This window comes from Amblyomma maculatum, chromosome 5, assembly GCF_055883805.1.
Source record: "Amblyomma maculatum isolate TAMU_Amacu chromosome 5, ASM5588380v1, whole genome shotgun sequence".
NCBI lineage: Eukaryota > Metazoa > Arthropoda > Arachnida > Ixodida > Ixodidae > Amblyomma > Amblyomma maculatum.
This window is the reverse complement of record NC_139348.1, coordinates 6,051,727-6,123,815: the sequence shown is the minus strand read 5'-3', so window position 1 is coordinate 6,123,815 and position 72,089 is coordinate 6,051,727. Positions and strand designations below refer to the sequence as shown.

Genomic DNA, 72,089 nt, shown 5'->3' with positions numbered 1-72,089 from the left:
GCTATAACTTAGCTAAACGTCCGAAGAAGTTAAGATGAAACTATAGCGTGAATGAAAACGCCGGCGACAGCGCTCTGTTGCTCGCACACATGGTCCTTGGAGCCTAGAATGTGCGTCTAGTATAGTCCTCCATGCAAGCGCAATTGTTTGCACAAAATCCTCAGAAGTCTTCATTACAATACGGCGCGGCGGTAGCTTCAGCAGGATAACAGGGTATAAAAAGCAGCTTCGTTTCTACATCGGCTCAGGGGCATACGCGCAAAACTTCGCTCACGGAAGAAAAAAAAAAAAAAAAAAAAAGTCGCATCCGTGGTTATGCAACAACTCGGCTGCGAATTCAATATTACGACTAAACTGAAATCAAAGACTAAAGAGCGGCATCGCATGTACAAGGCACCTGACAATGAGCATGCTGCGAATGCATTTCGAAGCGCACGGGCGCGCGCGTCGTCTGCTCCGTCAGCAGTGGCGCACTCCGATTCACCGCAGCGCCACCGCGGCGATCATTCAGCGGCAGCCCCCGCCAGTCTAGAGGGTGTTGCCCCGCCGCGGCCGGCGGACGTCTAGGGACCCTAGCGGTACCGCAGCATAGCCATAGTACAGTGCCTAGAATATACACGGCCGGTCTCGAGGGAGAGAGCGCGCGCTAGAAACGCGCTCTCCCTCGAGACCGGCCGTGGAATATACACCTGCCTGGCTAGTGTGACGAGCGCCCGCGCTTCCCTATGGGCGAGGATGGCGCTGTTTGCAATGAAAGCCAATCGTTAGCGGCAGAGGGCGCTGCTTGTCGGGAGGGTACCACTTGAGCAGACGACGCAGTTTTCTCGCTTCAGAATACGGCAATCTGTTGGTGTTGTGCGTGCGTGTTAAACCTGCTTCTGTGCGTCTTTTGCTTTCACGAAGGTGCAGCAGTTTATTTACGGTGTAGGTGTTTGCTCATGCGAGTCGTTCCGCACTTTTACCTGCTCGGTGACGATTGCACCGGTTTTTTTTTTTTTTTTCGCGTTTTGTGCGCGCGTTCTGTGCTCGCCTGTATCCCTTCTTTTTTTACTGTGTCGACAGTGGTGAAGCGCGGTTCCCGATTGTTGTTTCCCCTGTGCCTCTCACTAAACTGCAGAGAAAAAGGCCAAAGAGAAAGCGGTGGTGCACAGAGATGGTTGGTTGGTTCACAGGAAGGGAAAGGCGCAGTATCTGTCACACTTGCTCTGTGGACACCTGAACCGCGCCGGAAGGGAACGCAGGAAGGTGGGAGTGAAAGTGGAAAGAGAGAAAGGGGAGCCGTAGTGGAGGGCTACGGAATGATTTCGACCACCTGGGGATCTTTAACGTGCGCTGACATCGCACAGCACACGGACGCCACTTCGTTTCGCCTCCATCGAAACGCAGCCGCCGAGGTCGGGTTCGAACCCGGGAATTCCGGCACAGTAGTCGGGCGTCTTACCACTGCGCCACCCCGGCGGGGCAGGTGCACAGAGAAGAATTGCTTTTTTGGCAAACGCGGGGCTACCGCTAGAACAAGGAGCGCATGTATTACTGCGCTATCTGATGCTACGTAAGTACGCATTCTGTACAATGGGAACGAAGCATCGATAAAAATGACGGAAGGTAAACGGCAACTGCTTTTGTTGGCGAGAAACATTTTTAGAGCATGCAGTTATATTCACAAGGATGCAAACCTGGGCGAGTCGGTAACGGTGCTCTATAACAGTGTGTAGCACAAAGAGTGTACACAATCAGGCGCTACAGACAGCACCTGTGTTGTGTACCTTTTCTGTGTCCCTCGATTATGCTTTTGCGCTACACATATGCCATATGGATGAGGTTATATATTAGGCGCATGTTTCACCGTAAGCGCGGCATTACCAACGAGCTTCCTCGCGATGAGCCGGCCGCGTCTCGTGCATATTGTGTATCTGGGAAAAAAAAAAAACAAAAAAAAAACTTCGTCAGCTTCTTTATTCAAAAGATGGTGACTTCGGCAAAACCTTGTGTGCAATCACAGGCCGCGATGTCCCTTAGCCGCTGTAAGTAATCCTCGTTTGTGTTCTGCGCTATTCATGCAATTCTGCCACATGTGCCTGTGAATTTGTTATTACATATACATAAGAGGAGTGTTGCGTGACTTTGTTTCCGTGTTGTTCGCATATACAATATATAAATAAAACTGCGCGTACGTGGTTACTTGTCTTCAAGTGTACAGTGCGCAGAAACAACCATATGTCAATAAAAATGAAGCATTTCACTTTGTTCCAAAGATTACAAATATATTTTATATCAATAAATGCTTATGCTTTAATTGTTAGAATAGAAATTCTGGGTTTCCCTTTGCGAGCACGGGATGTCCGGGACTAAGATGCTCAAACTTCGCAGAAGCCTTCGCAAGCAAGAAGCGTTAAATACGTGCGCCGCTTCCAGTCCAAGACAAAACACACACCCTGAAACTTGTAGTCAGCGGCTTCAGTTATAGCTGAGGTCTGTTGCGACTTAATGAGAGCTGAAATGCTGTGCAAGCAGCCCTCTTGCCGAAGATGTGAAAGCGCGGTAGGCAGCAGACAGCGCGGCTGGTACCCACCCAGTTTGCAGCGCTCCTGGCGGCGGCCGCCGGCATTCATCGCTCATGGTGCCACCCGGGAGGCCTCGGTCGGCACACTAGCCAATATATTCGGCCAACCACTCAGATTAAGAAATTATACTACTACAAATTAAAAAGTATCAATCAACATAAAAAGAATAGACATTTTGATAACTTCGCTTGTGAATGAGGTAAAGTATTTTATAAATACATTCTTAATTTATTTTTTTTTAATCTTGCAACACTCTTATCGTCCCACTCCCTTGATGTTGCATCGGTCAGGGGGCGCTGCCAGAGGTAACCAAGGCAACGGAGATAACGAAGCTGACCAAGCTTGGTGCGCCCGGGAAAGCGTAATTTAGTTTGCAAGTCTGAAAATTTCCCTTTTGCGAAGATTTCGACGTCCTTGCTGATCGCTGCTCTGTCGCCGTTTAGTGAGACTTAATATCCCCCTGCAGCCGTGTTTTTTTGGTTTCGTCCCCTTCGTCGTGCGGGCAGTGCGAAGTCTTTTTGCAGCATTGTATTGCGCTTAGCGTTTTATCGCAAGATGAGCCCGCACAAAGTGAGGAAGCGATGCTCTGTGGCACGTTGCGACAGCGTGGACTCAACCGTCGGTGTCTTACCGCTTCCCGGCTGACTTTCACCGGTGAGCAGATCAGTGGAAGTTGCACACAGACTCAATGTATGCTCTAATGCTCCTGTGTTAAGCACGTTTGTTGATTCTAAAGCTGTCTGGACTGGTGTGACCTTGAAGTTTCCTTGAAAACTGCTGTATACTTTCTGCCGAAGAATTTAAATGTGAAGAGTGATCCCAGTGCTCTATGCTCCATGTATGTTTTGATGCACCTAGACTAATTCATGACATTTTTATTTCAGTTGCAGCTGTCATAGCTTTGTTTTCTGTACTTGCATGTTTCTTATCTGGTGATGGTTTGTGGCAGGCATTTCAAGCCTTTTTTATGCCTCGGCTGTGATCATTGAGATGATTAGCCCGCGTAAACAGCGCTACTGTTTGTGCTGTTTGCGACATGCATTTTTATTGTTGTGATTTGTTGCTGTATTTTATTGGTTGATGCAATAAACCATGAATATGAAAACCATAATTGTTCACTTAGTACACTCTGTTGCGAACTGGGCACGACTGCCCCGTTGCACCAGTGTTTCTGGACCGCAGCTTACTGTGCTGAGGGACAAAGGAAATGGCCAAAGTACTTGCATGACTTACAGCAGTATTTGTATTATGAATTTGCATGCGTGGTCTCTATTTGGAAGTGTTGCTGCCTTTCTATGCCACCACCTTTGCCAACCACTTTCATTGTGCTAGAGCAACTGCTTATAAACAAGGGCGTAAACAACAGAAACTCGAGTTCTTTTAGATGGCAAAGGTTGGCGCGCGCTGAAAGGCATCATCATCATCATCATCAACCTGATTATACCCACTGCAGGGCGAAGGCCTCTCCCATATTTCTCCACTTAACCCGGTTCTGTGCTAGCTGCATCCACTTGACCCCTGCGAACTTCTTAATCTCATCCGCCCACCTAACTTTCTGCCGCCCCCTGCTACGCTTTCCTTCCCTTGGAATCCATAGGTGAGTACAGGCAAGATGCAACTGTTGTATACTTTCCTCTTGAGCGATACCGGTAAGCTGCTAGTGATAATCTGCGAGTGCTTGCCAAATGCGTTCCATACCAATCTTATTCTTCTTATTTCCTTTTCAAGGTCCGGATCTGCGGTTACTACCTGTCCTAAGTAGACATATTCGCCTACTACTTCTAGTATTTCGCTACCTAATGTAAACTGCTGTTCCTTCCCGAGGCTGTTGAACATTACCTTAGTCTTCTGCATATTGATTTTCAAGCCTACCTTTCTACTTTTTCTGTCTAGGTCATCAATCATTATTTGCAGTTCATCCCCCGAGTTGCTTAGCAAGGCAATGTCATCAGCAAATCGCAGATTACTGAGGTATTCTCCATCTACCCTTATCCCTAACTGCTCCCATTCCAAGTCTCTGAATACTTCCTCTAAACAAGCTGTGAATAGTACTGGGGAGATTGTGTCTCCTTGCCTAACACCTTTCTTTATGGGAATTTTGTTACTTTCTTTATGCAGAACTATGGTTGCTGTGCAGCCACTATATATATCTTCCAGCACTTTCACGTACGGCTCGTCTACCCCCTGATTTCGCAATGCCTGCATCACCGCCGAGGTTTCAACTGAGTCAAATGCTTTTTCGTAGTCAATGAATGCTATGTATAAGGGCTGGTTATATTCCGAGCATTTTTCGATCACCTGATTGATGGTATGGATATGATCGATAGTAGCGTACCGTTTCCGAAACCCTGCTTGATCCTTTGCTTGATTGCAGTCTAAGGTAGTCCTGATTCTATTAGCGATTACCTTAGTAAATACCTTATACGTAACAGACAGTAAGCTGATTGGTCTGTAATTTTTAAGGTCCTTAGAGTCCCCTTTCTTGTGAATGAGGATAATGTTTGCATTCTTCCATGCTTCCGGTACCGTCGATGACACCAGGCACTGCGTATACAGGGTGGCCAGTTTTTCTAGCACGATATCCCCCCCGTCCTTCAGCAAATCTGTAGTTATCTGATCCTCCCCAGCTGATTTCCCCCTTTTCATAGTTTCTAGTGCTTTCTTGACCTCGTCCTTCGTCACTGGTGGAACGTCTGACTGTTTTTCCCTACCGCCAATCTCATTACGGTCCTGACTACTTTGGCTACCGTAGAGATCTGTATAGAACTCCTCGGCTACTTTGACTATCTTGTCCATATTAGTGATGACGTTGCCCGCCTTGTCCCTTATCGCATACATCTGGTTTTTGCCTATGCCCAATTTCTTCTTTATCGCTTTAAAGCTTCCCCCGTTCTTTACAGCATGCTCAATTTTCTCCATGTTATACTTCCTTATATCGGCCACCTTGCGCTTATTGATTAGCTTTGATATCTCGGCCAATTCGATCTGGTATGTTGGATTGGAAGCTTTCATACTCTGGCGTTTCTTAATCAAATCTTTCGTCTCCTTGGACAGCCTACCGGTATCCTCTCTAACTATCCTACCGCCTACTTCTACCGCGCACTCAGTAATGATATCGCTGAAATTATTGTTCCTTGCCTCTAGGGTAATGTCGCCATCCTCAATTAGAGCTGAATACCTATTCTGTAGGGAGATCCTGAACTCTTCTGCCCTCCCCCTCACCGCTAATTCGTTGATGGGTTTCTTTCTTACTAATCTGTTGCGTTCTTTCTTCAGATTAGGCTAATTCGGGACCTCACCATCCTGTGGTCACTGCATCGCACTTTCCCGATTACCTCTACATCTTGCACAATGGCGGGGGTTGAACACATTATGAAGTCGATTTCATTTTTAGTCTCTCCGTTAGGACTTTTCCATGTCAATTTCCGGTTCTTCCGTTTGCTGAAGAAGGTATTCATGATTCGTAAGTTATTGCGCTCTGCCAACTCAACTAGTAACTCCCCCCTGCTATTCCTAGAACCAATGCCATAGTCACCTACTGCCGTGTCTCCTGCCTGTTTTTTCCCTACCTTGGCATTGAAGTCGCCCATTAGTACAGTATACTGCGTCTTTACTTTTCGCATTGCCGATTCTACATCTTCATAGAAGCTTTCAACTGCCTGGTCGTCATAACTACTTGTAGGTGCATAGGCCTGTACAACCTTCAGTTTATCTGTGCACGGACCTAGTCGTGGAACAGCCGGAGTATTCTGGGCTGCCGAATCCCGAGCTGGACATCCCGCTCACGAAAGAAGAAATCAAAGCAGAAATCGCGGCCATGAGAAAAAATGCAGCTCCAGGTCCAGATCAGATAACAGCGAAGCTCTTATTTAACCTCAGCGATGACACCATCACCTCGCTGGTGGAATGCTTCAACGAGCAGCATTGGGCTACAGGAACGTTACCAATATCCTGGAAGACAGCCGAGGTTCGGTTCATTCCGAAGCCGAACAAACCCCTTAAACTGGATAATCTAAGACCGATATCGCTGACCTCGTGTTTGGGGAAACTCATAGAGAGGGTCATCAACACGAGACTGAGTAGATACTTAGAAGATAACAACCTTCTACCTAACACTCAATTCGGCTTTCGCCCACACCTATCAACACAGGACGCCCTGCTGTACTTGTACAAAGACCTCCTTGAGACACCTCCCAAGTCACAGACAAGGGCCATCCTGGCACTTGATTTGAAAGGAGCGTTCGATAACGTTCTACATAAAAATATCCTGCAAAGCCTCGCCGATACCAACTGTGGCGCAAGAACCTACAACTATATCAAAAACTTATCAGCCAGGCAAGCCACTATAAACTTCGGTGGAATAAAATCAGATCTCATCACTCTAGGCCCGAGGGGAACTCCGCAAGGGGCGGTACTGTCACCCCTCTTGTTCAACTTAGCAATGAAAGATCTACCAGGCCTTCTTTCCGAAGTTCCCGGCATCAAACACACATTGTATGCGGATGATATCACTGTCTGGTGCAACTCGGGGAGTGACGCCGAGATCGAGGAGCGTCTTCAAGCAGCAGCGGACACGGTGGCCCGGTACGCCAGGGAGAGAGGCCTCCAGTGTGCGCCGGAAAAGTCCGAGTTGCTAATTCTGAAGAACCCGAGGACACCCCTAGCACAGAACATCTCGGTGTATATAGAGAGCCACCCAGTACAGAAACCCACGGAGATCAAGATCCTAGGGCAGTATATCCCGCAGGGGCGACAGAACACCACCACAATGAAGAAGCTTACAACATCCACCGAGCAAATCCTCCGGATGATACATCGTATCCGAAATAAACACCATGGCATGAAGGAAAGGGACACCATCCGCTTAGTGCAAGCTTTCGTGATCTCGCGGATAATGTACGGGACGGCATTCCTTAACCTCTCCAGGTCGGAAATTGAACAGTTGGAGACACTCATCAGGAAAGCCTACAAGACGGCCCTGGGGCTACCGAACTCCACGCCAACGGCCAAGCTCATGGCTCTAGGAGTACATAATACCCTCGAAGAGATGTGGGAAGCACAATGGCTCTCACAACTCAATAGGCTCGCACTTACAACACCCGGTAGAGAACTGCTCGAGAAGATCCATGTTAATCAGCCCTATACAATTGACCAAAGGGAAGAGGTCCCACGCGATGTGAGAAGACGCATCAACGTGTACCCCATTCCGCGGAATATGCATCCCGCATATAACATCGAGAGGAGGATAGCAAGAGGGGAAGCCCTGCAGAAGAAATGGGACAAGCAGACTAACACCCTTTACGTGGACGCAGCAGGACCACACAATGGAGTCATGACTATCGTAGTCTCAACGCCTGCGGGGTCGATGGTGAACTGCGCCTCGGTGAAAACATCTAACCCCACTCACGCAGAGGAGGCAGCTATTGCATTAGCTGTAGCATCTAACCCCAACGCCGTTGTGCTCACTGATTCCCAAAACGCCTGTCGCAACTTGAATTACGGATTAATTCATAAGTCAGGTAATTCATAAGTCAGGGTTGTCATTGCTAACTAAGCACCCACCCAACCAAGCATCAATCATCTGGTTTCCCGGTCACCTGGAACTACCAGGAGGAAACGAAGCCGCTCACAGGCATGCCCGAGCTCTTCTATACCGGCCGTCTCCCCCTGATGACCATGAAGGGTGCCGTGACCTGATAGGTTTAGCAGTGTATGCCGACAATCTCGCGCCATACAAAACAGCCAGAAAGGAGTACCCAACACCACACAAATCCCTCAATAAGTTAGAAGAGAACATCCTTAGGAGACTACAAACCAACACATACCCAACACCAGCTAAATTACACCTGTGGTACCCTACACTATACTCTCCGCAGTGCCCACACTGTGGAGAGGTAGCTAACCTCTACCATATGGTGTGGGCATGCCAATTTAATCCATTAGTTGACCCCATTCCCAACCCCTCGGAGGAGCAGTGGGAGGCTATTCTGCTCAGCGATGATCCTGACCGTCAGCACTGGCTGGTGGGGAGGGCCAGCGCAGCAGCAGCAGCCAATGGACTACCGGACTAGGCGGCCCACCCACATGTTCTGAGAATACTGAATAAATAAAGATGTTTTCAATCAATACCGTTTATTAAGCCTAATTATCTGCCTGCAACCCTCTCATTAATACTATAGAATTCATCTATATTACCCGCTATATACTTATTGACAAAGAAACCTACTCCTAGTTGTCGCATCTCTGGTAAACCTCGATAACACAGTACATGCCCATCCTTCAGTACAGTATATGCCTCATTCGGCCTCCTAACCTCACTAAGCCCTATGACATCCCATTTCATGCCCTCTAGTTCCTCTAACAGCACTGCTAAACTAGCTTCACTAGCTAGGGTTCTAGCATTAAACGTTGCCATGGTCAGTTTCCAATGGCGGCCTGTCCAGCGGAACCAGGCTTTCTTAGCACCCCCTGCTGCGTCACAGGTCTGACCGCCGCCGTGGTGTTCCGCAGCCGCTGGTGACTGAGGGCCGGGGTTTTATGGAGCTTATCATAGGAGGCAACAACCTTCAAAAGATGCAGGCTCGTCAATGCAACAGGCGGCTTTTTTTTTAAAAAAAAACCTTGTTTATAATTCGCGCCAAAGTAACGCGTGACGTCATTTGACGTCATGGTCCCCCAATTTTCATTGGTCGCTAGAGCCCATGAGCCGCCATGTTTTGTACGTATGGGCGTCTATGGAAGCCTTCGCTACCATAGTACATATACCTTGGGCTAGGCGTAAAATAGAGATAAAACGATCTTCAAACAGACGGCAGCTCGCCAGGCATCGGATGTTAATCCTTTCAATGTCTGCAGTCACCAAATGTAGCAAAACACTCAAAAGTGATCCGTGCATTTTGATATAAAGAAAACAGCACATAAAAAAACAGCCAGCGTTGTCCTGTGCTTTTAATAGGCGGATGCACAGGTTGAAAATATGAGCCTCGTGACATCACTCCGGTCAACACCACAATATTTCAACACGCTGCTGGGTTTCGTGCTTTTGAACACGCGAGAGCCCTCTCTGACTGCTGGTCTTCAATCACCGAGGACAACGTAACATTTACCTTATGCACCTGTATCACGCCCAACGTGCGGTCCATGCGCGCTTTAAAAATTACTTGCACAATGCGCCGTGAGCACCCTGGCCGTGAGCCGCGCCATTATCACATATATTCAGCAACCCCATCTCCACAGCAACTCCTTCCTAATCACCTTTTATACGTAACCTTTCAATTTATGACGTTAAGCCGCACAAACCAAACCATGGACACACTTTGCACAAATACGCATGAAAACGCCTACAACTTTCCCATAACGAATGCTCGCGGACAGCTTTCTGTCGTCATGTGGAGCACAATACGAGCGCACGCCGGCTGCCTTCAGATGCATGTTTCGCATAAGCTCGGCGCACGCGCTTGTATCCTACACCACAAGCGCCACAAAGTCTTCAAGTAAATAAAAAACACGCAGTACACTTACCGTAATCAGGCGGACTTGGTCGGAGACTGCAGCTTCATGTGCGGGGCCGACTCCGAACCACGCCGTCCTTTTGCAAAGTGCAATACAAAATGGCGCAACACACACAAAGGTAGAAGGGACACGAGAAGCCGACGAAAACGGTGCAGGAGACGTCGACTTCGCACGCAGTGAACGCAGCGGCAGGCTGGGTCTCGCCCGACGCCGAACAAAACATTGCGATAGGCCAAGTGCGGATCACGGGTTGTGTGACGTAACCCAAACGGCGGCGAACGATCTGCGCGCATTGTGTTTGTTTTTTAGGACTCCTGGTCTCTTCACTCTCTCCCGCTATTTGACTCCTCGGCGGCAGTTTATTCTGTTGGCGTCAGCTCTCCATCAAAACTGAGTAGAGGGAGGCCGTCAAAGTGACGAATATTTTTTACATACGTAACACGTTTTTTCTTCTTGTCAGCATTGTTTTTGATGTTTTTTTGTTCCTTCCTATTTGTTTGGGCTTACGTCTTGAATAAACTTTAGTTGTGAGTTAGTGCTCATCCTTGTTTTCCACTTGTTTTTGTGTCCACGCGTAAACTGTTCAGTATGACTTTCAGCAACCTGTTAAGTCCCTCTGGCATAGGCGCGACGAACAAGCCTGCAGATAGCTCCTCTAATTTCCCCGTGTCGGGCATTTTCTCTTCTGTATCTGGTGCCTTTAACTTTCCAGGCTCACCTGTATCTACAGCGGGCATGGTTTCAATCTCAGCGTGCTGTACCTCCGACCCTTTCTCATTGCTCGACAACGTCATCTCCGGAACTGCCGCCTTTGCAGCAGGCGGCCGAGCTCTATATCTGGTTAAGGCTAGAACGCTAACCTCTCCAAACGCAAGCCCCCTTTCGCGCAGGAGGTAATCGGACCTGTTTGAAAAGAAGTGCGGGTACTGAGGGGAAATCATAGATGACAGCGCAGCTTCTGCCTCAATTAAGTGCACCGAAAGGTCCTTCAGTAAGCACTTTGGCTATGGGCAAATACGCTATGAGCTTCCACAGCTTGTTTGATCCACGCGCACTCACCCGTGAACATATCTGGTTCTACGTAAGATGTGTGAACCACATCCATGGTAGCCACAGAATCACGACGCACTCGACACTTGTCCCCGTTCACGAGGAGGTATCAAGTGTATGGTTCGAGAAGCTTCATGTTATCATCAGTGCTGCATATATAGCGACAAAAACATACCTTTGTTTTTGTTTCTTGACACTGCGCCGAAAATTGTCCCGGCTTCTGGCACCTATATAGGGGGTATTCACTGACGCGATGTGCGCAGTGCATTGTGGGTAATTGAGGCGCAGTCGGCCATTTTTGTGTCCACGGAACGAATAAGGCGAACGTACGTATCAAGTGCTGTCGTGCGGTTCTACAATCACTGGCATCCGCAGCAATATGTTGTTGATTGAGCTATCGTAGACTGTAAGAGACGCGCGCACAGTGTAAACAAAGGAAGCTGAAGAGCTGCGCGAACGACCTCGGCATTTTAAGGTTCCGGAAGTACACACGAACTCCACCCAAACGAGATACCTCACCGAGATGCGACGTCACGTTTGGCTGGCACGGCTCAACCGCACAAGTATCATGGAATATGAGAAATGTATGTCAAAATGGGCTGGACTGGAATCTTCCGGATGTGCCCCAACAGCCAGCTCTTGTCACTGTTCGTGCACGACTGTTCTTCACGTACTCGGAAGACACATTCCCGGTAAAAGAGCAGCGCGGTATCGCTTCTAGTCATGCGCATGCATGCGGCGCGCCGCCAACACCTCCTCGCCGCGTTTTGCTGCAATAAAATCCTTCAAAGACGGCTCGCTAAACTTTGTGTTTGTCGTGCTTGCCTCATTCGATCAGAAGATGTCGGATGTTCGCATCGTCTGTGTCGTCTGCTAATCAAAGCAGACCGCATGCAGATTCGGCGAAGGAACGTAGGCGGGCAGAGTTGTTTGCAGAAGGTTTGAAGAACTTTGCAAACTTATTTATCTCTAATAACAAATCAAGTTTAGCTTGGCCAAAACTGCGCTGTATTTCAAGAGTTTTGTTGCAAAAAGATATTTCGAGCCCGTTAGGCAACAAGGTGGCGCCACCGGTGTCATCGCTGTGGCCTGTGGCAGCGGTTTCTTTTGCTTCCTTACCGCCACAGACGATGCAAACATCCGACTTCTTCTGATCAGTTGAGGCAAGTACACCAAACAAGCTTTGTATAAAAGATACTGACTACCAAATGTCATTTCTATGCAGAATATCAGCTACAAAAACTCAGCGGTTTAGTTGGTATAAACGTTGGACGGCACGCACGTAATTACACAAAGAGCGAGTTCGTCTGCTTCAACCGCGGTTCTTAACCCAGCCGCTTGTAACGTAGTTGCATTCTTCGAGTGGTCAGTAGGCTTGCGATTGGTTTCTTGTGACGAAGCTCGTCCGTAGGACAAGGAATTCATGAATGTCGCACATATCTATGCGTGGGCACCGGCCGACGCTTACCGTGCAGTTGCGCATATCGACTGCACACGGGTAGGTACCAAAGTTTTGTTTCGTACAGGTCTCTCTCCGCATCGCGCACACTTTGCTTATAAATCAAACTGTCACTCATCATACCGATTGAGTTTTCATAACAACGGTACTGGCATGAGGCAGAGTGGCAGAGCAAACGGACGCGCACGAACAGCTAAGCTAACCGCCGCCCCGTACTAGTACTAGTCCGAACAGGACACAAATATGGCATCGACTGCATACTGACGTCAGCTGTGACGTCACGTGAATACCCCCTATAAGAGATGCGCGATTGCATGCCTCGAACATCTTTTGGCGTTCGGCTTCGGCTACCGTCTCTTTATGTTCAGCTGAACTGCTTTCTCTCGCATCCGCACCACGTTTGTCCTCCTTGGCTCTAATGACCGTAAACTTCGTCCTTTCAAACTTGGAGCCGAATTCCCCCCCCCCCCCCCCTTTTGACTGTCCTTAGCTCCGCGAGCCCGACGCGTAAAAAACTCAACTAGCTCGGCTGCTCTATCCAACGTACTAACGTCTGACCTATCCAAGACCCAGTACTACACGTTCTCGGGTAACTTACTATAAAACTGTTCCAGCCCGAAACACTGCAGAACTTTATTGTGGTAACCAAACGCTTTTTCTTCTTTGAGCCACTCATACATGTTTGACACAAGCTTGTAGGCGAACGCTGTATACGACTCACTTTTGCCTTTTTTACATATCCGAAACTTCCGACGAAACGCTTCTGCTGACAGCCTGTACTTTTTTAGCAGACTCGATTTCACTTTGTCGTAATCGTCTGCTTCGTCTTTTTTCAAGCGAACGGTTACGTCTGCCGCCTCACCAGGTAACAAATTTGTGAGCAAGCGCTGCAGTGGTTACGTTTCCCGAGAAAACCCTTGCTTCTCACACGTTCGCTCGAAATTAACCAGGAACAAACCAATGTCCTCTCCAAGCTTAAACGGCCGCATTAGGTCACTCATTTTGAACGATTCCCGTTATCCTGCACCATGAGCCCGACTTCCGATACGAGCACGTTCCATCTCTACCTCGAGATGTTTCATTTCCTAAGTGTGTTGGACGCTCCCACTCCTCTTTCTCTCGTTGTTCCTTACGTTCAAGTTCCTCTTTTTCTCTTTCTTTACGTTCCCGTTGCTCTCTCTTTACGCTCCCTGTCCTCTTTACCCTTGATGTTCCGTTCCTCAATGATCTCAAGGAATCCCTAAAGCTCGTCATCTTCAGCTTCCAACTCAATGATAGCCTTTAGCAGTTCTGGTTTTCTGAGTTTGTCTGAAATATTCAGACCGAACTCCTTCGCAAGCTCTAACTATTTCGGTTTGCGCAACGACTTCAAATCCATGGCTGCTCCCAGTGCTGCCTTCTCTACTGCCCACTATATTGCCTTGCTGCAAATTAGCAGCAACAACAACACAATTACCAGCTCTGTTTTCTACACTAACAAAAGCCTGGCAAAACTCGGTAGAATAAAGTCCTGCACTCATCAAACCTAGCAGCCAAGAATCCAGCGCAGTCGTTCCGCTGCACACAGGGCTCGTTGCACTGCTCCCGGTTTGCCATTGAGCTGCTCGTTGCATAGCTCATGCCTGGGACATCTCAGCGCTGCCTACCAATTGTAAGATGAAGCTCGGAAGCTTCAAGGGTAGCATTAACCTTGCGGCTCAGGGTCCAGAGGAAGGCATCAGTAGTCCCGGCAAAAGACGAAGCGTCGACTAACAAGGACAACGTTTAATACTGTATCACGTAGGAACGGCAAGAAAAGCAGGCCCGAAGAGAAAACTGGCACGCCCACTAAGTAAGTGTCTCGGCTGGCTGTTCTCGTTTAGAATGGTCTTTCGCCCTTATGCGCTTCTGGATCTCTTGTCCATGCTTCGGAGTGGCGGCAGCATGGGCACTCGGGCCCGGAGGCGTCTGCCCATAAGAATTTCAGCTGGACTGAGTCCCAGAATCCCTGGCGTTGATCTGTAGTCTAAAAGAGCCAAGTATGGGTCTTCTGATTTTTGCACGAGGTCCTTAACTGTCCGTACCATCCTTTCGACTCCGTTGCCTTGAGGATGCCTCGGACTCACAGTGACATGTCAGAAGCCATACATGTTTGCAAAATTCTCAAACTCTGTGCATGCGAACTGTGGGCCATTATCCGTGACAACACGCCAGGGGATACCATGACGCGCAAAAATGCTTAAGTTTCAGCCGTTCAATCACAGCAATTGCTTTTGCTGACGACAGGAATGCTACTTCAGGGTATCGCGACAGGTAATCGGCAACCACCAGATATGGGCGTTTCTCAATCACACACAAGTCAACCCCAACCTTGTCCCACGGAAAACAATTCGTGTTTCAGAAGCGATCATGGTTCTGTAGCACATATTTTGCAATTTTTAACCACCTTGCAACCTGTGCTAAATGAGCACTAAGTCCAGGCCACCACACTGAACTCTTAGCCATTTAACGGCATCGCGAAATGCCTTGATGACTGTCATGCAGTTTCCGCAGCACTTCATCTCTTAGTGAGTGAGGCACGAGAAGCCTAGCTCATTTTATCAACAATTGTAATAAGCGCTCCATCTTGCCAGTACGGTGCAAGAAAGCAAAGAACGTTTTGTTTTCTAGGCCACCCATCTTTACACAGTTTCCGTAGCGCTTTACATTACCTTGCTTGACACTCTGTCACTCTTGCAAGCAGGCCGTCCCCTGTCTCCGAGCCCATTAGGCAAGCTTTAGAATATGACGTGACTTCAGATACAGTGAAGCAATTGCCGTCATATTTTGAGAACACTGGAGCTCGTGACACAATGTTAGCGGTGATTAGCGCTTTCCCCCGGCATGTACGCACACCACATTGTACTGATAGCGCATCAAACGCAGTAAACGCTGCACTCTCGGTGGCATGGCATCGATTGCAACCTTTCCCAGGAACGAAACCAAAGGCTTCTGATCAGTTTCAAAAGTCACTTCAATTCCGCGTATGTATTCATCAAACCTCTCGGCAGCCCACGTTAATGCTAACGCTTCTTTTTCGATCTGGGAGTAGCGCAGCTTGGCTTTGTTGAGCGAACGAGACGCATAGGCATGGTCACCGTTGCCCGCCATTTTGCGTTTGGAAAAGGACAGCTCCCAAGCCGTATGAGGATGCATCCGCCGAAAGAATAATTTTTCTTTTTGTATCATACATTGTCATGCAGTGCGTAGAGCATATTAGCATTTTTAGCTTTTGAAAGGCATTTTCTTGATCACGTCCCCAAAACCATTCATTTTCTTTACACAAAAGAATGCGCAGCGGTGCGGTAGTCTGAGTCAGATTAGGCAAGAAGCGGCCCAAGTGGCTGGCCATGCCCAGCAGACTTCTTATCAGTTCAGCAACGTTTTTCGGCGGCTTTAGACTTTTTACTGCTTCCACCTTCTCCGGCCGGGTCCGGCTGTATGCCCCTTTCGCTCAGAATATATGGCCTAGAAGCCGTACCTCCTTTACTCCAAACATGCATTTGTGTTTGATCAGAGTTACATTTGCGTCCTGTACACGTCTCATTACGGCTGACAGTCTTTTGTCATGGTCTTTTTTTTGCTGTCGCCGAACACGAAGATATCATCCATGAGGTTGATAACACCGGAAAGGTCGCAAATAATTTCCGACATTCTCCTCCGGAAATATTCCGGAGCGGAAGTGATTCCGAATGGAAGCAACAACCAAAAGGCGTTATGAATGTCGTCAACTCTTCCGAGTCTCTACTTAGTCGAACCTGATGAAATCCAAAGTTAGCATCGAGCTTTGAGAAACATTTTGCCCCTGAAAGTGACCCAAGAGCCTGATAAACTGTTGGTAGCGTGAAACGCTCCCGAAGGACACTGCTATTCAATTTCGTGAGGGCCACACATGCTCTCACTTCTTCCGATGGTTTCACAACTGGGACGATTCCTGCGCACCACTCGGTAGTGCCATCTACTTTTCTAATGACGCCCATACGCTCCATTCTATTTCGCGCTTCAGTGGTTCCCTTAGTGGTATGGGGACCTTACGTGGAACACTTATAGAATGAGGAACAGCATCTGTTCGGAGACGAATTTTGTATTCTCCTGGCATTGTTCCTAAGCCCTCAAATGCTTTATGATAAAGTACCTCATAGTGCTCTCTCTCATAGCTAACCGACTCCAAGAACTGAACTACGCCAAGTGCTTCGAGCGCTGGTAAGCCGAGGAGTGCCTCCCTGAGTGGGCTGACTACATAACACATTTGAAGTTCTACCCTTCCAGCTGATTTCTGCGACGAACTTCCCTAGCACATTGAGGCGAGTTCCGCTTGCGCCAGCTAGAACTTCTAGCACTCTATCGAGTTTTGTGGGAATGCCTGGAAACGTTGCTGGCAAAACCGACACTTCAGCACCAGAGTGTATACCTTTGCAAAAACTGGCCCTGAATTTACCTGGGCCTGCACATAACATAACGTTCCTTACTTTCTGTGTCTTCTACAGTGGCCAGGAAAATTTCTCTGGTTTCCTCCCTGACTGCCAACACGCGTACCTTTTTCGGTGAAAACGCAGCCTTCTTACGGCAAACCTTTCCAAAATGTCCCTTGTTGCCACACTTGTTGCACTTTTGTGCTCGCGCTGGACACACAGACCGCGAATGAGGGTCTCCACCAAAGAAGTTTTACTCTCCGCTCGTCTTTGTGCCTGTTGCGGTGGCCGTTCGCCGCCATGCTGCTGTCGCCTGCGTCGGCCGACGGCATCCACGTTGGGACGATTCTGATCGACGGCATCCACATTGGCAGGATTCTGTCCCCTTTGGAAGATAGCTGCACAAGCTTTGCTTTCACAGCGTCTCCATAAATTCGTGCTTGAAGTCTTGCCTTCTATAGTGTGAGCTTTGGACTGCTGCACAATTTGTCCACCAGATTTGTGTCACGAAGATCGACGACGAATTTGTCTCGAACCAGACGTTCTTCTACATCGGCAGAGTCGTAGTTGCACTTTTTCGCGAGCGCGCGTAGCGCAGAAGTCATCAATCGATTCGCCTTTCTCTTGCACGCGCCGGTGGAAACGAATACTTTCGTAGACCGTTGGCCGGGTTGATGAAGTGGTCGGTGAGTTTTTTCTCACCGCTTCCAGTGCGCTCCATTCTTCCGTGGTGAGCGTTAGAGTGTCGAGGACGCGACGGGCTTCCTGGGAACCCAAATTGCGTATAGCAACGTCCTGACTTGAATTTCGCCCGGTGCTTGGTGGAGGCCCGAAGCATAGCAATAGTCTTCGAATTGGAACTCCCATTTTTTACATGCGCTGGTGTTCTCAAAGTCGAACTTTGTTACGGTTGAAGCCCTGCGCCGCTGAACTGCATAGCTTTTTTCTTTGTCCGACATGGCGGCTTTTGCAGGCAACGCCCGTTGAGTCTTTGCTGCCGTTTTCACGTGTCGCTCGGGCGAAAAGCCGCCCGGGTACCACGATCCCACTTCTGACACAATGTGTTCGCGGCGTCACTCAGGCACCTGTCCCGCAAGGCCATACATCCTGTGCTCCGCGGAGCGGCCAGAAGCACGTTTGTTCTCGGCAAACGAGGAAAGAAGACTCCCCCGTTTATTCGTTCCTCTCGTGATACATGAGATGGTCAGTAAACACGCGTGACTCCTGCTCTTGCGGGGGAAGCAGCCGCTGTTTTTATTGTGTAAGCAATACTGCGCCAGGTTTCGTACCGTCGCGTATCCCCAGCGGAGGCCGTGCTTGACCTTGAGCCGTAGCTGCGTCGATACTTGAACCGCGCCGTAAGGGAAGGGAGGAAGGGGGGGAGAGCTCACGCACGTTCACAGATAGTTTTCACAGATTCCGCTCTCCGTGCCGACGCACCGCTCACTTCCGTCCTCACGCACTTCGCACTCCTGGCGTTCCCCGGATCTGAAGAACGAGAGAAAAGGCTTGAAAAAGAACGAGTTCGCGATGCTGCCAGACAGGCAAAACAATGTGAAGAGCGTAAAAGACAACTCCTGGCGTTCCCCGGATCGTCCTCTCTCACCACATGCGATGCGAGCAAGGTCCGATGTTGCATGCGCGCGTCGAAATCCAGGCACGTGCGCCAAAGCGGTGGTCGGGGCGCGCTACTCAGGGTCCAAGGGGCGGACGGCCGCCGCCCAGGGTAAGGAATTGCGTCGTGGCCAGCGGTATGCCCAACCGGGCAGAAAAGGGGTTGATTTTATGCATCGGCGACTACAATAAAGACCCGACGAGAGGAGCTTTCATCCAGGCTGTAAGCACAAACTGTCTCCTGCAGTTGAGCCATTTTTATACACTCGGCAGTTCAGAGGGAAAAATCGAAGGATTCATGTTCTAGCAAACTTTGCTGACTCAGATGCGGCGTGGAGAAACCTCCTGGTACCGGCCGGCGGTACCTGGCTGCACAAAAGGAGCCAGTGGGCTAGGCTAGTCGCTGACAGTCACAAGCTCCCGGCCACCCTACGCGATATCGAGCCGACTCATCAGTATAGGATGTAATTCTAAGGCTCAAGAACCAATAAACGTTTTTACCACCACCACCACCACGCGCTCTCTCCCATGAGCGCTGGGCTAGGCTAGTCGCTGAGAGTCACAAGCTCCCGGCCACCCTACGCGATATCGAGCCGACTCATCAGTATAGGATGTAATTCTAAGGCTCAAGAACCAATAAACGTTTTTACCACCACCACCACCACGCGCTCTCTCCCATGAGCGCTGGGCTTGGTCAGCGTTTGTACACACACACGAACATACACACACGCACGCACACAAACACGCACACACACACGCACGCACGCACACACCAGTAAAAAAAAATCAATGGGTCCAATTGGGAAGACCAGTCAGATTGAATTGGTTCTGCCAATCCCAAATGGTTTGTCCAATGGGTACTGTCCAACCCAAATGGTTTCTCCACTCCCAATTGGGAAGCCCAGTTGGTTTCCTCACTCCCAATTGGGACGCCCAGTTGGTTCCATGACTCCCAATTGGGAATGAAGAAACCATTTGGGGGTCCCAATTGGGATTGAATAAACCCATTGAGCTAATGGGAAGCCCAATGGGTTACTTCAATCCCAATTGGGATTCCTTCGCTCCCAATTGGGACGTCCATTTGAAACGAATTGGGCTTCCCATTGGTTCCAACTGGTCCTAAGCAAACATTCCCAATTGGGAAAGTCAAGTCAGTGATATCCTTGACTGAGATGTGCACAGATATACATACCTCTATTAAGAGACAACAGTGAAAAATTTAAGTTCTTATAAAAAGTATATGCCGCTTAATCTTATTAATTGATTATATCATGCTCACTCTAAGTGCAGGCATAATTAAATAAGTTAACTCTGAATAACAAAAATGTGTCACTGGTCCCAGCAGCACTGTTCAAAGAGTGGAGTATATAAGTCCGCAACTAGTGGATATATACATTGAATCTGTATTAGTTCCGTGTGTGTAATGCTTGCTTGTCTCGTATATGATTTCTGTAAAAAATTGTAATTTCATTCCACTTGTATAGAAGTCGGCTCCCCTATAAATTCTGGACACAAAACATTGAAATTGCATTTCCATTCTTTTTTTTTTCAGCTATGTGAGTTCAAACCTTTTGGGCTCAATGGGTATGCCATTTGAGTTCAATTGGTGAACCATTTGGTCTTCATGGGTGACCTATTATTTCCAATTGGGAGCACCAATTCATATCAAATGGTCAGGCCCAATGGGTGGCGAAAACACAGTTGGTTTTTGACCCATTCATTTCAATTGGGAAATTCCCAATTGGACCCATTGACTTTTTTTGACACACACACACACACACACACACACACACACACACACACACACACACACACACACACACACACACACACACACACACACACACACACACACACACACACACACACACACACACACACACACACACACACACACACACACACACACACACACACACACACACACACACACACACACACACACACACACACACACACACACACACACACACACACACACACACACACACACACACACACACACATTACGACACGTGAAGCTAGAACACGTCAGAACACGCCGGCGGGAGGAAGCGTCGGGCGTCCGAATGCACGGCGCTGAAATGGCCGAAATGCCCGTTGCTTTGACTGATGCTCTTGCGTTTGCTGCATTTCGCTGTAGCCGCGTCGGCGGTCGCACACCACGGTGGCGAATCTTAACACCGCACGGGGAAGGGTCGACTCTGCCTTTCGTCCTTCTTGGCTGCCTCGCCTGCTGTCTTGCTGTTGATCGGCCGCCACTCCCCTGACCTCAGCCTCGGCCTATGTGTGTGTCTCGTGGGCAGAGGAATCGCCCACAAGCAACAGCGCGTACCGCACATGGACACTTGACTCGTGCCGTAAGGGAAGTGGGATTGAAAGGAGAGAGAAGGAAGGGCCGTGGTCGAGGGCTCCAGAATAATTTCGACCTCATGGGGATATTGAACATGCACTGACATCGACCAATAGATCACATAACAGGACGTACGAGGTGACATAGGTAAATTGGTTTCATCATCATCAGCCTGACTTACCCACTGCAAGGCGAAGGCCTCTCCCATGTTTCTCCAGTTAACCCGGTTCTATTCTAGCTGCATCCACTTGACCCCTGTGAACTTATTAACCTCATCCGCCCATCTAACTTTCTGCCGCCCCCTGCTACGCTTTCCTTCCCTTGGAATCCAGTTTGTTACCCTAAGCGACCATCGGTTATCCTCTCTTCGCACTACATGTCCCGCCCATGCCCAGATCCGAACCATGAAAAGGAAATAACAAGGAGAATAAGATTAGGATGGAGCGCATTTAGCAAGCACTCGCAGATTATGACTAGCAGCTTACCGGTATATCGCTCAAGAGGAAAGTATACAACAGTTGTATCCTACCTGTACTCACCTACGGGGCTGAAACGTGGAGGCTAACCAAGAGGGTTCTACTTAGGACAACGCAGAGGGCTATGGAAAGAAAAGTGGTAAGGGTAACGTTTAGAGATAGGTAGCGCGCAGATTGGGTAAGAGAAATAACTCAAGTTACTGACATTCTAGTGGAAATCAAGAAGAAAATTGGTTTATAGGAAAGGAAAGACGCAATATATCTGTAAGACTTCTCCATGACTGCGCCGTAAGGGAACATATGAAAGGGGAGAGTGAAAGTGGAAAGATAGAAAAAAGTGTCTGGATGGCTGCACACAACTGTCTTTGGGCATAAAGGAAGGAAACCTCAATGAATTTGCACTTCAACAAAGCAAGAATTCTTGGGCGAGTTGGTGTGCGCTTCGCCTCCTTTGATTGATGAATTGATTGAAAACTCTATTGCCACCAATATAAGGGGTTCCCACCACCACCACCACACCAGGCGGATAACTTCTTTTTGGGTCTCAACGTTTTCGATTTGTAGGAGGGACCCCTAGGCTTCTCTGTCTTGAATGTTGGCCATTGCCCCAGACGAAAGGGGCATTGCCAAATTATGCAATCTATACTCCGTTTCATACATCAAGTGCAACACTGTCAAAGCTACAGCTCTTGCTTGCGCTCTCCGCATCCGTGATGAAAAATAGTGCCTGCTCTTAACGAGAAGAAATAGTAGTTATTTTGTCTGCAATCTTAATATATCTTACATTTGCCATCAGCTTCATAAAGAGCACTTTTTTTAGGGAGAAAGGATCGGATTCGGTAAATTTATGTTTCTTATGTCGTTTTCGTTCGTGCCGCATTTTCGCTTCCCCGCAACCTTGCCAGCTGTGCCACTAGATGGCGCTGGCTGTGTCCTCCGCGTTGCGCATCTCTTTGAGAAAATGGTTCTTCGGTGCGCATTTTTTCCATGAGATCCGCACTGCGAAGATGTCTATAGGCATGCGAAGCAAGTTATTGCAAACGTGTGCTCGGAATAGAGCCCGTTTCCGCAGGAACCACTCGGCCAAAAAACGAGCGCGTAGTGGTACGCCTCCTTTTTTTTTTTTCTTTTTTTTTCGGACTACTTGCGTAGCTTTCGCTGCGTTGCACCTGATGTATGAAACGGAGTATAGTGTACCTGTCTACAGTGTTTACAGTTTTCATGTTGTTTGTCCCATACCTTTAAATGGTGCAGCCATACTGGGTTGGAGTAATTTCCGTCTAGCTGTAGTTTGCAAAGATTTTTGGCCTCTTCGTTGCTTAGCTGTTTATGTGGAGTGGAGAATGTTTTTCTGTTGAGTTCGTAAGATCTGTTTGTGCAGTCACGTGCTTTCTCCTTGATGACTGAACGCTTACGCATGCGCATTCCTTTTGCATTCTTCAGAGAATTAGGAAAATTTTTCAGCGCAAACGCGAATAAAAAAACAAAAACAAACTAGTGGATCATGTCCCCTCCGTGAGGCAAATTGATTAGAACGCCATTATGTTAACGGCGCTTTTAGTACCGCATGTAATTAAGTGACAAGACAGTTTACAACGTAGAAAGTAAATTCCTTTTTTAGTAGTCATCTTCACAATGCAAAATTTTATTCGATGGCTCAGTGTGGTGCACGCAATTTCGCTGACTTAATAGCTTGGATTTTGATACTTTTTTGCGCTAATAATATTGAAAATTACCTTTATTTTAACACAAATTAAGAGTCCTGAAGGCAATATGCGAGGCTGAAGAGAAAGACGAGACCATCCACCGAATATGCCTACCAAGTGGTCGCTTATGGTTAAAAGAAAAATGTCGTAAGCTTGGTTAATAAGTGCCATAGAGGAAAGCGGTTGCTTATTTATTTCATGCTATCACAGCGCACGCGTACCTTCAAGACAACCTATCTGCAGAGCCATCGATCATAAGCGAATGCTGATGTGTAGGACAAACATTTTGAGTTTTCACAATTCTTTTTTCGAAACACTCGTCAGTAAATAACGATAATGGAGAAATGAAATAAATGCTACGATTCCGTGCAAAAGTTCGGTAAATAAATGTTTCTGCAAAATTACTGCCATACGATTTCAATTGGATAGAAGTCTGGTCTAGTTGCAAGCCGTTCATGGCAAAAAAAATGAGGGTGCGTCTCCTCTTTCTCTGTACTCCTAAATTGTGCGACAAAGTTTAATCGCGAACATCTTTTTTTTAGCATTCATGGCTATGCTCTCCAAAGCAGCAGCTCACAAGCAGTGGCAAATGCACTTGCACAGCTGGCATTCTGTGGAACTGCAAGCATGGTGCTGTTGTGTGCTTTTAATAAAAAGAACAAAGAGGGGCCATTCCGCACCACTGGACACAATAACTTTTTTCCCTCTCTGAACGCCGTGGAATGCTAGCCAGACTCGCAGCGACCAGCAACATCTCTTTTGTGCACCTGCAAGTCGCGTGCATACAATGAAGGAGAGGGTGCCGACGCGAGCAGCGCGTAACAGTCGGGACGTGGGGTGGGTGGTACAATGCGCGTGTCGCATTGCGCAGACTTCCGTTCCGCTCCCTTTGCTGCGTGTTTTGCTTACTGCGTCGCATTATCGCACCAACGTTCGCTCAGTGTGGTTTAGCTGGTATCACAGGGATGTTCGTATTGATCTTTCTCGTGAACATGTTAAACGCTGAAGTTGTAAATTTTATACGCTCACATTGACTCCTCTCAGTGACAAATGAAGCGCGAGTAAAATAATGGAATCAACAGGGCGAGATTTATTGCAGCGAAGCTATATCGCAGATATTTTCACTTCTCAGACGCATTAACTTCTAAATACTAGCAATCCCAATGTGAATTTCTTACCTAAGCTCTTACAGCTGGGTGTTCCAACGCTAGCGTTATAGTTATTCCGTTTGTTTTTCTTTGACACTGATATGTACTTTGCTTGTTAGCAAAATCTTTTACCCTTTTGTAAACTCACCGCGCCTCGTTTGGAGACCTACGCTCAGGTCATTTTGTTATCACGAGGAATTCATGAATACCGTGACGAATGCGCGGTGGTCGCTTTCCTACACTTCAAGATTTGCATTGCCGTGAAGCGTCTATGTAAGTAATCGTGAATTAATAAAGCCTGGCTTTCGATGCAGCACAGTTTCACTCATTTATGCCCTTAGTGAAATCCCTCAAGCCATGTGATTCTATCCATGTGCTTGCTGAATTCACTTGAAGGCCCTTTATGTTCACAAACGTGCCCGAAGAAATAAGCGCCAGAATGCGTTTACATGACGCGCGACGAAAGACTAGGCTAACGACGACGGAGGTAGAACGATGCTATGATAAGGTGGTTGAAGATGCCGTAACATTTCAGTTGCCATAAGACTTGACAGCAGAAATCCACGCCAAGTAAAGTTGGCTGAACAACAGTTACGGTGTTCATTTTTCTGCCTTATCCGAGCGTGGTTCTGTCTCCGACGTCGTTGGCCTTGTTTTTCGTCCAAAAGTAAAAAGACCATAAAATTCCCCGCCAATAGTACATCACTTTGACGTCACAACGTCACATGTTTGCTTTGCCGCACAATTCGCAGGGGGCGCAGGGAAACTAAAGCCTCGCTCAGAGTCGACACGCAGGCTTCTATGGAAGTTACGCTACCAATACTCTTTCTACCATGTGATGGTTGTATGATTGTAATCTGCGATTTCCTGATGATAGCCTTGCTAAGTAACTCGGATGATCTAGACAGGAAAAGTAGAAAGGTAGGCTTGAAAATCAATATGCAGAAAACTATAGGTAATCTTCAATAGCCTAGGGAAGGAACAGCATTTTACGTTAGGTAGCGAAGCACATGGAAGTAGTAGGTGAATATGGGTCTGTTCGATTCAGTCAGGTGTGCAATCCAGTTCTGTGGTTCAGGTGCAGCTAAAGTCGGTGCAGCGCGTCAGGAGCGCCGCACATTATTGGTGCGGCATTTTTAATCGAGCCTTGAGTCTGCTCGCTTGTTCCCGTTGGCCGCGAGCTGTAAGTTCTCGCGGTGAGGCTATTTTCGTGCCTCGCGAGGCCACCGACGACAAGATCGTCGAAGTCACTTTAAGGAATTTGTAGAGTCCTCCGAGGAACCCGACACTCCTTTGCGTAAGCACAGTTATTACATCGTGGTTTAGACCGAAGCCGATCGACTGGTTCGGACAGAACAACTGAAGCGCTGTTGCCAGATATTTCAGCTTTGAACTCAGGGGGCTATTCAGATTGCCACAAGATACCTTAGAGGAACTCGTCATTTTCACGGAGAATGACGCCGGATCGGTCCACGACGGGAAAAAAATGTCGCTAAAGCCCAGTTCACATTGCGGAAACATTTGGTCAACTCTGTCCGGCGACAGCGTGTTCGCGTAATGTCAACTACCCTGTTGCTTCAACACGAACTGTCCGGAAGTATGCCTTTGTCGACCGGCTAGACGGAACGGAAAGTTCTGCAGGAATCCTTGGCGAACTCGTCACTGAAAAAACAACTTCGGCTACGCTCCCTCTCTAGCGTAGCCGCGGGCGATTCTGGAGTCAGGCGCACAAAAGAGGAGGGAAGACACGACGGCCCCACCACAAGGGTCTTGCGCACAAGCACGGGCCGGAGATAGGAAGAGAACCACGGCGGCTCCACCAGCGCGCTCCCTTTTCCTGAGTCTATAGGTCACGGAAGCAGAGCAGCGCCGCCTCCCAGGCCTCCCTAAAAGGGTGGGTAATTAAGGATTGGGAACGGTGGGGATTGGATGGACATGCCCAGACCACGTGGAAAACGTCCGAGAAGGTCGCTCCATACAGGCTGCGGCCCCCATCAAAGTCTGCATTGAAGTGCTTCAAGACTGCCGGGCACAGCATTGTGTTTGTAAAAATTTTGAGGAGCCTTTCTTACAAGGACCTTTACAAGACCTCTGCAAGGGCGCGAGCAGCGTTAGACGCCATTGGGGCTCCGGAATAGGAGCTCCACCTAGATCCGTGAGGGCTTGGGCCAATAGGGCCTCGGTGCAAACACCTCCTTGTACAAATAAATGTTTGTCACCACCATCACCACCCTTTTCCTCCCGTCGAGCCGCGCGTCCTCATTGGCTGGTCCCGTGACCCACTGCCCGATTGCATTTAAGATGCCGTACCGCGGGAGACAACAATCGATGAAGGGGAGCTTTTTTTTTTTTTTTTTCAAAATGCTGTTTGCGAGCACGAAAACAATAAAAAAAAAACAGAAAAAAAAACCCCCGATCAATTACGGTTATATGTGAACGCGGTCGTAGTGTGTGGTCGCCGGGATTTTTGATCGGCCAGCGAACAATTCAAACACTGCCGACGACCGCTCTTTGCATATTTAGTTTTCGTTGCCCAAGTCTGTCACACCGATGTAGCACCCTGGCAACCTTTTCTTAACTGCTTGTGCAGTGTGACAAGCTGTTTGAAAACAATTGTGTCTTCGGAAACAAGTCTCCGGCTTGACGGGCGGACGTGTTTTGTCCACGCCTCTGTTGTGTTCCCGCAGTGTGAACCGGGCTTAAGTGGACCATCGATGTTTACAAGCATGTCACCGGCAGCGCGCGTCAACACGTGCACCGTCAACACGTGCACCACTTTTCTGCACCTCCTCCTCGGACGGTGCCGCGATTCTTTGCACCACAGCGGCACCAAGACAGCACCAAAATCAATCGCGGACGGTGGTGCAGGGAACTCTGTGAATCAAGTGCTTTGGTTGCTTTGGTGCAGCGCACCGAACCGGTTCCGGCGGTGCAGAGAACCACGGCTGGCAGATCCGGACCATGAAAGGGAAATAACAATGGATAGAGCGCGTTTGGCAAGCACTCGCAGATTATGACTAGCAGGAAAGTATACAACAGCTGCATCTTACCTGTAACGTGGAGGCTGTTCTACCAGGCCCCGGAAAGTCAGGGCCACTTCCGTCCCGTCTAATTCTCCCAAGCGGGGGCGAAAGGAGGAAAGAAAAAGCTGGGAGGAGGACTTCTCCCTCGTGCCTAAATTTTCCCCTCGCACTGACGGCGCCGCCGACTGCGCTGCGTGGCTTCCTCCGTCCTCGCGTGAACCGCTGTAGCCGTTACGGCTCCGCTCGTTTTGAATTAGAACAGTCGTCTGCGTCGGTCGTCGGCGTAGCCTAGCGCTGTGAATTCTCTGCGTGTTGGCTTATCGGCCAAAGTCGCGATTTTTCGTCGCGGTTCTTTTACTCTGTGCATCTCATTCCTGCTGGCTCTTCGCCCCTTCGTGAGACGAGAGACTTGTCTGCGTGCACCTCCAGTTCCGTGGACCCATCTCGTCTGCTGATTGTGCTGGCCATTACAGTCGGCGATACCCGCTGTGTTTCGTGTTGTTGAACTTGTTACCTTCATGTACTGTGGAGAGACGTGCGTTTCGAAGAAGACGGTTCTTCCAGGAAGGGTAGTGTAAATTTTTAATTATGCATTTTGGTTATGTATAGCACAGTGACATGTGATTACTTACATCAAATACCAAACTAGGTAACTAGAACGCAGGTATTTGCTCATGTTTCTACATTGCTTTGATGGTATGGAATGCGTAGGATGAATATGTGCATCATTTATTTAATTTCATATCAACTGTACACATGCTGACAGATGCAGTGCCGGCAAACTGGGTTCTTTTGTAGTGATAAAGCAAGCATGCAAGATTACAATGTTAGCGCAGAACACATAACACTACTGTAAACTGTTAGCTATGTGAAGTGCGTGTGTGTGAGGGATACCTTGTTGCATCTTTTCATTTTCTGTTTCACGTGCACTTAATAAAAATTGGGAACGATATCTGCTGTTCTCTGTGCTATTTCTATGGGCCTAGTGCGCTGGTATGGAGGCGCCACTGCTCCGGAACAAGTAGCGCCACCTCCCGCTGGCGCACCCATATGTGGTATGTCTGCTCGTCGAAGAGAGGCGGCGGAGTGAACGCGAAGTCTACTCTTCTCGACAGAAACCTTGCGAGAAGAAAACTTTTGTCGGTCATTTCCTGCCTCGTGTCACACGCGTACATAACAGACACATGTACCATGTGTGCGTGTTGAAAAATAAACCAAAAACAAAGCGAAGAAAGCCGCTACCCATTCATGCCGTCTGGGAGAAGACCGCCGGCGCTTGGGGCGCAGCGCATCGTCGGCGCGCGAGTGCTTCTGCTGGCGGCTCTACGGTTTTTTTTTTCCTTTGAAGTAGGAATTCGGAACCCGAACAATATGGCACTTTGAAAGTAAAGACATAAACAAAACAAAAACTAAGCCAGTGTGCAATGCGCAGCACTGGCTTTTCCCCTCGGTGGCAGTGTGTGTGGAAACGGCATGCTAGACCCCCCAGAAGCGACAGCCGAGAGCTGGGCTCCGTTGGGCAATAGAAAGGCTCTTAAAAAAAAAAAAAAAAAAAAAAAAAAAAAGAAAAAGAAAAAAAAATCATGTCTTCCCCAGGACGGGACGAGCAGGCTGTATATGGAGATGTACCCTAAGGCGTCGGGCCTTGCGTGCACGTGCTTTTTCGGCGCTCAGCAGTTCTACCGTAGTTTTTATTTTCTACTCAATGCGTCGAAATAAGTGGTGACGGTTCAGTGCGCGGAAAAACAGCCATAGCTGAGCAAGCTCCACAGCGCGTGCTGTTCGGGGGATTTCGCGTGATCGGGAAGGTTGAGACGATTTAAGAATGACTGCTTGGTGCGCGGTCAGAAACAGCACGTGCGTGGAGTGCGCGGGGAACTTCAGAGTGCAGAAGGCCCTCGGATATCTTCAGAAAATGCGCTAACGAAATGAAAACCGCCTTCTACGACGTACGTCAGCTTGGAGGTAAGTTTTATTCGGCCCTTTCGGCGTCTCTTCACCACATATGTAATTCATTTTTTTTTATGTAGTTGTTGGCAAACCCACGCGATATCACGAATGCCAGTTGCATCTGCAAGGCCGGGTGCCACTGTTAACGATGCGACACATCGCTCTCGTATGATTTCCAAGGAAACCGCAAAAAAACTTGATTTTCGATTGCCTCCCGACGGTTTTTTTACAACTATTATGACACCCATAAACACAACAGCAGATCGAGCTGTTAGTTTAAAAGGACGTTTTCTCTTTGCGGGGAGCCATGAACGTGTGTCAAGTCAGCAAGCGCGCACTCCAGCAATGTGCTTCGCTCTCCATGTCGTGCTTCTACGTCTTTTACGTCAGGCTAGGCTTCCCAAAAGCGAGCATCGAGAACAGCTGGAAACTATCATTAGGAAGTCGTTAGAAAAAAAAAAAAGCTCCTGTTGGGCAGGAAGGCTCCGCGCTCTCTACAACACAGGCTGTGTCCGAAGACCTGCCAGCGCTGGTTACAACTTTTAGTAGTTGTTACAACTTTTAGAGCTCGAGTTGGGTCCAGAAGTAAAAAAAAAAAAAAAAAAAAAAAAAAAGAAAAGAAAAAAAAAGAGAAAAAAAAAGACCCGTTTATTTTTGTTGGTGATTGTCGCGTGTTGCGCGCTCGATACAAACAAGCGATCGCTCGTGCATGCTTGAAAGAAACCTAGCGTCAAGTACTGTACAAAAAAAAAAAAAAGTGGGAAATGCGCAGCCGAAACGAAAAGCAATGGGTGCGATATGAGATTCGAAATGACTAAGTAAGTACAGGCCCTTGTTTTAGTCGCTGTTTATTTTTTATTCTTACGGGGAACCAAAAAGAAATCGGAATACAGCGTCGGCGCTACCCACGGTTGCGGATCCAGACAGCCGCCTTTTACAGCGGCGCCTCCCAGACGGCGCCACATGTTCGGCCAAAGCTGCAGCGCACCAGGCCCCGCTTGCTCGCGAGCGCCTGCGCTATAGTGCGCGCCCTCGAGAGCGCTATGCTTGTGGTTTTTCTGGTTTTTCTTTCCATCACACTGTTCCTGCCGCGAGCCGGTCGCGCCGCGGCAGTGGCGGCAGAACGATGATGCGGTAGAAAATCCACGGGCAGAGCGTTTACGCGGGCAGCGTATTGACAAACCATATCCCGTAGGAGCAGTAGGAGCACTCGAGCAGACGACGCTCTGACGCGCAAGCACGTGACACGACGTCACTTCCTCTACGTTGTTTTTTTGCTTGTTTCTATTTTTTTTACGCCAAAATGATGGCGGCGCACACGCGCACGCCATTAAACGCTTCGCCGATGCTGGCGTTGGGGCGTTGGTTAGCCAGACAAACGCGTATCCTTCTACCATGGCTTTGTGGTAGTGCCTGTGGCTTAAGGGGTGCTGCGGCCACATTTTGAGGCTTTATAAACGCAGTGGCTCAAGCCGTGCCATTTGGATGCTGGATACTGTGATGCTTGCAGTTCGAAACAAGTGTTTTGGCCGTCATGTTTGACTCTGACAGCAAGCGATTTTGTGAAGCCACGACTGCTGAACTTTGGCTGCCTAAGCATGCTGGATGCCGACTGTGCTGGTGATGGATGTGCAAGTGCGTCGATTCCAAGAAAGCTGCGCAGCGCCTTTGGATGCTTGCCTTGGAGCCACTAGTCGCTGAAAGTGCTGCCTTGGTTAGTAGCACTGCAATGTTTGGATAGGCACCGCTGGAATAAGGGGGTTAAAAAGGGGGGAAAAAAGAGAAAGAAAACGTGGTTACGTGGTATATTTGTGAAACATTTGCTGTGATGCTGCATCGCTGCTCGAGGGGGTCTTCGCTAGGGATGCTAAAGCTACTGACCTACCCAAGGGTGTATGTAGACTAAATTACATCTCAAAGGCCGTCTCTCATTTTATGCTACCTTGTGAGCAGCTGTCTGCACTCAGGATTTTTTTTTTTTTTTTCAGTTATCGGCATTTAAATACGGAAATGTTTATATATGGCAACATGCTGGGACAGCGGAGCCAGTTTTCTGAAATTAGCGGTAATAATCCTTGAAATGAAAACATGTTCTCGTTTTGTGAATGCACGCATGATTACGGCGCCCTGTTCATAGCGGCAACCGCCCTTTTCTGAAGCCCACAATCTGGCGACGTCAAACTATTGATTCTGAAAGTAGTGGGATATTAGGTGAATTCGATAACCAAGTACTCACGCTTCTGTGGCTAAAAACAGCGCTGACAAGAGACGAAGCAGAGGGGAGACGATGCTGTTTCGTCTGCTTCGTCTCGTGTTAGCGCTGTTTTTAGCCACAGATCATGCACCAACCAGCCAGAATTTCCACCCTCTGAAAGTACTCACGCTTGTTTGAGAGCACTGCGTTGAATGGGCATTTGTTGAGTGCAGTAGCTAACTTAACTGCACCTGTTAAGCAGAGGCAGTGGCATAGCATGCTGTGTAATGTGTTTTTTGTAACTCTTTATGTATGTGATCGGTATTTTGCTCAAGTGTCATGGCAAGAAGAAACAAGAGTGTTTATTTTTGCAGTCGTGGGCACCTCATAACATGCTTACGCAGGATGGTGCAGCTCAATATTGAGTCAAATAAGTGCTGGCTTTCACAACAATTGTTTATTCCTTGTATACATCTCAAAGTGACCTTGGCTAACTTGAATTCCAAACTATCTTACAGCCGCTTCAAAAGCTTCTGAATTAGGTGACATATTGTACTTGCACCATTATGCCTACCAATTTTTTTGAAGAAGGAAGCATTGCTACAAAATTAAAGGATTAAGCTCTCAAATTATAGCAACACTTGAAGAGGGGAGAACCAGAGTATTTTGACATCGCTCCCTTATGGTTTGCACACTGGCAGCTAGCAATCCAACTTTTCAAGAAACGCTTGTTAATGTAATCATCATGTGCCACAAGTGTGTTTATAGTAAATTAGGTACTACAAGGAATTGTGGCTATAGTAAATTAGGTACTACAAGGCTACCTCGATGAAAGTCGTCTAGGAAATAGTATGAAACAGCCAGTTTTAGGCATTTAAATTTGAGGAACCCGAGTTCGATCCCAGCCATAGCGACCATGTTTTGATAGAGTAAAATGTAAGGCACCCATTTACTGTGTGATGTCAGTGCATGTTAAAAAAAAATCATTGGTCAAAAATGAGCCAAAGACCTACACTACAGAATCCTGCAGAGCCTACGTCAAATTGGGACACTATACTAAACAAAACTGAAATGCACTGCTTCTAAATTGAGGTGAAACAATGCCTTTGCTGTTTAGTAAATGCACGGCAAGCAATACACTGTAAACCATTTATGCAGAAGCAGTTTGTTTTACTGGCAAATGCCTTCAACTTTTTGGCAGGAAAAAGTGGCAGATGTGACTTCAGTTCTACAAATGACACTGGGCAGCCATGCAGCCATCAAAGAACCTACTTTGAATTGCAAACAGCCACATTTGTGTTTGCAAGGAGGCCAAAGCACAGTGAATAAGCAAGATAGCGATGAAAATAATTCAATGAAAAGAAAGGTGGAGAGTTCGACCAGCAGCGATATGACCCTAGCGTACTGCTCAACACTAGATAAGGGAGAAAAGGGAAATAAAAGGAGAATGATGATACAAATGGTTGATGACAATGTTGTAGTGCAGTGAATTGGTTCGAGTTATAGAGAAGACCACGCACACAGTGGATTGCACTCGTCTCGCATAGTCGACGTATAACACATGAAGTGCATGTTCTCCACATGCACTAGTTGTCATTGCACACACTTTCACTCTAATATTCTGGTCCAAATGCATACACAGGCTCGCCACGCACTGATTCTGAATAAGCTCAAACTAGACAGAAACATGATTGATTGCACTGTAAGCAGCTGTATAGGCATGCGAAGCACAGCACTAACAATTTGTGGTGTGTCACATATAGAATGGTTTGACTGTAAATTATGGAATGGTTTGACTGTTAAAGTAGTGTGGTGTTGCTAGCATGTTTTTCTGAAAAATTCTTTCTGTCCAGCTAACTTCATTGCAACATCTGATTGAAGCTTGAACACCTGCAGCAGTAGCAGACAGCAAGACAAAAGTGTCCATTCAGATTGCAGAACTTTTGTAGACATGGAAAATAATAAAGTATGATTCATACTTATGAAACCTTTGCCCTTGTCTTCTTTTTGATAGTGCAGCCCTAGGCAGCTGCTGCACCAAGATGTTCATAGGTCAACAGGCCCACCTTTTGCAGGGAGACCCAGCTGCTACAGATTCCAGTGGCTATGGGGAATGTGTTAATAAACCAGTACTACTGGAACTAGTAGGATCCTAGCAAAAAAACAGTAGGAAATTTTTACCTTGGATAAACAATTATCTTCTTCGGCATTTTTCAGCAATTGCTCTGATTGCTCTTATAAAGTGCTGTACTCTTACTACACAGCTCACAACCCCTAAAAAGATGTTGGCTACATATCTACAGAATATCATTTAATATCTCATCAAGAGATGTGTGGGCATATGTGGGTATTTGGTACATGTCCACTTTCTACTCTCTTCAACGTGAACATTATAATGTATACTATAATGAGATATTATTAACATTTAATTGCGGCAGATATTCACTGGATGTTCACTGAGTATAAGTTCTTAAGCTAATATTTTTTTTTTTTTTGTAAACTGATTTTACGAACGTTTACAAGGGAAAGTTATCAGATTGATGGCATGTGACTAGCACTTTGTGTCATCATTTCTACAATTAGTCATTTACCTTCGAGGTGATGACTGCCTTCAAAAGTCTCTTCTCTCGAGCTTGCCAGCTAACTGCATAGGTCTGCATGGAGACTATCGCCTAATATATTGCGTTCGTGTACTTTCGACTCCAGTATAAGCGATAAGTGTAGCTCCGCTTTTTATTAAATTGACTAAAATCCAACCCACATATAGCACTAGCCGAGCATAAATTATTTGACAATGATTGAAATTATACTGCTAAGAGCAATACCGGCTGATCGGCAATGTACGTACCTTTCTCCATCCTTTTGAACCTTTTCCACGATCCAAGACGTGTTAGTTTCGACGCTGTAGGCTTCCAGCCATTCGTTGACGGCTGCCTCGTTTGCCAGGTTCGCGCGATACACCGATTCGTGCCCTTTTGACGCGAGCTCATCTTTTACGAGCTCGAGCGGCTCTGCAGGAGCTCGTCCATCATCTCTAGTTATCCGCAATTGACACACAAGTTCGTCAAGCACAAAATCACCCTGGCTAGCGCAGCGCGCAACGGATGAGCCATGTGCACGTGCGTACAACCCAGAAGCACCGGACGAACTGCGCGGAGCTATGCGGATGGGGAGAAGTGCAAAAGTGCAAACTTCGGGGTGTAGCCGAGCCGAGCGACGATTCCAGAACATACCAGAAAAGAACAGCCACGCAAGTGACCACTGGACTGAAATTTACGTGACACGTGACCGGTAACCGACTGACGTTTACAGAACACCAGAAAAAAGCCCGCACAGCGGTCACTGGACCGAAATTAACGTGATCGCGTGACCGAACTTTTAGCCGACGGCAATTTGCGTAACTTTTACGAGAACTTCAGCTGACAGCCGTGCGGAAATACGAGCCCTGCGCGAAAACGACACCGAAACATGCGTACCTTTGACAAGCACCAGTGGGGAAAACAACGTAAATGCGATCCCTGCGCGAAACGAAACTGAAACCATGAGGAGTCTCGTCACAAGGCGCTAGGGGAAAACAGCGTCGCTGCTACTCGCGGAAGTGACGTTGTGTCACGTGCTTGTGCGTCAGAGCGTCGTCTGCTCGAGTGCTCCTACGGGATATGGTTTGTCAATACGCACCCGGGCACCCGGGCACGGGCGCACGCGAGCGCGCGACCCGCGCTGCTTGAAGCAACCTACCGACACCCCCTTCAGCGCACCGTTTTTTTGGACCAGTCCGCTATACGGCCTCCCCCGTTAAGTCCATTTTTTACCCGCCCCCTCCCGCTATAATCCTATAATGGGGAGTTTGGCGCTAGCGTCTGTAATTCGTGGCCGCTGGGAGGCATAGGGAGTTGAGGTATGTTGAGGACAACGTAGAGGGCCATGGAAAGAAAAATGGTAGGGATAACGTTAAGAGATAGGGAATGTGCAGAGTGGGTCAGAGAAATAACACGTCACTGACATTCTAGTGGAAATAAAGAAGAAATGGGCAGGGGTAGGACATGTAAAGAAAGGATAACCGATGGTCGCTCAGCGGCTCAGCTCAGGTAGAGCACTATAGCTCAGGGTAACAAACTGGATTCGAAGGGAAGGAAAGCGTAGCACGGGGCGGCAGAATGTTAGGTGTGCGGATGAGGTTAAGAAGTTCGCAAGGGATGGTGGCACAGCTGGCACAAAACCGGGTTAATTGGAGGAGGTTTATAATGATGATGATGGTGGTAGTGGTACTATCCACTATCCATTCATCCGTCCATCCATCCATACATCCATAGAGTTTAATCCCAGTTACATGGCGGACGTAGCCAGTTGTCCTAGCGCTCGCTTGTAACAACTGTAGTGTTTTCAAGGCCCATCGCAAATCCATTCACCTTGATTTTTCCAGGGAACATACCGCGGCTACATCCTACAGTTACTACAGTTCACTACCTATTGTATTACAGTTCTACAGTGCCCGTTCTAGCCACTCTACCGTAGCGCCCGCTGGCCGGCAGCCCGCAGTTCCTATTTCGAGGGGCCGTACTGGGTGCCATGTGGTGTATGTAGTGTGAATTTTGGACATTTGGTGCCTGTATTCAAGCGAACTGTTCAAGATGAGCACGGTGCTTGAAAAAATAGCGGCCATCGAGGCAGAGGTAAGTCGTTTTTCGCTCCCGATACCCCTGCTATAGTGCTATACCCCTACCAAAAAATGGGCCGACGTAATACGGGACCACCGTCAAGATTTCTTCCATAAATAACGAATTTGTTAAAAGAAACACCCTTTTAATAAATAAACGCTTCTGTGAATTTCGCTCAGGGTTCCTGTATGTCACATGTAAGTCGCAGATGTCATATGTGACGCTCTGAAATTTGAATAGTTCATGTTGAGCACAGAGCTGTTTAATATTACCAGTTGCAAAACTTCCCATAGGGCACATGTATTAAAAAACGGCGGTTTTGATTGGTCAAAATTAGGATGTCTACGAATAGTTGCGGCACCCGCAGCCACTGAAGAAAACTGTCTAAATTGCAAACTTTGAGATTGTTGATAAATGAACGATCACCGGGAAAATAAAATGTGTTGAGTTGCAGTAGCAAAAATTCTTAGACATAACAGCCGTAGAGGTAATTAAGGTGAAAAAGAAAAAAAAAACGTGTGATTTCTTGAAGGCAATGACGGAAATGGCAAAAAACTTCTATTGACCGGCGCGATAATTCATAAGCATCCGAAAAATGCTTACTAACACCAGTCACTTTTTGAAGCGGTGTTTCCCGACTGGTATGATACAAAAGGTCTGGTTGAGCATTGTCAACGCCATTGTGTGGTTCACTGTCTGCATACATGCTTTGTCACGTCTGTCACTTTGGCGCTTTAGATCTTGGCATGAACGGGCAAATAAACATAGGGGAAGCATGCAAAACGGAAAAAAAAGGAAAAGTGTACTAGGTAGTATAGTGCCTAGAGATTTTGCTTCTATCGCACAGGTGTTGTCGCGGTTAGCCACATGTCGTGCAAAGCGAGCTTCAATGCGGTTTCAGTTTGTGAGGACTATGGTATGATGCACTTCACGGTCATCTTTTGCATTTCGCCTTTGTCAAGATTGGTCGTCACTTCCGGGTTTAAATCTGGAACCACTGAACCACGGTAGCAGAATGCCACCACATTGAAATATGTATGCCGTGTTGTAGCATATTTTGTTGCTGCATTTGCGCGAGAGTAGAATGACTCCCGATCACACGCTTGGAGGTCGTTGGCTAGCTTCAAACTGAGGGGGAAAGTGTGTGCAGTAATACATGGGCCTAGGCAAGTGTTCATAGCTCGGTGTTTCCAAATTCAGGAAAACCAGTTGCAATATAAATATTTATTGTGGTAGTGCCATGTAGGATCGTAAGAAATAAATGTAACTGTACGAATTGTAGAATTTCCACTTTTTCGAGAGGTATCGAATGTTGTATACATGAAGCAATGACGTTGACATTATAAATGAGTGGTATGCACTGCATTATCTCAAACCGACTTTTACATTGTAGAATCAGCTAGTACTTCCCAAGTGCAAAAGCAATTGGTTGCTATTTTTTTTAATGAGACTACAGGAAGCACTTTTAGATCACATTCGAGACTACACAAATAGAATAGGGACAGAGGATGGAAACACAGCACACACATTGCAGAGAGCAACAGACACACACTGCACTCTGTGTGCGCTATATGTTTCCTTCCTCTGTCCTTCTTTTATTCGTGCAGTTTTGAAGATGAGCAAATTTCACCAACTAAAGTTCAGCAAGGCTGTTTGTTGGGCTAGTTGGTGGAGTTTGCTCATTTTGGCAAAGCCTGAAGCGCAAAAAAGACAAGGATGTGTTCTGTGTTGGTCTCACACAGGGGTGGAAGTGCTGCTTCGTTTGCTTCAAACTGCTTTCTCTGCTCCATCCTTTTCCAAACGGGCTGCCTCAGTGTATTGCCATCAAATTTAGTGAAGCGCGTTTTCGCCGCTCAGTGGGCCATTAACGTATTGCCAATGTAAAATGTGATTCGGTGCATTCAGCAACTGTCAGATGCAGCAGGGTGATGGCATGTTGTGTGTTTCGCATACGCAGTGTAGGGGCCGCCATAGTCAAAATGGTAGCAGCACATAGGTGGAAGCGGTATAACGCATCTCACGCTGAGCCTAAGGTAAAATTTTGATAAACTAGAACAACGCTGAGAATAATAAATGTTTGTTCACGAGTAAATTTAAAATGAAGTAACTTGATGGAATTGATCGCAAGAGAAATGGTCTGTGCACTTGACATAGCACTTTCGCTCATTAAATCACTGCTGGTGAGCGAAGCAGACACCGCAAACTACCACGGTAGTTAGGAACCTTGACTGGCTGCAAAGAATTACACGAGTTATAATAATCGTTCTGCTTTGAAAACAAGCAAATAGTAAATTCACTATTGAGCTTGTCATGCCTGCGTCAGACAAGAGGAGGAGGCAGGAAGGTTTATCAGAAGAAGAAACCGGATTTCTACCCTGCACTGGGGGAAGGGGGTGAGTGGGTATAAAGGTGAAGGATAAAAGGGAGTTACAGGAATATGAAGTCAGTATAGAGCGGCAAAATCACAACCTGAGCATACTTTAACTGCTACCAGGGTAATGCCACTTACAGGGCCTATTGCCAGTGTGTTGAAATTAACGAAGCCCCTGCTTAGCTCTAGCAATAATGCGAACAGCCTCTGGCAGAAGGCTGGGAAGTAAAGAATCTGAAGGAAGAGAATGCTAACCTTGAGTGCTACCTGCCCTCTCTGAAGGCACTACTGACCAGCGCCCAGAAGTTTACAAACACAGGCATACGATCAAAAAGATATGCACCAGATAGCAGAAGTGTGCTGCTCTTCAGTGTGAACACCGAACTATAGTGGCAGTGCTTGAGTACATCAAAGTGGTAGACTCCACCTCTAAACCTGTCACATCAAAATAGTGATAAGCTTTTAATTAACCAATGTTCAGTTGTGAAGTGTAAAAGCAAGCACTCTATTTGTTGCTAGTCTGTTCCAAATTGTTGCTGAAGTCAACTGGGATATTTTAAGCATCTGTACATGCTTTGGCTGTTTGCCTTGCCTTGTTAGAGATGCATGCAAAGTCAAGCCGAGCATTGCACTTAGAAAATACAAAACAAAGGAATCAAATTGGATTCTTTTATACGTCAGGAAGAGAAAATTGCTATTATTAAAAGCATTTGAACTAGAAGCATTCTGCAATACAGAACTCATATACTCCAAAACTCATCTTGCTGCTCCAAAGCTGCTCCAAAATGGCTTTATTACTGCTCCTTGAGCTACCCCAAAATGCTTGAGCCTGCTTCCACCCCTGCTCACGTCCCTGTCCTTTGTACACTTCAGGCTTTGCCAAAATGAGTTCACTAGGTAGCCCTCCAGCAAACACTTCTGAACTAATGGCTGTCACTTGTTCACGCAGTACATGCAGCTGCGAAGCTGACGTTTCTGTAATCAGGCTGGATTTTGATCTATGTTCCATTTAGGCCTTCTCAAGAGCATTGATCAACTGCAGAAAATATTTAATATTTGGATAGTGGAAGGTTTTCTTTTCGTTGGGCATTTCTGCCATCTGTAAGAGAATCACGCTGGCAGCGTGCCCATTGAAAATTTTCTTTGGCATCTTTCCTGGTCAGCACTTATGTTATATAAGGGCAGTATGCTCACGGGCATCATTCTGGTAGTTAGATAAGAAATCTGTGCATATGACTGCTAGCACCTGATGGAAAGTGACAATTCAAGCAGATGTGTACACGTTTCTCATCTCCTTTTGCCCCCATCATAATCTCTCACAATGGCTTGACTTAAAAAAAATTAGGTGCTCTGGTCATCATGGCACAGCATGTGGTTCTTGACACTGGAAGGCATACTCAGTAATAAAAATTCATTATATGGGACTGGCCAAACTAATTATCAAAGGTGAACAGCAAAGGTGGGAGGAACAATTTTTAGAAGGCAAACAGGTAAAAGTCCTTGAAGTGTGAACTTGGACAGATTTCATTTTCATGATGCAGCAGTGTGTAGTAGGTTTAAGTAATGGGCTAGTGCCTTCTGCTGGTAGTGGTTGAAGTATAGTAGCAGTGGTTGGCAGCCATGAGGACTATGGCCAGTCTAACCTTGCTGTCATATCTGCCCGCATTTTCTGCTCTGCTATAACATATCTGTAAATTAGGTATTGAGGCACACTCTTGCGTACTTCACTTCCATGTTATTTTTTGTATACGTACGCATTTATTATTGAAGCAGTGTTGTGAAATAATGATGAAAGGCCAGGGAAGAGGACACGTGATGAGTGCTGATCCTGTCTTTCCGGTCGTTTATTACTCTGCACTGTTGACCCTGGTTCAAACCCAGCTGTGGCGGGCACATTTTGATGGAGGCGAAATGCAAAAAGTGCACATTTGCTGTAAGATTTCAGTGCTTATTAATTGCTACCAGGTGGTCAAAATTTTTCCGCAGTCTTCCCTGAGTTACTTTGGTGCATTTAACCCCACATACTCTGCCATACCGTACCATAATTTGTACTGATGTCCCAGTCATGAACGCTGATCAACAAGCCCTACTTTCCATCCTACCTTATATGGATTCATTAGAGTGTGTAGCTCTTAAAGTGATTGATAGGCAGAAATAAGAGACATATACATGCATGTTCTAACGGATCACACACTCTACCAAGTAATGTCATATACTGCAGAAAAACCACTCGTTGCAACATAGATTTACCTTTGCTGCTCAGTGTACAGACATCAACTCTATCAGATCAAGATGTTAACAGTCTAGTGAGTGCGAAAATTTAGCGACGCTGTAGCCAGTACACACTTATTAAATGCCTTGATGAAGTACATAATTTGAAGTTATCTGGCAGAAGCAAGCAATTTACCTGTTATTTTAGAATCCTACATGTGCAAAGGCTGTTTGTTCAAAGAGCTGTTGTTGATAGCAGTTCACCTTGAAGGAGAACAAAATATAACACAAACATTGCTGAACTTGAGTGTTTCTCCAGGGTGAACAGCCTTTTCTCAGAAATTCAGATACACATACAAAGTGTGCTACAGCACAGATGCCTCATGGGGGAAATAATGGGTTAAAGGCAGTTGTCCTGCTGTGCACTTGGCTCATTTGGCTTATGATGGCAGTGAATTATAGATTAACAATATTGTGCAATTGAGGAGTGAGGCTGGTGGCATATGCATGAGTGGCATTTCTGCAACCCTGCTGCCCCTCAGCTTTGTGTAAACAAAAATAAAACTTGTTCAATTGAAATCGCATCTGACTAGTGTTCTGTGCCATTAGTGTTACTGTTGGCATCCTTTTATTGACACAAATGGGCAATCCCTTTACACTGCTTTCACGAATTTGACATATTAACAGTGGGAGGGGAGCGAAAGCTTCACATTATTTTGCATATTCATTTATGCTACAATACTATTGCTTCTACTTGATTCTGAATGTTTAAATAAATTGGAATGCTGAAATTGGAAAAGGTCAGCAGATGATTCATACCTCCTTTTATAGATGGCCCGTACCCAACGAAACAAGGCAACTATGGGCCACCTGGGTCTGCTTAAAGCTCGACTGGCAAAGCTTCGGAGGGAGCTAATTACGCCAAAGGGTGGAGGTGGCGGTCCTGGTGAAGGCTTTGATGTTGCGAAGACTGGTGATGCCAGAATAGGATTTGTAGGTAAAGTATATGTTGAGATTTTGCATTTACCTCCTTGAGTTTCGGAAATGGTTTTATGTTATTTACTGGAACATGGGGGGACATGTCTGCCAGGGACAGCTTATGTTGTTTATTTTTTTACTACTTCATACAAGTTCTGCATGTAGTTAATGATTACCTTGTCTTGCTATGTGATTACAAATGTACCTTAAAGAAGGCTGCTGAAAGTCCTTGCTTATAACGATGCTTTAAGACCCAGTTCTTTACACTAGACAGCCAAGCATATTCTGCATAGCAGCGGGTCGCATGTTGACTTTTTGCTGGAGTTTACTGTTTAGAGAGGCGTTATATAGTTTGCTAGCTGGCACAAAAAAGGTGCCCTTCAGAACTAAGTGGTGCTAAGTATGAAACAAAGAAATAGCTTCTAATTGTTCTACACTGCCAGAAACATTTCTGAACTTGCAGTGTACACACTTTAGTGCTGAACACATTAAGAAGTAAGCTAGTAGAAAGGTGAATTTCTGGCCAAGTTGCCACAGGTAGGATCTTACTGCATAAAACCACAAACTGGTGCACATCATTTCATCTTTCCAGTTGGATATAGAATGCTTTAGTGTTTCGTTTTGGTAGTCCTCAAGAAAGGCAGTGTATAGAATTTATAAAGTTTTTAGTAGTTTCGAACTTCTGCATGTTTGGTGCTGACTTCAAAACTGTTATGCACCAGCAGCTCATGGTGGTCCTGAATGTGAACTTCCCCTACTGTGGTTTGCTGTGGATATAATGGCACATTTGCTGAACTGCCTTTGCATGTGCCCAAAAACATTAGTTTATTTTCTGCATGGTAAAGTTAATAGCATAGAAAAGGTGTGACAAGTTTGTATGATTATTCTTTCTGGCCACTAGATTCTGACTATATGCAGCTGTCTTCAAGCTGCTCGAGGCATTTGTGATGCTAGTGTGGCATGCCAGGACTGGAGTATCCACTTCTGCACATCACTACCTTCAGCAAAAAAGCCTTGGAGTTTAAAGTTCCCAAAATTATGGAAAGTTGCACCGACTACATGACTAGGCTACATGGCTAGGCACCCTTGTTGTCACACCCAGGATTTCCATCGGTGGGCAAGTCTACACTCATGAACACACTGGCGGGTGTTTTCTCTGAGGTGGCCGCTTACGAGTTCACCACATTGACCACTGTGCCCGGCGTGATCAAGTACAAGGGTGCCAAGATCCAGCTGCTTGACCTGCCAGGAATTATTGAAGGAGCCAAGGATGGAAAAGGTCGAGGGCGACAGGTCATTGCTGGTTAGTGTTGCCTCTTTTGCTGCTTTCTAGGGGAGCGTGCTCTTTGTAAACCCATTGTCTTCAATATGGCTGTAACATGTGTAAAGGTACAACTTGTTTCTAATTTTGATTTTTGTTATATGGCCTGTGGTTAATTGTTTGCAAGCCAAGCACACATGAAATGTATGTTCGGATGTGGTTAAGCTCATGGAATTGGTCAGGGAAGGACTTGATTGCTCACTGAGGCCATTAGTCAGCATTCGAAGCCTCCTTGGATGGGAAATGCAGTGACATAAAACCACCTACCACACTTAATTGAACCAATAAATGTGAAAGCATTAGAAGCCATGTTCGGAGGGGAACCTAGTGTTTCTCAAAAAAGTTCCATCATAAAACCACCTGCCACAGTCAACTGTATAGATGCGAAACTCTTAGAAGCCGCATTGGGAAGGAAACGCAGAGTCTGTCAAAAAGTAATGTCATAAACCTCTTGCCAATAGCCGCCTGCCGCAGTCAATTGTATAAAAAAATTAAAGGGAACTGAAATTGAAGTGAATCACTTCCTGCCACGACTGGCTGGTGGCAAAGTGGCGGAAAGGCAGCTCTTTTTTTGGAAGGTGCTCTGTAAGGCAACAGTTGGCCGGGGGCATGACCGATTGGTTATTGGTGTACAGCTTGTGTAACGTCACGAGATCACGTCACATGGCCAAGTTGGCAGGAGTTTTAGCAGTTGGCAGGTGACATGGCTGAGCGCCGATTGGGCGTCTGCATGTGTGACTTCATGACACTGCGTGGCGTGGCCATGTTTGCAGTTGCTGCAGGTTTGCAGTGCCAGTAGGTTTGATCTGCAGCCTCCTATATATGTGCTACAAAAAAAAAAAAAAGAAAGCAACGAAATGTGACAGCGAGCATGTCTGGCTGCAATGAAAGAAACATGTAGCATTGCATTTTATGCTAAGACATTCCACTCTTAAGGTGACCTGAGCATCCCCATAATTTTTGTTGTGGGCTGTCACAGTTGTTGTGTCTAATGAATTGAGAGCAGAAGTACCTCTGTAGTTGTGTTATACTTGTCATGTGCTCATGAAAAGCAAAGATCTGGACTAAAATTAACTGCTGGAACATTTTTACAACAGCCTAAATTGCATTTTTACAGATGTGTGTGTTTGCTTGCTTTGGTGGGGTGGGGTGGTGGTTAGTGCAGCTGTAGGCAAAGCTCTGGAGCAAATTTATTCCACTGTAGTAGAGCTTTTGCAGCTAGAGAGGCAGCTTAGGTTGCGACACCGCCTAAATACTACACACTCCAAGCAGAAATAGCTGCCATATTAATATGATATACTTTTAGGCCCATTTGTAATGAACCTGGGTATTTTTTCTTGGGTGAATTTGTTTTATCCAAGTGCTTGCGATTGGTGTGTTCTAAAAGTATATAGACACTAGGAAAATTTTTGTTAAATAAATAAAGGTTGATAGTAACAATTTTAGGAGCATGCATATATTCGGCACTTCAAATAGTTTTTGTATAGTGTATGCTGTTTGATTTTTTTTTTTTTTTTTGTACGCAAACTTGCCATAAAGCATATTATATAAACTCATGTAAATGGTTTTCCGTGAGGAACCGGAGCAGGCTCCCGCTCTTAGCGTTGTCGGTGAGCCATTTAGAAAAGTCATCTTCCCTTGTTGTGGTTAGACCCACTTCGCGCAGAATCTTTGTCCTTGATTCCCTTGTCCCTGCACAAGTCCATAGCAGGTGGCGAACATCCACTTCTGCAGCTGGTGTGGAACATTTTGGGTATGTGGTTGGTCCGATTTCAGCTTGCGATTCCCATCGGCATTTTACCGACGGGGTAAGGGCCGCCCCAAATGTAATGTGATTTGATTCACATTACATTTTTGCTAGTCGAGCTATTTGAACCTTCAAAGTATTTGGAAAGCGTGAATTTCTAGTTCATCTAAGCTTGCAGCAAAACTTCGCGACATTTCTAAGAGACATTCTAAGAGCAGTGTCCTGCACATGTCACATGAGCTTACTTGCTCCTTCCTCACAGAGGCTACCAGCAACGCGCAGCAAATATCTGTGTGTGGTTATGCACTGATGGTAATCGAAAGACGGCACGGCTCGTCGCTGTGTTGTGCGACGATGCAATTGACAGCTGGCTATAAACCTACTGACAGCGACCTTTTCATTTTAGATCACTGCAAGAGACACAGCACATGTGGAAACAGCCCGGCTTATTGCTTGGCTTGTGTTGGAAGGAGCAAGGGTGGAGCACATATGTGTTACCATCGCTGCTTTGCTGCGATTGCTCGAAGTTTATACCAGTTCAGTTCAGTTCAGTCGTTCAGTCGTGTCCAACTCTTCGTGACCCTATGGATCATGTCACGCCACGCTTTCCGGTCTCTCACTATTTTCCTAACATCACATAACTTCATCTGCAGTGCCTCGAGGATGCCATCTAACCATCGCGTTCGCTGCCTACCCCTTCTCCGGCGACCCTCAACTTTTCCCAACATCAAATCTTTCTCCAGCGACTCCTCTCTTCTCATCAAATGACCAAAGTAGCTGAGCTTTAACTTTAGAATTTGACCCTCCAATGAGCAGTCAGGGTTTATGGTTGACAATATCGACTGATTTGATCTTCTGGCAGTCCAAGGAACTCTCAAGAGTCTTCGCCAGCACCACAATTCAAACGCGTCAATTCTTCGGCGGCCAGCCTTTTTCACGGTCCAACTCTCGCATCCATACATCACAACTGGAAAGACCATAGCACGAGTTATACAGATCTTGGTTGGCAGACTAATGTCTCTGCTCTTTACTAGGCGGTCAAGGCTAACCATTGCTCTCTTTCCCAGAAGCAGGCGTCTCCTAATTTCATGGCTGCAGTCTCCTTCTGAGGTAATCTTGGAGCCCAAGAACAGAAAATCTGTCACAGCTTCCACTTCTTGTCCATTGATGCTCCAGGACTGGATAGGGCAAGACGCCATGATCTTTGTCTTTTTAATGTTCAGTTTAAGCCCAAACTTCTCACTCTCTTCTTGTACGCGCATCAGAAGTCTCTTGAGTTCCACTTCACTTTCTGCCATTAAAGTGGTATCATCCGCATATCTAAGGTTGTTGATACGTTTTCCAGCAATCTTCACTCCAGCTGAAGACTCATCCAGACCAGCCTTCCTCATGATGCACTCTGCATATAGGTTAAATAGGCAGGGCGACAGTATGCAGCCTTGCCTCACTCCTTTCTCGATCGGAAACCAATCAGTAAGACCATGCCCAGTTCTGACTGTGGCCTCTTGCCCTTCATACAGGTTCCTGAGGAGACAGATGAGGTGAATTGGAACTCCCATCTCTTGGAGAGCTTGCCACAATCTGCTGTGATCTACGCAGTCAAACGCTTTCGCATAGTCAATAAAGCAGAAGTAGATGGGTTTCTGGAACTCTCTTGCTTTTTCCATGATCCAGCGAAGGTTGGCAATTTGGTCTCTAGTTCCTCTGCCCTTGCGAAACCCAGCTTGCACGTCCGGAAGCTCCCGATCCACATACTGCTGCAGCCTACCTTGGAGGATTTTCAACATCACCTTGCTAGCATGCGAAATAAGCGCGATCGTGCGGTAGTTGGAACAATCTTTGGCACTGCCTTTCTTTGGAATGGGGATGTAAACTGACCTCCTCCAATCCTGTGGCCACTGCAGGGTTGTCCAAATCTTCTGACATAATGTATGCAGAATGTTAACAGCATCATGGTTGAGGTTTTGAAGCAGCTCAGCTGGAATGCCATCAATTCCGCTAGCTTTGTTCTTAGCAAGGCTGGCTAAGGCCCATTCAATTTCACTCTTCAGGATGCCCGGCTCGAGATCAGTAATCACAACCGTCTTATGTTGGGTTTGCACATTCGGGTCCTTCTTGTACAGTTCTTCTGTGTATTCCAGCCACCTCTTCTTTATCTCTGAGGCTTCAGTGAGGTCCTTGCCTCGTTTGTCCTTTATCACGCCCAGCTTTGCACAGAAGCTTCCTTTGATATCTTTGATTGTCTTATACAGAGCTCTTGTGTTCCTTAATTGGCTATTGTCCTCAACTGCTTGGCACTGTATGTTCAGGAAGGTATTCTTATCTCTCCTTGCTATTTTCTGAAAATCCGCATTGAGAACCTTGTATCTTTCTCTTTCCCCCATAACTTTTGCCATCCTCCTTTCCTCAGCTATTTGCAAAGCCTCTTTAGATAACCAGTTTGCTTTCTTGCATTTCTTTTGCTTTGGAACTACCTTAGTAGCAACTTCTTGTATTATATCACGAACATCAGTCCACATCTCTTCGGGCTCTCTGTCTTCTAGATCTAATTCTTGAAATCGATTCCTCACTTCCACAGCATATTCTAATGGAATTTGATCCGGATTATACCTGAAAGGCCTTCTAGTTTTCTGCATTTTCCTCAATCGAAGCTTAATTTTGGCAACAAGAAGCTGATGATCGGTGCCACAATCGGCCCCAGGCCTTGCATATCATAGGCAACAGTGTTTAAGAAAATGGCGTTGGGCTCGAATCAAGCCTGCACATCTGCCGCACATACTGGGGCATCTAACGGTTTCTTTTTCAGGCATTGTTTTTGTGCCTTCAGTTTGGGCTTGCAGTTCAGTGAAACACATATGTGAGAGCCACATGTCATCGTGTATGCTGCATTTGGGGTGGCAGTCCACAGCCGGTGCTTTGTCTTCAGCGTGTCTTCAAGGGAGCGTGAAAGAGATCATCCCACTTGCTTTGCAGCTCAGGTTGCTGTTGTTCTTTCCGTTTTGTGAGCTGCATTGTTGCATTTTGAAACCAGTGCCTTGTGCCTTGCCTTTCCCATAATCGGCTGCTGGCAGCACTCCTTCTGGGGGGGTATCTGTGCGGGCACCTTACAGTGCTTCATGTCAGCATTTTGTTAATCTCGTCATATGAGCATTAAGCCAAAATATGATAGTGCTTTTTTTACTTAATGTAGTTGCTAAGAGTTGTAGAAAAGGTATTCTTCTAGAAAATAGTCTATTGCTAGTATTACTACAACATGATTCCCCTTCCCGTTTTTAATGCTTTGATAGACCTTAGGGGCATATTAACGTATGTCGGTGATCGGTAAAAACAAAATTGCTTAGCAACACCCTTAGTTTCTTTTTACAGTTATGCTTTGTGGAAAAGCGTTTCTTTCGTCTGAGCCACCTTTACTGAAATTTGAAATCATTCGAAAATATTTCTTTCAATTCGCTCCCAATTTTTATTATTTGTATTCTTTTCACACGCAGAAGTTTGACATTTGCTCACTTCTGCTAAATGTGTTTCTCTCTTTGCAGACGTGGTAACTACATTTTCCAGATCGTTGGGAGCAGAAAAGTCATTAATCTATTTTGCACTTGTGGTTGATGTGGGCTGTTAACCCCTGCTTGCACTCTGCCACTGTGGCTCTGTGGTTATGGCACTTGACTGCTGAACCCAAGGATGCGGGAAGATTTTCATGTATTTCATTGGTTTCAAATTTTTGACCTACATGGATAGTGACTCCCGAATGTCAGTATTGTCATCCATGTGGGTGAAGTTGTCCATAAGAATGTCAGTGACTGTTTTTATGCATCTCTGGCACGCAGCTGCAAAGCTGCAAGTGAGTCGCCTATAGCTGCAGAAGTTGTCAGGTGGTGAAGAACTTTAATGTAGAGTTCAGCAAAGTGCAATGCACATCAGTACAGTGGAAATAAGGCAAAGCTTGAAACAATTAGACATGGCTACCTTGGTGTGTATGTGTATGGCAGCTGCTGCATTCTACCAGAAAAACAAAACAAAAAAAGGAGCCATGCTGGGAAGAGCATGCCACAGGCTGCCACATGTAGGGGGCATACACATGCAGGGAAACCCAGAGAGACTTGTTTAAGGCACATGAAAGATTATGTTGTTGTAGAAGACCTTGCACAGGGCGATATGTCGTCAACAGTCAATAGAACGTTCTGCAATCAGTCGTGAGACGTGTCAGCACACGTACGAGCGTCGAAGCGAGCTTCGTTGTCGTTTTCTTTCCTGCCCGTCACGCGCGTTGAACATTGTCGTCGTTCTCTTCAGCAATAGGCGCTGAACATATCAATGCCCAATACCTGTTTTACAACTTCCCCAGGGCGAAAAGACGCCATCCTGGCGGCTCATGGCGATGTGACGATGGCCGGATCGTAGTAAGGTTTCAGGCGGTTACTGTGTACTATTTCATGATTTCGGCGACGGTGGTCAGTGGATGGCGTAAGGGGTTCGATGAGGTAGTTGATGGGGGATGTTTGCTTGACAATACGGTAGGGGCCCTGATACTTGCTCAGAAGTTTGGATGAAAGGCCGGGACTGGAGGAAGGCACCCATAGCCAGACCAAAGAGTCTGTACGGTAAGTAGGAAGAAGTGCAGATTGATCTCGGTTGGTTTTCTGTTGTTGCTGGGCGTGAGAAGTGAAGGACCGGGCAAGCTGGCGGCATTCTTCGGCATAAGTTGCAGCTTGTGAAACAGTCGTGAATTCGGAAGAATCCGGTCGGTAAGGGAGAATGGTGTCCATGGTACAAGAGGGCTCACGACCGTACAGGAGGAAGTATGGCGAGAAACCGGTGGTTGCTTGTGTGGCAGAGTTATAAGCGAATGTGACGAATGGAAGAATGTGGTCCCAGTTGGAGTGGTCGGAAGCGACATTGCTAGCATGTCGCCCATGGTGCGGTTAAAACGCTCAACCATTCCATTTGTTTGCGGATGGTACGCGGATGTGGCGCGGTGAACGATTTTGCATTCTCTAAGAACAGCTTCGACAACTTCAGAAAGGAAAGCGGGACCTCTGTCACTCAGCAATTCTTTGGGAGCCCCGTGGCGAAGAATTATGTGATGAAGGATGAAGGAGGCAATGTCTTGGGCTGTAGCAGATGTCAAAGGCGCCGTTTCGGCGTAGCGTGTGAGATGATCGATTGCAACGATGATCCAGCGATTGCCTGTTGATGTGCTAGGAAGCGGGCTGTATAGGTCTATTCCAACACGCTCAAAGGGCTGAGCTGGGTAGGTCAGCGGCTGCAGAGGAGCGGCGGGTTGGCGAGGTGGGTGTTTTCGGCGCTGACACTGTTGGCAGGACCGGACGAACCGACGAACATAACGGTACACCCCACGCCAGTAGTATCGCTGTCGCAGGCGAGTGAAGGTTTTCAATAAGCCGGCGTGGGCACACTGGGGATCGTCGTGGTAATGGGAGCAAATCACGGAGCGTAGATGGAACGGAATTACAAGCAGCCACTTTCTACCATCCGGAAGGTAATTCCTACGGTAGAGGAGCTCGTCTCTGATGGCGAAATGGTGAGACTTGCGACGGAGAGCGCGGCAAGGAGGTCGTGAAGCGCGGCCAGATAAAAAATGCAGGAGTGAAGCGATCCATGCGTCTTTGCGTTGCTCGGAAGTCATATCGGTGGGCATGTCGGTGGGATGTAGAACGGATATAGCAGGAGTGGCTTCAGACGGCAAGGGAGAATGTGAGAGAGCATCGGCATGTTTACGGCCAGAGCGATAGATGACGTTAATGTCGTATTCTTGGAGCCTCAGAGCCCAACGGGCCAGTCGACCAGAAGGATCTTTCAAAGAAGACAGCCAGCAAAGGGAGTGATGATTGGTGACGACATCAAAAGAATGGCCATACAAGTAGGGGCGAAATTTTGCTATTGCCCAGAGAATAGCGAGACACTCTTTCTTGGTGACGGAATAGTTTGCTTCAGCTTTTGTTAGGGTCCGACTTGCGTAAGCGACAACATACTCATCAAAGCCAGACTTCCGCTGAGCGAGTACTGCGCCGAGGCCGACGCCGCTGGCATCAGTGGATTTCCGTGGGAGAAGAAGGGTCGAAATGACGCAGGATTGGCGGAGTCGTCAGAAGGTGACGGAGTGTCACGAAAGCATCATCACAGTGCGGAGACCAGGCTGAAAGATCGTGGCTGGACAGAAGCTTGGTGAGAGGGTTGATGATTGTGGCGAAATTGCGAACGAAGCGGCGGAAGTACGAGCAGAGGCCGACGAAGCTGCGGAGTTCTTTCACATTAGTTGGCTTGGGAAATTCTGCCACAGCGCGTAATTTTGCCGGATCGGGAAGAACGCCATTGGAGACGACATGTCCGAGTATGGTTAGCTGCCGTGCTCCGAAACGGCACTTCTTTAAATTTAATTGGAAGCCAGCGTCGGTCAGGCATAGCAGAACTGTCTCAAGGCGCTGGAGGTGAGATGGAAAATCTGGGGAAAAGATGACGTCGTCAAGGTAACAAAGGCAAGTGTGCCATTTGAGCCCTCTGAGTAGGTTGTCCATCATGCGTTCGAATGTGGCAGGGGCATTGCACAGTCCGAATGGCATGACATTAAACTCATAGAGCCCATCGGGTGTGACGAAAGTGGTTTTTGGGCGATCGGCCTCTGCCATCGGCACCTGCCAGTAGCCGGAACGCAGGTCTATTGAAGAAAAGAACTCAGCTCCCTGCAGGCAGTCAAGGGCGTCGTCGATACGAGGGAGAGGATAAACGTCTTTGCGCGTGATCTTGTTCAGTCGGCGGATCTATACAGAATCGGATGGAACCGTCTTTTTTCTTGACCAGGACAACCGGAGACGCCCAAGGGCTGTGCGACGGTTGGATCACGTTGCGCTGGAGCATGTCGGTCACCTGTTCGTCAATAATGCGGCGCTCGGCGGCTGAAACACGGTACGGACACTGGCGCAAAGGGGCATGGGTGCCGGTATCAATACGGTGAGTAACGGTAGTTGTGCGCCCCAACGAAGGTTGCTGGGAGTCGAACGAAGCCGCGAAACGTTGTAGGATGGCGACAAGCTGGGCTCGTTGTAAGGGCGTCAGGCCAGCGTCGATGGACCGGTGGAAAACTTCGAGGGATGATGAAGTGGCGACAGGAATAGGTGTTATGGCGCTGATGTGAAGGCCGGCGATGGTATCGCCGAAGGGATAGGTGGGCGTGGAATCGAGCTTAGCAACACTACCCAGTGACTGGCCACGAAGTAAAGTGGTACGGCAGGGGCACGGGTTACAAACAAAAATAGCACTTGAGTTGCGAAAAATTGTCAGCACAGCATGGGGCAGCAACACAGAGTTTTGGTCAGCGCATCATAACGAAGGTGTGTAGATAACAGTGGCGTCGGAAAGAGCAGCGCAATAAAGAGGCACAAGCACTGAGGAGAAAGGCGGAACGTCGGTGTCCTCTGCGACGTGCACGGTAGCGACAGCAGCAGCGGGTGTGTCGAAAAAAGTGTCACTGAGGGGTGATAACTCAAGTTGAGCACGGGCGCAGTCTATTATGGCGTTATGATTGGAGAGGAAGTCCCAACCAAGGATAACGTCGTGTGATGAGCGGGCGAGGACGAGGAATTCTATTGTGTATTGAACGTCGTCGATGACAAGGCTGGCGGTGCAGGCAGCTAATGGTTGAATGTCCTGAGCGCTGGCTGTGCGAAGAGAAATTGCAGGAAGCGGCGTCATCACCTTTTTGAGTTTGCGACAGAGGGCGTAATTAAGAACAGAAACGGCTGCGCCAGTGTCTACAAGTGCTTCGACAGGAACTCCCTCGATGAATATGGTAATAATGTTGGCCGGTACGTGAACAGGTCTTGAGTTGGTCCCTGATGGCGCAGTTCTTGCCTCCGGAACTGCGGCCGTTAGTTTTCCGTGTTAACGGCTGATTGGCGGCGGAGCATCGGAGATCAAGAACGACGGCCAGGAGAAGGCGAGCGGTGGGAGCGGCGATCGTAACTTGAAGAGGACTGCGGAGGAGGTTCAGGGAACACAGGCGAGGGGGACGAAGGAAGATTGTACATCGGCTCACGTGTATAGTCGTAGGGACGAGGGCCACGATTGCGGCACAAACGGGCCACATGGCCGGCGACTCCACAGGCATAGCAGATAGGTCGGTTGTCTTGTGTGCGCCAGGGGTTGGAAGGGTGTGGCTGTGGTCGACGGCGGAGAACCGGACGATAAGAGGGGATTGTAGGTTGCTCATTTTGCTGGCGTCCCTGAGGCTCGTATAGGAGGGGAGGCCGGCTGTACACAGGGGCGACGGGGGGTGGTGGCCGCACCAAAACATCAGCGTACGTCAGAGGAGCCGCCACCAACGGCTGCTGAGGAGGTGAAGGCAGAACCTCAGCGACCTGCTCTTGTATGACACGCTGAAGAGTGGGAGTGAGCGGCGGCGCAGGCGCAGGTGCTGGCGGGCAAGTGAAGGTAGACAAGGAAAGCTGGCGTGCGACTTCCTCACGAACAAACTGCTGAATGTGCCGAATTAGCGACTGCTGGCCCTGGGCACCGTCCCCGGAGAGAGCCAAGCTGGAAAGAGTGGCCTGATGAAGGCCAGCACGTCATGTGGAAAGCCGCCTCTTGCGCAGCTCATCGAAGCTTTGGCAGAAGCTGATAACGTCGGACACAGCTTGGGGGTTTTTGGCGACGAGCATATGGAAGGCGTCATCGTCAATGCCTTGCATAATGTGTCCGATTTTCTCGGCGTCGCTCATGGTAGGGTTTACGCGCTTGCAGAGGTCTGCGACATCTTCTATGAAACTGGTGAAGTTTTCGCCGGTTTGTTGTGCCCGACTTTGCAAGCGTTGCTCGGCGCGAAGCTTACGTATAGCGGGACGGCCAAAAACTTCGGTCAGGCTGGTCTTGAGAGCCGTCCAGGTAGAAATGTCACTCTCATGGCTGCGAAATCATAGATTGGCAACATCGCTCAAATAGAAAATGACGTTTGTGAGCTTCACGGTGTCGTCCCACTTGTACGCACTTACGCGTTCATACGACGCCAACCAGTCTTCTACATCCGTGTCATCGGTGCCGCTGAAGATGGCTGGGTCGCGCTGACGCGCTGCACCGGGACAGATGACAGGCGATGGGGTTGGTGGTTGGCTGGCGGTCTCAGGCATCGCGGAAGTGGTAGGCAAAGTTCGGCTGCGAAGCTCCAGGTTGAGGGGATTGCTGGCACCTCCACCACTTGTTGTGGAAGACCTTGCACAGGGCGATACGTCGTCAACAGTCAATAGAACGTTCTGTGATCAGTCGTGAGATGTGTCAGCACATGTACGAGCGTCGAAGCGAGCTTCGTTGTCGTTTTCTTTCCTGCCGGTCACACGCGTTGAACATGCTTGTCGTCGTTCTCTTCAGCAATAGGCGCTGAACATATCAAAGCCCAATACCTGTTTTACAATGTCACTGTTTTACTAAGGGAGAGTGTCCTTGTGCTTGCTATAACGTGGTGTAAAGAGTCTGCATATGTCTGTCCTATATCAGACATGATACTGCAACACCTGTCAGAGCTATGACATTTGCATCCTTTCTGTTTCAAAGTAGCTGACTTTTTTGCTTGGCAGGAAAGAAAAAATTTTGCATTTGCATGCGATTTCTTCTGTAAGCCTTATGACAGCGTTGCGGCTTTGTGTGAGTATTCATCTAGGGCTTATGTGAATGCAAAGAAAATGTGCTCACTCTCGATGGCAGTATCATGGATTGTGCCTTGAGTGTTTTGGACAGTTTTTGTGGAAATTCAATCAAGCTTTGGTGATGGCATATATGCAACAATATTTCAAGCCTAGCCTTTGAGTCGGTTCAGCCAAGTACAGATTTAGCAACAGGGCATTTAACTTGCATGAAATGAAAGTTAGTAATGCATTTCTTTTTAGCGAATTAGTTGGGGGGGGGGGAGACTTACCATTTGTGTGTATGCTTTATGTAACTTGCCTTTTAGTAGTTGCATGTAAGGTCCAAAGAGTAGAAGTGCATTCACTTGCACCTGAATGCATCCTTTATTTTGGAAGTGTGAAAGCTCTTTGAGGTGTAATCAGGAAAAAGCTTTTTAATGTGCTTCATAACTGCTGAAAAAAAAAAAAAAACTCATGTATGTCAATGATTGTGTGCTTTGGAGTGAAAATTTGTGCACATGAGTCTGTCGTAGTGTCTGACCTGTGTATCTATGCTCGTGCAGTGGCTCGTACTTGCAGCCTTATCTTCATTGTGCTGGATGTTCTGAAGCCTCTTCAGCACAAGCGAATTTTAGAGCGAGAGGTAGAAGGATTTGGCATCCGTCTAAACAAAGAACCCCCTGCTATCACGCTCCGGAAGAAGGATAAAGGTGGCATCAATCTTCAGATGATGGTGTGTAAAAGTGCATTTTTAGTGTGAAATTCAGTTTGGTTCTCCCATTGAAGAAATGAGGTTTATACAATTCACTGGCATGGGCAAGCGTAGGCGAATGGACATATGTACCAATCTCAGCAGTAAGACAAGGGCCTGAGCTGCATGTTCTTTTGTTTGTAAAAGGGTGTAGACAAGTTTGAGATAATAAGTTCGAGATGAGAGAACAAATTTGTCTTTTATGACAAGATTTAGAATTTAGTATGTTTTAGTGTCTTTGTTATGGACTCCCTCTTTGAAGTCAACCAGGCCTTCTATAGCTTAGATTCAGTATTTTGCCAAAAAGGCATTATCCTCATTCTTGGTTGGGTGTGGCTGGCAGGTGGAATGGGTTCATATTTTTTAAAGGTGTTTTCTGTAAGTTCCTCAATATTGGGGATAATGTTGTGGCAGGTGTAGCATTTTGAACACTTGAGACTTTCGAGAACCTTTTGAGGTAGTTTGAGTGCTGTGCTGTGAAGTTAGTATTGTCTCCTGTCATCATCATCATCATCAGCCGGACTATACCCACTGCAGGGAAAAGGCTTCTCCCATACTCCACCAATTAACCCGGTCCTGTGCTAACAGCATCCACTTGGTCCTTGCGAACTTCTTAGCCTCATCCACCCACCTAACTTTCTGCCGCCCCCTGATACGCTTTCCTTCCTTTGGAATCTGTTTTCTACGCACTGCATGCCCTGCCCATACCCATTTCTTCTTGATTTCCACTAGAATGTCATTAACTTGAGTTATTTCTCTGACCTAATCTGCATGCTTTCTAACTCTTAACAGTCTTCTGTGGGAAATGTTTTTTTTGTGTGTCTTGTGCTTTCCTACCTGCCGCCCTTATGCTTGTGTATTCAGAGTGGTGTCTCAAATGCAGGATCTCAGATGCAGACTCGGAACAGGAAGGGTACCTGTAGTGGAACATGCTACCTTATGCTTGTGTATTCAGAGTGGTGTCTCAAATGCAGGATCTCAGATGCAGACTCGGAACAGCAAGGGTACCTGTCGGAAAATAAACGACACCGACCAAAAGAAGAAAGATGGAATGACGTTTCGGCTCCCACACGGGAGCCTTGTTCACAATGAGGCGAAGCGGGAAACCGTTGCCTTAAATACGGCGCATCACAGAACCCAGACATCTTGCGTACACAGGGGGCAGATTACCATGATTACGGTTTATCGTATTTGCTGTAATCTGAATGATCAGCGACTCAAGATAGAGCCGTGATGCTCTGTTCCTTTCTTTCGCTATCACACGTGCCTGTGCCCAGTCAATGTTGTGTTTGGCAGATACCGAATGTTCGGCCAGCGCGTTCGAAGCCACCCGCTGTTTCCTCACGTCGTTTTGATGATCGCGCAATCTTCTTTCAAAATCCCCTGACTCGCCAATGTAGACAGCTGCGTAGTCGGCACAAGGGATTGCGTATACGACGCCTGGGAACTTTTCCTTTCTGAGTGGGTCCGTCACTTGCACCAATTCTCCCCTGAGCTTGTGGGCTGGCACATGCGCAGTCTGCACGTCGTAGCGACGCAGTATACGGGCCAGCGTTTCACTAACGCCTGGGACATACGGAATCGATGCCCGCTTTCGGGTGCCTGGGGTCCGATGCAGCGCAGGGCGTGCAAGCTGTCGTTCCACAGAGTCAATAAAATGTCCAGGGTAGCCGCAAGCAGACAAATCATGGCATATGCGCAAGGTGTCAGCACACCTATCTTCTCTTTTTGTGCATATTCTTTCGTTTCGACGGAGGAGCGAGGCAACCACGGAACGCTTTTGGGAAACAGGGTGAACAGAAGTGAAATGAAGATAGTGGCCGGTGTGCGTTGGTTTTCGGTATACGGTTTGTGTCTTGAAGAAAGAAACGCTGGACGCTTTTAGCCTACACCTTAACAGTATGGAACCAGCAATACAGTTTACCATTGAAGAAGAAGTCAATGGCCGCCTCCCATTCCTGGATGTACTGGTCTCCCGTGAACCGTCAGGGTTAACCTTCAACGTATACCGAAAACCAACGCACACCGGCCACTATCTTCATTTCACTTCTGTTCACCCTGTTTCCCAAAAGCGTTCCGTGGTTGCCTCGCTCCTCCGTCGAAACGAAAGAATATGCACAAAAAGAGAAGATAGGTGTGCTGACACCTTGCGCATACGCCATGATTTGTCTGCTTGCGGCTACTCTGTGGAACGACAGCTTGCACGCCCTGCGCTGCATCGGACCCCAGGCACCCGAAAGCGGGCATCGATTCCGTATGTCCCAGGCGTTAGTGAAACGCTGGCCCGTATACTGCGTCGCTACGACGTGCAGACTGCGCATGTGCCAGCCCACAAGCTCAGGGGAGAATTGGTGCAAGTGAAGGACCCACTCAGAAAGGAAAAGTTCCCAGGCGTCGTATACGCAATCCCTTGTGCCGACTGCGCAGCTGTCTACATTGGCGAGTCAGGGGATTTTGAAAGAAGATTGCGCGATCATCAAAACGACGTGAGGAAACAGCGGGTGGCTTCGAACGCGCTGGCCGAACATTCGGTATCTGCCAAACACAACATTGACTGGGCACAGGCACGTGTGATAGCGAAAGAAAGGAACAGAGCATCACGGCTCTATCTTGAGTCGCTGATCATTCAGACTACAGCAAATACGATAAACCGTAATCATGGTAATCTGCCCCCTGTGTACGCAAGATGTCTGGGTTCTGTGATGCGCCGTATTTAAGGCAACGGTTTCCCGCTTCGCCTCATTGTGAACAAGGCTCCCGTGTGGGAGCCGAAACGTCATTCCATCTTTCTTCTTTTGGTCGGTGTCGTTTATTTTCCGTCATGTCCCATCCCGACCAGACGGGCTTCCGTCAAACTCTTGACTTCAAGGGTACCTGTAGTGGAACATGCTAGCTGGCTATGTTTGAGCCGATTTGTTCTTGAGTCTTATTTGTCATTTTGGGTGCACATTGCATCTGAACCATGCAGGTTATAAAAGATGCAAATGCATGCTTCAGATGTGTCGGAGCATCTGCATTATCTCTTCCTTTTTTATTTATGAAACACAGTGCACTCATTTCTTTGTTCGGTCATGCCAAAAAAGGTGCCTCAGTCAGAGCTGGACTTCGACACCGTCAAGACTATTTTGTCTGAATACAAGATACACAATGCTGATATAACATTGCGGTGTGATGCCACTTCAGACGACCTTATCGACGTGATTGAAGGGAACCGAATCTACATTCCATGCATCTATGTGCTGAACAAGATTGACCAGATATCTATTGAAGTAAGTTGAACCTTCCATGAAGGTTGTCCTTTCATCACATCTGCACTTTGTAGTTGCCATTTTCTAATATAATGTGCAGTCTGCATTGTTATGAGGGCAGATATTTCTGTGGAATTGAGGGAGCAGAGCGATACAAGTCCTAGGCTTGGTAGAGAGGCTAAGGGGATATGAAAATAGTGCTATTACATGCCCTGCTGGCTGCCCTTTGGGGTGAAGTCATGCCTTATGAATCGTCACTTTTACAGCCATACTGATTGCTTAGTGATACAGCACCTGCATGAAATGGGAGAGCACTTTGTCCAAATCCCTGTGCCACTAGGTTATCTGAAGCTTCCCTAATGCTTTGCTTCCCCAGGGGCAAAATGCCTGAAGAAAGCGCTGCCGTTTTGTGTATGGGCACCCTTATGACTTTACAATTAGGTTATTAGGATAAACGTCTTCTCAAGGTTGCATGTAGTCACCTCATACTTTAGTTGGCTTTACGTTCCTATTTTGTAGGAAACATTCATCCAGAAATATGGGCCTGTGACGACGAGCACACGACTATATTTGTCTCATGTATGTAACTGATATGCTGAATGTAATTGTCACGCCCTAACAATATTGCTTGGATTTGAAGTATTTGTACAAAATCAGACTGACTTAACCATGGAGTTTAGGTCTTTTTGGTCTCCCAAGGTTGTAGTTAACATGGCATCGTGGGAGACTGTGACCAAGATTGAGTGCAACAGTTGAGCTTTCAGAGCTATATTAATTTGTTTGCCATTTGTGGATAAGTGTGCATAATTTTTTAGGAGGTTATGTGCTTATATGACCATAGAAATTTTACCGGCGAAAATGTGACGTATAAATGTGTCATAAATCTCTCTCTCACCCCCCACCCCAAATTTGAGGCTACTTACATGACACATTAATATGGTGACCATTTGGGCCAGTTCATGCAAATCTTGACATATTGGACGAGGTGAGACACAGAAACTCTTCTTGTACTTCTTTTTCTTGTGTTCCTTGGCTTGTTTATTATGATGTATTTGTCACAGTTTCATATTTGGAAGGGCTTGTGGTTTGCTTGTGAATCTGTATTTGTGGTGAGATCTACTAACAAAAAAAATTCTTTAATTTTTTTTTTTCATGACCTTTAATTATGCTCCAGGAGCTAGATATCATCTACAAGATTCCACACTGTGTTCCAATCTCAGCTCATCACAAGTGGAATTTTGATGATCTTCTGGAAAAGGCTTGGTCTTACCTCAAGCTCATACGCATGTGAGTAAAATAATGTTTAAAAGAAAATCCTCCTCTGAGATATATTTACCTCCATAAAATGTTCTAATTCACTTATTCAGCCACTGTGGATTGCCAGTAGCTTAAATGGGTCCTGAAACTTTCATTTAACATTATGAGTAGATTCTCTCAGTCGTTAGGCCATGTAGCTGCTCTACCCATCACCAGCAGCACACTATGCTGAGTGCAAAGATAAATCATTCCGAGAAATGCATCAGAGAAGATAGGAGTAAATGTCTTCATTTAATTTTATTCATGTTTTGCAAGCACTCTCAATGTCTGCAGTGTTGCTGATGTTGTGTGTTGTGGGCAGTAATCCTCCATGAGCGGAAGGAAAGTTGAATGTTATCATTGCATGTGCTCTCGCTACTTCCTGTGATTACCTGTTGTAGTTTTCAGCTGCATCGAATACGCATACTGTCGCTCAATTTTTTATTTTCCTTTGTATTTAAGATGGCAGTTGGCTTAAATATTATGGAGAGTGGTCGCCTACTCTAGGGAAGCATTGCCTGCAGTTTGGCTTATTGAGTGACTGGGAGAAGTTTCATTTTTATGATCAGACCTCTGAAGTGCATGAATGATGCGGGGAGGATTCTGTGCTTGTCTTTGTGTTAGCCATATTTGAGAATTTTTTGTGTTTTGAAAAAGGGTGCATATTGCAACTGGTGTAGTTTGTGAAGGCTCAATGAAGGATTAATGTTCACAACTTGTGACACTGAAGTAATTTATGAGATCTCACTGTCTTGCAGGGTGGGACGTCCTATGTGGGTCAAACAGGACGCTGTGTCAATGACTACTTAAGAGAGCATGCCACTACTGTACTATCAACAAGGGATACAGCAGTATGCTGTCAAAACACGTATCATATGAACCGGAATACAAGTTAAACATTTTTTCTTAAAAAAAAAAGCAAGCTAAAGGCGCCCTTTGTCTTGTATAACGGTCTTTAGCAGAATGCGAGGCGCAGTCTTGCAACATGTGGCATGCCTGCTCGTGAATGGGCAGCCAAAGCCGTATCAGCATCCTGCAGTTGCATTCCTTTTTTTTTTTTTTTCTTTTAGTCCGTGGCGCATCTGTCTTCGCGTGCGCTCTTTCATTCGACCTGTAATTTTTCCTTAGCTGTGAATAGCGGCATGTGCAGGCAATTTACACTGGCTTTCCAGAAAAGTTTGAGTTCACAGAAGCAAATGGCAACATAGCCACTTGCTCAGCAACAGTTTCAGAAATGAGCTTGCGATATTGGCGTGAACAAGATCAGCTGTTCGCGTGCAGCCTTTCAAGAAATGCTGCACGCGTGATGAAATTAATCACCCCACTGGGTGAGGAGTGGCGAGTGACATTGTAGTTCCAGTGATTGAGGGATGCTGTAGGTATTGTAAATGCATGCGCTTCAGCAATGTTTTCTTGTTTCATTTTTTTCACCTAAAGGTAGGGGGGTCGACTTATATTCCCACTAGACCTATGCACGGTTTATACGGTATCTGCCTGCAAGTGCATTCTGCACTTTTGCCAGTACCTTATTTTAAGGCAGTATAATCACGAACACAACAGCGAGCTTTCTGAAGCCTGTGACTTGGAAAACAAAGATGCAACATGCGTAAGCACTCCATCAATGGCGCTGAAAAGAAAAGAAATTTGATGTCTCAAGACCTATGACGGCAAGATGTAACAGCAGGAATTTGTTTTCTTTCTTTCCTTTCTTTACCACTCTTCTTTTATTCTTCTGATTGACGAAAAAGATGCAATAGAACCTTCAGTTGTTAGCCAGCGCTCTGTGGGTTGTGCATGTTCTCTACTCTTCGTCGAATTTGTAGCGTGCCGTTTTTATTGAATTCACAGCGCTTTTCACAGTTAAAAAGCATGTGTGATGAGCAAGTACCCATGCATTAACAAATCTCAGTATGCAGTGGAACAGTGGTCATGGTGTGCCAGCAAGTCATGAATAATTCATCATACCCATGTTCCTCTGATTTAACCTTTGATGAGTAGCCATCTACACTATTTCAGTAGACCATGGTATCGGCATGCAAATGTTAAAAAAAAGAAATGTTAGCTGTCGGAGAGTTCTGAGGCTTATAATTTACAAGCTTGAGAATCATCAAACACTTGGTCCCACCTGACATGTTTTTTGTTTGTTTTTGTGACTGTTGCTATTGTGCTGATTTTGTTGCTCTGCAGATACACCAAGCCAAAGGGGCAGCTGCCAGACTATGAGGCACCAGTTATTCTGAGCCAGGATAAGAGGACAGTGGAAGACTTCTGCAACAAGTTGCATCGCACTATTATGAAGGAGTTCAAATGGTGATTTAGTTTCTTATTTCACTAGTGCATGTTATTGCACTACTGCTTTGTGAATTTCTGCTGTCTTGGCACATTGTACGTGTTAAATGGTGCACTTCACAAGTGCATAATTTGCTCCTAACAGCATGTAGCAAATTGAAAAATGCCAATTCACTGATGCTAAGTAATAGAAAGTCACCTGACATGCTAACTAGCCAGCTACATATTTTGTATGCTAGTGGAGATCAGCAGTTTTAAGGTCTTTGGAGACATGTCTAGGGCCCATAAAGCTCTTGCTATGCTATGAAACATTGCGTTTAATTCTTTTCATTTTTTTTAAGGAGGGGAGGGGGCTGTAAGACAATACTGCTTAGATTAAGTGTACAGTTCAGTTGTGGTTATTAAGGGACATTAAAAATATAGTTGTTCAAAAAGCATAAGCATTAGGCTGCAGCACATCCCCCCCCCCAATTTGAAGGAGAGGGTGGTATGCAAATTTTGTCCCATATTCTTCCCTGCTCCTGAGAAGACATTAGCCTTTAAATCTGCCAGTCCCCACCTTACAAAGAGACCTCTACACACCATGCGTTCATGATTCCACTTTTTCAATGCAGCAGAGCTGTTGATAAGTTGACAAAGTAATTGGGTGGATTATTTCATTATTTTGTGCATATTTGTATAGCATGCCCACTGCAGAACTGGTGACCTACAGATATTCTCTATTGTCTCATTATTTCTACCCCACTTTCCATGTGGCCCCCAGTGATCATTAGTGTTGCGGGCACTTTTGTGGTGGAGAACCACTAGTCTGTCTCATTTGATGGGTTCAATACATAAAAATCTTTGTTATGCTCTGTTTTAAATGTGCAATATTCTGAAGAACTAGAAGCAGGATTGCCTTCTTTCATTTCCTTACTCCTTCAATGTGGCTTTCCTTCCTTCTCACATTTGCTAGCGCTCTGGTTTGGGGCTCTTCAGTGAAACACAACCCTCAGAAAGTGGGTAAGGAACATGTTCTGAACGATGAGGATGTTGTACAAGTGGTAAAAAGGTAAGAGAACTTTGTTCTGCATGCTGCTTGCAGATGTTTTTTCTCTTTTCCAATGTTGCACTTTTGAAGAGTGCCTTTAACGCTTTCACTGCTGGGTTTTTTTCTCGTCGCTGCACTCCCCCAGCCGTTTTTTTTTTTTTTTTATGTTAGTTTCGTGAAAATTTTATGTTAGTAACGCACTGCGATGCTCTGCAGGACATGTAAACACTTTTATTCAAAATAACCTTATAGATATTGCACTGAATACAAAAAATGACAACTAATTAACAAAACAATTATTTCCTAATTAGGATGTCAAGGTGTTTAGAAAACTTTTTGATGTGGTACTCTTCAAAACAAGGCACCACACAGGCACCGCTATCATCAGAGTCCGAATTCATAAGCAATTCCTGAATTTCTTCGTCTGTCAAACCGCGGACGCACGCGGAACGCTGCCTCGCCATGGCTGCTCTGCCGAGGCCAAGACCAAGAGACGCATCTAAACAAATGCGCCCAATCTGTTGCTTAAAATTTTATACATGTTTTATGAATTTATGTGTCTTCTCCATAGATGGCGCGACATGCTTGCATCATTTTTTTTTTACACGAGTATAATCGGGAGTGGCAGGGAGCGAGTTAAAAAGTCAAAACGAGTATGCTCGGGAGAAGCAGGGAGTGTGCGTGTGTGGACACACGAGTTATCTCGGGAGTGGCAGTGAAAGGGTTAAAGAACACAGCTCATGTCATTCTTGTGAAGATGCCGCTTTCTGGCATGAATTGGAAATGACTGATTTGCACATTCTTGGGGTTATGTATACTTAGATGCTGCCACAGATAAGGTACAGTGTTCTGCACTGTACAGGATTTGATTTTTATGGCTAGCCAATTTTCACATTTTTTTCACATAGACCTCATGAAAAATTGGCCCCAGGACTGATTTGAGCAAATGGACCACTAAAGGGCCGTTCACCTCTGCTTCGTGAAATTTAGTCGTGTGGAAACTGTTCTGATTGTGTGACTATGTCCGAATTTGGTAAACATTGAGCTTGCGAAAAATAATTTGTTTGTTTGCAGTGTATGGGAGGGACATTTGTGGCCACGTGCAAAAGACACAACATTTGACAGATGAAAAACAACTGTCTGTGGTATTTGGGCTGTAATTAATTTATGTAATGAGTGTTGGTTCTTTTACTACATCAGCACATAATTTTAGTGCTGCAGGTTTATTAGTGTGCTGGCATGCTTACATAAATTTCAGAAGCAGTACTGTACCCAGTGTTCAAGGCTTTTACATAATGTGTTTATTTGTAGCTTTGTGTTTTGTATTTATGCTCAGTGTGGAAAAATTCATTTATCTTTATTTTTTAGAGCACAAGCTTTATTTAATTATACGTTTATATACTGCAGTTTCATCCAGAGCTATAGCAGGAGTGGGAGGTGCACAAAAAAATGCAGGGTAAACAGGCAATAAAATTAGTCAAGCAAGGAAACGAAAGATTTCAAGGGAGCAGAAATTGACTAATAATGGAGTGAAGTCGTGAGTGATTGTTAATAATGAATGATTATCAGAAGCTGATTGCATCAATAAACTTGTGTAATAACAAGGAGCAGAGCCAAGAAGCATATTTTAAGTTTTGATGGTAATAGGGAAAACACTATTTAAATGCAGCGTTTTAAGCCAAATAAGGGTTGAGGTCAAGTTCATGGTAATACAGTAAAGCCTCATTAATTCAAGATCATTGGAACTACAAAAAATATTTGAATTATCAAAACGCATTAAAGAATAGTGTGTAGGAAAAAAAAAGAAGCTTGCAAGTCTGGACTGTGTATACCCCATGCTTCATTCCACCGCCACACATTGTTTTGTAGCTTCTTGAGAGATGGCATTGCAGCGCGCACTCAAATTAAACCAGCAAGTTATAAACATGCTACGTGCTGCACAAACAAAAAAACGAAGCCCCACTTCATCTTGCCTTTCACACTCGAGTGCGGCCCAAACGGTTTGTGGCAAATCCGCACAGCCGTGTAGTTTCGGACTTTGTGGCACATGCATTAGTCGCCAAGATGATTATTGGAAATTGCTCTCGCGCTACCACCACTCGTACAAAGGAGCAACTGCGAGCATGAATGAGTCCGGCAAACAGCGCGCAATTGAATTTCCTGTAGCATAGCCGATTGGCATATGAACTACAATTTTTGATGCATAGAGCCTTATGTGGCCTGGTGCCAACAGATGCCATCACCTGTTGTGTACCGCCTGCCACTTGTCCAAAGCCACCTTACACCTTGCTAACGGGTTGGCCAAATTTCTTATGGTATAAAGAAAAGTAGACTTTGCGCGACAGTAATTTAAAAAAAATATTGAGATGCCGTTAACCTAACCCTCTAGCCTAGGCAAACCCTTATAAGAAGCAGCGCAGCCCGATGTTGCATGCAGTCAACACGCTGCGGGCATGGAGCAGGATGCTTGCATCACGGACATGCACTGCCACTGCGCCGCTATCTTGGCCATGGCCGGGCTGGAGAGGAGCAACCAAGGTTTATTCAAGGAATTAAAATAGGAGGGGAGGGGAGCTTTGCAGCTAGAGGTAAATTGGCACTCGCTTTTGGTAGTCATCATTGTAAAAAAAAAAAAAATGCACAAATTAAGGGGCTGCCTTCAGAAAAACACGGGGTCTGGGGATCACTGGCAGTAATGAGTATGCACAACGTTGCCACCGGGCCAGCTGTGCAATGATGAAGTGCCGAGAGCATCCATGGCTGCTTTGCAGTGAAGCACATTGTCACCTCTGCAGGTGTGCTTTGGCAGTCTGCAAGCTGTACTGCGAAGGTTTTTCCTTGTGGGAGTTCCGGAGCTAGGGCGCTATGGCATATCAAGCATTTGCATTGCTTTGCAGCACCGAGGAGCCATCGCTTCATTTTTTGGCAGCAAATTTAGGATTTGGCATTGCTACACTGCACGCCAGATCTTAAAATTAATTGGGCTGGCGCAGGCCGCCGTTTCGAATTGTCCAGAAAAATTTACATTAGAAACTACGAAACCACAGAAATTCTATTATTCGGGATTTTAAATTAACAGAGTTTGAATTACTGATTTATGTTGTAGTCGTGGGCTGGTCTGGAATGATAAGTGGTGTCTAAATGTTGGTAATGAGCATGAAGAATGCAATACAGCAATTTCAAACATTCTAATTGACAGCAACTTGGTAGTGCAATAAAACAAAGGTGGAAGCAGGTGAAAAATCATGGCAACTCAGGTGATAAATGAATCAAATGCCTTTTCTTCTACACTTTCGACCTTGGCAATATTTCTTAGTTTGTGAGCGTTCCTTATAAGGCAAGCATAACAAAGTTAAGGGACGGATTAAGAATTTTTACATTGATAACTTGACTTCACTTGGAGCTTGAGCTAAAGTTCATCTTAAATAGCCAGATTCCTTGAGGGCTTTACTACAGATGAAATATGTTACCCGAATACCTATACTTCAAGCACATTTTCTAATGACAGGCTAATGGAGGAGTAGGCGAAAACAGAGGTCATGCAGCTGTTAGCAAATCTCCTGGCAACATTTTTGCACGAATGAATGCGCATTTGCCAGTTATTGCTCTATTCAAAAAATGTAGTGATTCATTAAGACTATAATGATCCATCATATAAACATAATCATCAGCATACATGCGATCCTTAGATGTGATATTGTTCAGGAGATTGTTAATGTGAGTGAGTAAATGGATATTTAGAGATTGTGACTGAGCCTTGTTGCACGTTTGAAGAGACCGGGCCACTACTAAACTCCGATTTTTTTATATAAGGTTTAATGGGGGTGAACAGGAGTTTAGACAGAGTATCAAAAGCCCTAGAGGGTGCAATAAATATTGGATCCATTTTGATTACCTACCAGCCGTGGAGGCTCAGTGGTGAGGGTGCTCGGCTGCTGATCTTGGGTTTGAGCCGAAAGTGCAAGGCACTTGTGCACTGTACGATGAGAGTTTTCTTTTTTTTTTTTTATCTGGGGCCCCTCCCCTTCTGTATTTCTCATAGCCTGGGTGCCTTTGGAGCGTTAAACTTCATATACCAGGGGTGTCCAGGCAGTCATATGCAAAGTCATAAAATAAAATTGGCGGTGGCTTAGCTTAACTAAGCCTGGATATCAGAAGCGAAAAGCTTCGGCGATGCCATGGCTTAGCTTGTGGTTCCTTGGCGTAGTTGTGGCGTGCCTTGTTGTTCATGCTTGCACTTTATAGATATTCCATGGCTTATCATTACGGTGAAGCATTGATTACAGCAGTACATCACATAAGATTAAACTTTACTCCAATTCCACATCATCATCACCATTACACTATAGACATAAACACAGCCCGGTGAAAGCTTGTGGCACTGGCTAAAGGTCAACCGGTGGAGTCGCGGCGGCGGTTGCTCCGACCACCGGCGCCTCTCCTGTGACGTCACGTGGTTTGCGCATGCGCAGCTGTGGCTTTTATTGCAAAAGCAATACTACGCCAGGTCTAACCGCTCGTCGCTGTGCTGTGTCTGTGTCCATGACCGTGGTCCCCCTGGCAAGAGCTGCCAACTTGGGTCTCTCGTTTCACATGGGACGGTCATGTCAGACTCAGCCTGCCAGGACTATGGCATTCACGTTACCCCTATAGGCCACTAAGGCACATTCATACGGCTTGGTTAAAGCAGGGCTTTATATGTGTTTCTAACGACGGAGCACACGCGAGACTCGGAGTTGACTAGCCTAGTGAAGTTTTTCGCTTCAAAATTTAATCATATTTGTGAAGAGCCGCAGTAAAAAGGGGGCATGACACAGTGAACGCCCCTGCATTGGCACGTTCGGGAAGCTAACACCTTGAATTTTGGCTTGAATGACATGGTTGCAGTCCGGAGCAGCTCAGTTAGATGCTTGTCCATAAGGGTTACACGCTGTTTTGACTTCACCGCTACCATTGTTGGGAGCCTCACATCATTAAGTGCATCCAAATATGAAGTAGGTGGAAAAAACGTAAAAAAAATTGCCTTTAGAGGCAGAAATATGAAGAGGGGAGTACACATGCCGAGAGTTGCGAGCTGTACTTGGGCTCTTGAGGAGCTGCAATTTGACCACCCCTGCTTTGTACTGTAAACTAATTTTATTAATGTATGTTAAATTTGAAGAAATGCCTTAGATGCTTTCACACAATTCTGTTATTGTGCTAAACTCATGTCAAATGCTAGAAAGGATGTTATTTGTTTCAAAAACAGTAGTATGTTTATAAATGATGTGCTCCAACATTATGGATGAGGAGGATGTTAGTGAAATGGCCTGTAACTGCATGGAAGTTGTTTGTCACCAGATATCAATAAGGAAAGCACTTTTGCCACCTTCCAAGAGGCGGAAACAGTACTAGTAATAAGTGAAACTGTCTGTAATGAATATTGAACTAAAGATGCATTTGGAATGAGAGTAGGGCCATCACATTTCTTACTTTTTATGTCTGGTATAATATCTGGGATGCCCTCTTCAGAACCCTCAATATCAGAAATAAAAAAAATGCAAGTGGACAATAGCAATACTACTACATTATGATGAGTAAGGATGGATGGAAGAAAAAGAGTTGAAAGCATTCAAAATTTTGATAGGGCACTCATCTCATTATTGATTAGAAACACACTGGATGAAGTGACCTTTGGCAAAACAGTAGCCCAAGCTTTTTAGGATCAGGTACAAAATGTTTGGAAGAAAAAATTCTCTTTCAGTGGCTTTGTTTGGACACTAAGTTCTTCCCTTACTTGTTTTGGAAATCTGTGTACAGTGCTCTTGACAAAGTACAGCCTTTGCTAAAAGTTTAGATCCCAAGGGGTTTGCTTACGAGTCAGGTTACTGGAGCTCTTATAGCATATGCAAGTCACAAGCTTCGTAAGGGCAAGGACAAATGTTCCTCTCACCTAGAAGAAATTTAGAACATTTGGCGATGTGCAATGCTCTATACAGCTTAGCCCAGAATGTAATTTTCTGGGCTCTTTACTTTTGACAAAGGGACTCTCAAGAGTTGCTCATTCTATTTATGTGTGCATCTAGCTGCTGAAGAGACATGTCACCTGTTGGTTTTCTTTGCAGAGTATGATGATGATTACCGAAATGATCTCTGGGAAAATTGCCTGCTTGCAAGATGTGGGAAACTGTTGAGGACATAGCTTGGGCACTGCTGCATATGTGGAGCTCAAAAGAAGTCTGGTGATGTACATATGACACAGCCACAGTGTGCCTGAATAAAAGTGATATTTGTGTATACCCTTCTTGCCATTGGCTGTTATTCGCCTGATTTCTAGTGAGGTAGTAAATGCATTAGTACTTATTGAGCTGGGCTAGTCTGTCCAAAACCTGGTCTTGCTAGCTTGACTAGGTGATAACTGCATCAGCAAATACAAGTGAAAATTTTATTTGCAATAAATAAGGTTTTGCATTTTTATGGGCACATGAAGCATGTCAAAGTAATGCTCATATCTACACTCTAGCTAACCCGCACAAACTGTAGATGTCCATATGACATTAATGGTAACAATAACGGTGCAATAGCCTTTGGAACTTGGCTGCTACCGCAGTACCAGATATTCTGGTGCATTTTGCTCTTAGTCGCCAACTATGCAGTTTGCCTCAGACTAGTGACTATTATAGCCGCTTAGCCACTGACTGCACTGCTAGCCTCAAGACTATGACGTTCGTCACTATGCATGGCTCTTGGTACTAAGAGTGGTTTACAATGATTGGCTTTAGAGTCACAAGAAAGGCTATGGCTCTGAAATTTGCTAGCAATTTTCTAAATCTGCAGCTTGCGTTAAAACCCGAAACTAATGTTGGGCTAGTATTGTTTTGCCTATTTCCCTCCTTATGCACCTTATTGAAATCCACTGGACTGGGTAGTGAAATATAAGCATGAGAGTAGAAATAGTTATACTACACAACATGATAAGGATTGTACGTAAAAATATTTGAGCTATAAAATTGCCACCAATTAATGACACACAAATTGACTGAGGCTGCAAATTAGAATTCTTCATATAAAAGGCATTGATTAAAGTTGCTGAAAAATTTTGTTTACTTGAGCCTTCTAGTTCCCGAAGAAAAGGTGTACATAAACCTGCAGAAATGCAGTTTCGATAAAAATGTAGGCAAGGCCTCTAAAAGCTCCCTGCTCGACAAGGCCACAAAATAGGATAACAGAATTTGTGAAGGCACGAATACCAAAATGGAATACAGTATAATAAAGCTCAAGAAATGCTCCGCCAGAAGGTGCCAAATCTAAATATATTGCCACCTGGTGCCCCTGATGTTCTCAGGTGGCACCTGGAAGAAAAAGACGCCGAAGTTCTCTCGCGTGCTGTGCGCGGAACTTTGCCTGCTGGTTCAGCTTCGTCCCGTCGTCTTAGTCACGTCTAGCCCTGTTGTCCGTGACAATATTAAAAAACAAAGTAGGGCAAGCAAAATGCAAATGGAGAACCTCCCCTACTTGGCGTGCCAATAAACGATTGCAAAAGCATTCTTGAAGCCGTGAGTACCCATGTGAAATATAAGTTTCTAGAAGCTTAAGAAAAATTCTACTGGAAAGTTGCAAAATTATGAAATTGCTTTTTTTTGACTACAGAAGTTTTACTCAAGCTTCAATGAAAGATTACGTTATGTGCTGTCACAACAAATGTCTATTGATCTCCAATGCCTGTCTCGTTTGAAATCATTGAAAATTTGCTCTCTCAAACCAGCAAACTAGATGTTGTGCACTTGGTATCAAAACTATTCTGTGCTTCATGTGGTATAGCCTATTGTCCCGTTGCATTTGCTGCTTAGAAAGAAAATCTCAAGCAATGGCAAGTTCTCATCCTGTTGCTCATTGCCATTTGTTCAGTTTTTGTGTCCTTACAGATGTCTTGACAGCTGTGTTAACTAGTGAACTGGTATACTAACTCGCGGGCGCTTTGGCTAAGTGCAGGACTCCGGATTAATATAGGCCACCTAGCATCCTTCAGTGTGCGTTGACATTACTCAACATGCGGCTGCTCTTGGGATCAGCAGCCAAATGCCAAAACCATTGAGGTACCATAGCAGATCAAGACCAAAATGAGGTTTCTAACTGAAAACAGTGCATATGCCTTAGTATGTGCTAGCTGCATTATCTGATAGAAATACTTTTTATTGAACTGCCAACATGCTACTTCATGTTGGGAAGAACATTTAAGGGCAGTAAGATAGTCTTCAGGTTTTCAAGGAGGCCACTGTGGTGAACTGTGCAGTCGGTAACAGCGCAAGAATTTCAACGGGATTTCTCAAACACAGGACTATTTGTTCATTTCACTGCAAGGTCTTTCATTCGTTACTAAAGCATTGGCTGGTAAGCAAGTAAATGGATCAGTTAGCCTCACCAAAAGAAAATCACTACTGTAACTGCAGTGGGTTCACAGCTTATACCATTCTCACAGTAAGTCCACATATGAAAAAAACTGGTACCCTTCGAAGAGACTAGAGAGGCGGGCCAATTCATTTTGAATTATATGTGCCAGACTAACTGCCTTGTCTGCCAGTTACTTTTCTCTTCACACTTGTGATTTAGAGAAAAAGGTCCAAACAATTTGACCCAATGGAAGCCTACAACAGCCACAAAATTATAATACACTACTTAAAGGAACACTGATTTAGCCTGTGTTGATAGATTACCACATTCTAGTGACAGTATACAGTCACCAAAAAAAAATGTTTTAAAGACTAGAAAAGGCCTAGGTCAAGAAATGAAATACAGGTGGTGCTATTACTCGCCAATTTTGCAGGTTAGCTGAATGCATCGAGTTTTTTATGTTGTGAAACCCAGAGGCCAGCCTACGCACCACTGTTCAGATTGAAGGCAGCCCGTCTTGGATGCATGTGCCAAGACAAATTACCCGAAACAGTGCAGCCTGGCATTTGGCAAAAATCGGTGTGGGCCTCGCTGTGGTTCAGGGAACGGTGTCGACGGGTTGCGAACACAGCCAGCCTGAACCACGTACCTCCGAGGAGTTTGTTAACCAGCTGCAATTACTGGGGGTCACGTCAACAACTCGTTGAG

The 72,089-nt window shown here is 46.2% G+C and overlaps 1 protein-coding gene across 2 annotated transcripts; it reads left to right on the top strand.

Annotated features, from left to right (window-relative positions):
* Nucleotides 1-35,776: 35,776 nt before the first annotated feature.
* Nucleotides 35,777-69,297, top strand: LOC146187692 (guanylate binding protein 128up-like). Of its 2 annotated transcripts, XM_084603492.1 has the most exons (9): nt 35,778-36,152; nt 41,551-41,716; nt 42,800-43,000; nt 54,961-55,130; nt 58,232-58,417; nt 59,571-59,683; nt 61,880-62,002; nt 62,937-63,032; nt 69,116-69,297. In XM_084603492.1, the coding sequence occupies exons 1-9, from the start codon at nt 36,111-36,113 to the stop codon at nt 69,120-69,122; spliced, it is 1,104 nt and encodes a 367-aa protein (XP_084459618.1). In that variant the 5' UTR covers nt 35,778-36,110; the 3' UTR covers nt 69,123-69,297. The 2 variants fall into 2 exon arrangements, with proteins under 2 accessions (XP_084459619.1, XP_084459618.1); XM_084603493.1 differs by lacking the exon at nt 69,116-69,297 and having other exon boundaries at nt 35,777-36,152; nt 62,937-63,036.
* The last annotated feature ends 2,792 nt before the right edge of the window (nt 69,298-72,089 follow it).

What these genes read in the sequence shown, in the direction of transcription:
- LOC146187692 (XM_084603492.1), top strand. Translation starts at nt 36,111, where the DNA reads ATGAGCACGGTGCTTGAAAAAATAGCGGCCATCGAGGCAGAG. An exon ending in TGCCAGAATAGGATTTGTAG is followed by an intron (nt 41,717 to 42,799) that starts GTAAAGTATATG and finishes TGTCACACCCAG; the next exon opens with GATTTCCATCGGTGGGCAAG. An exon ending in TTGACCAGATATCTATTGAA is followed by an intron (nt 58,418 to 59,570) that starts GTAAGTTGAACC and finishes ATTATGCTCCAG; the next exon opens with GAGCTAGATATCATCTACAA.